The sequence below is a fragment of the Diadema antillarum genome, unplaced genomic scaffold, assembly GCF_040938485.1.
Source record: "Diadema antillarum isolate AM-2024a unplaced genomic scaffold, OU_Dant_1.0 scf00000028, whole genome shotgun sequence".
NCBI classification, from domain to species: Eukaryota; Metazoa; Echinodermata; class Echinoidea; order Diadematoida; family Diadematidae; genus Diadema; species Diadema antillarum.
The window spans coordinates 7,198,533-7,259,480 of record NW_027270917.1 but is presented as its reverse complement, the minus strand read 5'-3'; the positions used below and the strand labels follow the sequence as shown (position 1 = coordinate 7,259,480).

Genomic DNA, 60,948 nt, shown 5'->3' with positions numbered 1-60,948 from the left:
GTCGAATAAAAAAAGATAAGCTGAGGTCCTTCTTTTTTTTTTTTTTTAGCTTGTCAGCTGAAGAAACCCGGAAATGGAATGAGAAAGATGAGCTGAGGACCTTCTTTTTTTTTTCCTTGTCAGTTGAAGAAACCCGGAAGTGGCACCAGAAGTTGCGCAGAAGGCCCTTTTTTTTTTTTTTTTTTTTTTGCTTGTTAGCTCATGAAACCCGGAAGTGCCCCCCCCCCCCCCCCCCCCCCCCCCCACTTCTGAAAATGCTCCGCCGGCCCTGGATTAGGGTTATGTTTGTGGGTAAAATTAATGTTTAATTGGCTAAGCGTGCAGCTTTTTCATGGAGGTATATAGTCGCAGGAGCAAATGCCATGGAACCGTTGGAACCGTTGACAGAAACTTATTAATGACAACATAAACATCGGACATTGACAACGAAAACCAAAACCCTATCAAAGTCATTATAGCAGGGTACAAGCAGGGAGGCGGCCCACATCCCTGGTTGTCACCTTCTTCAACAGCAATGAATGGGGGAGGGGGAGGAGGAGGAAGGGGTTATGAGTTGGGTTTAAAACGGATTATTATGGGCTGTAAAGGGAATTGTTGATGGAAACAAAACCTCGCACGGAATGCAAATCATACGAGAGGGGGAAGAAATGTGCGCATGATGCGGAGTCACTATGAACAAATTGGGTATAGGCCTAGAGCAACAAAAAGATAAAAAGGTTTCAATGACTTTAAAGGGGATGGCTAGTAACTGATCAGTGGGAATCAGTGGGAATACTAGGGGATGATTGTTCCAATCCTTGTGGGATTCATTGAAGAGTACATTATATATCTATTGTTGTGTGAAAATTATTTGCTTCAGAATGGTCTCATATTCAAGTAATGTGCAGTTCAATGTTTCCAGGTTAGCATGCTTGCCACAGTGTCGGGGCGATCGTTAACGGCCCGTTAACGATCGCCCCGACACTGTGGCAGGCATGCTAACCAAAGCTATTGAGAAATGTTTCATTGTTAAGTTATTCATTCCCATCCCGTCATACATAATTATAGGCCTTGAATCTCACGTCACTTCAGACATAAACTCACTCCCACATGGACCCCTCTTCCTCTCTCACCCTCTCTCTGGATGTACTAGGCCATATATATATATATATATATATATATATATATATATATATATGAAGAGTTTGTTTGCAGATTCTTACAAAATATGTGCGTTCATATACTTTGTATAATAACTATTTAGATAACTGTATATAGATGTATATATATTATATATATATATATATATATATATATATATATATATATATATATATAGCAATAATAAAGTCACAACAGAGGAATGCAGGGAATGCATTGATAGCCAATCTTGATTTAATGAATAATCCGAATTTTCGAGGAACCTTCCTCTTCTTCAGGGATGACATTCGCACTGTCATCCCTGAAGAAGAGGAAGGTTCCTCGAAAATTCGGATTATTCATTAAATCAAGATTGGCTATCAATGCATTCCCTGCATTCCTCTGTTGTGACTTTATTATTGCTATTTCTAGTACTGCCAATACGCGGAACAACTACAATATATATATATATATATATGTATATATATATATATATATATATATATATATATATATATTTGTGTATGTGTGTATGTGTATGTGGTGTACGTGCATATACAGTTATAGACATATCATATATATACATATATATATATCTATAATGTATATACAGTTACCTAAATATTTATATACAAAATATATGAACGCACTTATTTTGTAAAAATCTAATCCATTATGTACATATAACATTCATATAGTGTAGTGTGTGTGTGTATTATATACATAATATATGTAAAGATAGAAATACAGAGGGAGAGAGGGGAGAGAAAAAAAAGTAGATAGAAAGAAAGAGGTTTGTTAATATGCCCACGCACCTTAAACCGAAAGTATTCAATTTATTACCTGTGGTTTTGCGTCCTGATGAGGAAATGGCAGCTTCATTTGCTCTCATGCAACGTTAAAGACGAAATCCATTCCAGAATTTTCTCAATTTCATAAGAAAGAGAAAAAAAAAAACCCTGCAGAACAGTGAAAAAAAGTGAACCAAAATTGGACGAGGAATAAGTAAGTTATAACAGTCTATAACTTCAAAAATTCTTGGGAAATACTTCTCGACCAGTCATCATGAATTATGATATTCAAATCAGCAAGTTTGATGATGTCATGCTTTCACAAAATCAATTCTCATCAACTTCATATACAGAAATGAAAAAAATCTCATATTTTAATGTATAAATATAAAACTTGCCATAAAACCGCTCAAAATAAACAGGAGCTAATGTTAACTCGCTCATTTGAATATTCATAAGGATTGGTCAAAAAAAAAATGTTTCCGAAAAAAAAAGTGAAATTTCAAAATATCATATGACCTTCCTTGATCATTGTTCATCCGATTTTGTCATTTTTGGAACGTTCTGTAAAGGGATTTTTGTTTTCTCTCTTTCCTTTAGGGTTTATTCATTTTCAGGGTGGATTCCCTCTTTAATAACACCATCATCACACATCATACACATTGCCCATAATGGTGATTATGTACATCCTGAATTGGATCAACTACTCTTGTTTCATGGTTCTAATCACATAGGTTACCCCCCCCCCCCCCCCCCCATCGTTTTCTATGCTTTTACCGGTTGGATATAGAAAGCAAAATGCAAAATCATTTTCTATAGAGTTCCTCTGGGATTCTACTTCCACTTTGATGCCATATCTATGTGCACAAAATTAGCATTGATTCATACGGCCGCTCATTTAGAGTTCAATACAATCCACTATTCAGGGCAGTGCGAAGTGAAATCCTCCTTTTCCGCCGAACTCGACGATTTCCTTTATCGTCTGTTGAAAAAGAAACAGAAGGTGAAGACAAGGAAGCTGAAGAGTAAAGAAAAAAAAAGTTGAGGAATGAAGAGGAGGAGGAGGAGAAATAAAAAGGGGAGAAAAAAAATAGAAGACGAAGAGAAAACAAAAAAACAAAAAAACAGGAAAATAAAAACACATGAAAAAGGGAGAAGAGTTAGAAGAGATGGAAAAGCAAGAAGGAGAAAATGAACGAGAAGCAGAAGACGAAGACAAAGAAGATTTAGATGATGAAGAAGAATTATACAGAAAGTATATAAAAAAGAAGTATAAAAATGAAAAAAGGAGGACAGAGAGAAAAAAAAGAGAAGGAAATGAAAGAGGAAATGGTGGAGAAGCAGATGAAGACGAAGAATATATATAATGAAGAAGAATAAAGAAAGAAGAACAATAACAAGAACAAAAGTAAGAAAAAGAACAAGAAGAAAAAGGAGAAGAAAAGGAAACTAAAGAAAGGGGGGGGGGGAATGCGTCATACGTCTGGTAAGCGTATTTTGATCAAGGGCGGCGTAGTGCATATAGTAGTAGAGGGGTACACAAAGCGTGTAATTATGGACAATGGCATATTATATTCATTATAGGGGACATGTAACAACTTCTGTGACAATAGGATTACATAATATAAACATACTTTCACTGTGACATTTTGTGTGCTTTCACGCCAGTTTTGTTATACTGTCAAAATTTTGCGAATTGCAATTTTAGCGCCGGACCGTACCGAGGGCCGATTGCAGACTTGGTTATAATGTCCAAACCGGGAGAGGGCGCATGTCTCTTTCTTGCTATTCTACTGCGCTCATGTGAGCCCAGCCTGCTTTCTTTCCGCCCCCCCCCTCCTCTCTCCTTCCCCTTTCCCAGAGCACGCCATGTGTAGACCCAATTCAGAAAAATTGTGTTAGATCTCTTTGGTTTGAGGCAAATCAGTATGACATACATATGAAAGTTCTGAAGTTTCGGAGTTTTGGGTTATTCCATTTGCTATTCTCTCTGGACTGAGATTCTACAATAGTTCGCGATGGCCCTGGTAGTAGAGAGATGGAAAAAAAAAAAAAAAAAGGAATTCTAACGAAGTACTGTACTGTATTTCTTTTTTTTTTTCTGTAGGACACTGAAATAGCTCTTGACATATAAGCTCAATCTGAAGGATCGTCAACATCTCGTCTACCATTGCCAGCACCAACAGAAGTAATGATGTCACAGTCTTTTGTTAAAGCTTATGTTATTATGTAATTTCATGTACTGTGTTTATATTTATGGGAAAAATTGTGCCATGGCGCAAGTGTCATCATCCAAAACATTACCATCATCATCTCCAATACAGAGACTCCAACTCTCGCGCTTTCGACGGGATATCTCCCGCCGAAAGCTCATTTTTGCAGAATATCCCGTTGTCCCGCTTGAGATTTAATTTCTCCTGCTTGAAATGATTTCTTACTTAATTTCATTGTACGTTGAAAAATAAGCCTTATATAGCACAAAAGAGCATCTAGAACCCTAGACCACGAGGAACTTCGTTCTCAAGTTGGAGTCTCCCGTTTGCTATGGGTTTCAGGCGGGAGAATCTCCCGATCAGAAGGTGCTTAGGGTTGGAGTCTCTGCCAATAGTACCACCATCATTTGTCGTTTTGCTTAGAGATGGTACATAAAACCATTTTGCTTGCTTTTACTTTCAGCACCATCATAAACCAGACTTTCATCATAAACATCATCATCATGATCGCAATCTTCTTCATCATCATCCCTACCATCATTATACAATATTTCTGTCCACAATCGTGCAAAATATTGCCCTACAGTGTAACAGGTACTGTTCAAAACATCACCACGGTCCTCACACACAGCTGTAGCAATTTCTATGAGTGATGTTCATTGTATGATTCACAATGCTCAATTATGTTTGACTCACTATGACAAAAAATCAAAAACAAAAATACACACACACACATACAATCAAAGTGGTAAAAAATTCACAAGTGATTTTCACAGTAAAAAACCAAGTGGTTTTATTTCAGCATATATACAAAATATACAAGTTCTATCAATTTGTAAAGAGATGTAGGAAAAAAGATGCAGAAAACTATATCTACATGCATTCGTAATAATGAAAATTACTGTAAAATGATACAACAAAATGGATACATGTATTTGAAATTCATATACATGTACACGTACATGTATCTACGGACAGGAAAATAAATTCTGCTAGGGCTGTACTGTACTCAATTGATAATACACGTTCATACGATTGATCTACATACCATCTTGCTATACATCCATGTACCTCTTTATAACAAGGTTCCACTGTTCTCCATTGCTTTATGTAACTGACTCAACCCAGCTTACTGTGGCTTTCATTATAAAGTACTCTACCACTCTATGTTGCTTCAACTATGGTCAGCCATACATGGACACAATATAGGCATGTCTTACACACTATCATCTATGTCATACAAATTCTTCTTCTGTGTGTATATGTGTGTGAGTTGTGTGCATATCATTGACTGTAAGACAAAAAATCTACATTTTTGCTATACCCATCTGACTAAGGCACAAAAATCCTGAGAAAAGCCAAAATACATATTCATGGCTGACTTACAGATATTACTTTAAATAAGTAAAGTACAGACGTTGTATATCATTAGATCTGTATTATTAGGACTAAAGGACTGTTTTTATGGGGTTTTTTTTTTGGGGGGGGGGGTTGGGTGGGGAGAAGGTGTATGGCAGAAAAAAAAATCCAAATGTTGCAAAGTGAGTTTTAAATTTTGAAGTGAGCTGTGCTTACACATAGAATATCGTGCTTCGGTAAGAAAAAGAAGTTAAAGATAATATAAAGTTTTGGTACCTCAAAAGTTTCCCTGAGTTTCCTTGTCTTAGTTTGTGTTTCAGTACCTTTCATATAACTAACACTGTGAGACTTACTCGCCCCAAAGTGCATTCATGTCTTAGTAATCATGCAATAATGGTTTCGTACCAGAGCAGAGCGGGCTCTGAAAAATTCGAACGAGCCGTTAGTTTGACTCGACGCGGTACCGCGACAATCAATATACACGTATTGTACGAAACCATTATTGCATGATTACTAAGACATGAGAGCACTTTGGGGCGAGTAAGTCTCACAGTGTTAGTTATATGAAAGGTACTTTAACCTGAAACATAAACTAAGACAAGGAAACTCAGGGAAACTTTTGAGGTACCAAAACTTTATATTATCTTTAAGTAATAACCAAAACTTCCTTTGTGTAGATTTCTCCTTGCCATGGGATCCATACGATTGTCAGTCTGTTCTACAGAATGATGTGTTACATTTGTGATGAACTTAACAACTGATCACTTGGAACTTGTTATATTACAGGGGCTCAGTATACAAGAAGATGAGCTGGTGGCTGAAATACAGGGAAAACTCAGTATAATGAGAAGGTCGGGACTAAGTAATTTTGCTTGGTTATAGCTGACATCTCATTATATCAGTTGGCATAAAAAAAGCTTAACATTAAAACACTGAATTGTACATGTGGGACTACAGATCACGTTTCAATTAATACTGATAACCTGGCAATGTCTGTGAGAGAATTACTCACCTTTATGTGTAAAAAGAAGAATTTTTTTGCTATTGAATGTTTGAATTCCTCAGTGTATATTATAGTTTGCAGTCCTAATGGAGACGATCGTGACGCAATCGACTTTGAATTGGTATGTAATGTGATGGCTCTGCAAGTGCGTGTTATGCAGTGTGTAGAAGATTTGAACATGTTGCGCATATAATAGCCATATATAGCTGAGTGTGATGTAGAAAATAATACAAGACAGTTTGCGTCCCATCAAGCTGAAGAATCTTCAAACATGATCACACAGGTTGAGCAAATAAAGTTTCACCTCGCTACAACAGGTTCAATTATCTATGTGCTTGTCTGTTTGGAAGTCACAAGATTTATCTCGTTATAGCAGTTATTTTGTAACAGCCGATCTCGCTGTATGAGTAGGATGTACATAGACTTGTGTGGAAGGAAAGTTTGGACGGCGAAAGTTTCCTTGTAACAACCGATATCTTGTTACAGCAGTGTTCGTTATATCAAGTTTTGTTATTTGAATTTATTTGGTGTTTATCCCATCCCAGCAGTAGTCTTGGTTTCAGTCACTGATAGAGACTTATTGTTTGGAGCACTGGAGACAACAATACAGGGGATTATTGCCAGGATATGTAGCTGCCTTGGTGTAGGAAGAGAGTTCATAGCTGCTGCATGCCTGTACTGCAGAGGTTATTCTGTCCAGACAAGAGACGAGAGAGAGAAAAAGATGTAGTAAAATGCCTTGAGACTCCCACATTTCAAATGCCCTTTGATCTAGCATTGTCATTGATGCAGATTTCTGTGACTGAAGCAAAGATTGTAATATTACCATACATTCTGGTTTATACATTTGTGAGCATATATTGAAATTTTCTTTGAGAAAAAATAAACAAGTCATCTGCTTTAGTCAGTTTAGGCCCATTTGTGACCGTGCATCACAAAACGAACAAAAAGTCGCACACACTGATTTTGTGTGAGGACTGAAAATAAGTGAAATGGGTCAACCTAGCCGATCTTGACTTTTTCATATTTTCTGAAAGAGCAAGTCTCCTTTTACATTATGCTAAAATTTGGGATCATAAAATGGGTGGGAAAGTGTGTTTTTTAGCAGTTTTATCTCGAACATTTTTGGTAGAATAGTGTGATTAGGTGTGTCTTTAGAATCTGAATCTTTCCTGAGTTTGTGCTTTCTTTCAAATATTTAGATAGGTTAGGAGAGTCCACTTGATTTGAGTTATACATCATTTTAAAGCTTAAAGTCTGCTCTTTCAGAATATGGTCTTAACTAAAAATTCATGTCTGGCGACTTTTTGTTTGTTTTGTGGTGCAGGGTCACATTTAAAATCTTAAACTGAATGCTGTTCCAAGCATGGTACAAATGACATCGATAAATCAGAGATTTCAACTGTCCAGAATTCATCTTCTCATTCAAAACAGACAAACAGACAAAGAAACAGAGAATTATGATGAGAATCTGTTATCACTTATCAGTGCTTTGAATTTAGAAATGATCCCCAGCACAGAAAATTTTCCTTCATGTTCTAGAAGTAGAGAAACTTTAACAGAAGAAATTTAGTATCGCTTTCAGTCACGTGATTGGTGGATAAAGTGCACTCACCCCTAGAATGTTGTCTACAGCTCTTTGCGGAAGTCCTTTTACCCTGTACAAATCCTCCACCTGACAAAAAGGGGAAGAAAGAGTAGTTTTTTCCTCATTACGACAAACTCCTGTCAATCACAGCCAACTACAGAGTATATAAACAGTCAACCTTGTTGAATCTATTTGGACTGAAGAAATGGCTTCGACCTAGAGAAAATTTGACTTACGAGGGATTAAAATCAACAGAATATAAAGAGACGAGGACCTGAAAAGACCTTCAACTTGGGCGATTATTCGACTTATACGAGGTTGACTTAAGCACAGTTGACAGTATATCATCAAGACGAAATGTGGGTGTGTTTTTATGCCCGTTTTTCATGGCATTTGTAATTATCTGTAAAATCACATTCATTCAATTTCTAAGAACTTCAAGTCGTAATTCTTGCCAATGTCTGAAAAAAAGTGTAGATACAGGTATAATGAGCTGCTTGGAGCAACCACAATTCCCTTACTATATCGGTTATCTTCTTAAATGAGGAGAAAAAATAAAAGAGGATTGGAATATGCAAAATCACCTTGTTATATCTGGCCTTATTATACAAGGTTCCCCTATATACAACTGTATGTCTACCCATCAGTAACACTTTCTTTCCATGGTATGTTTCTTAAACAAATATCAGCTATAAGGATGTACAACACATTTTTCCTGATGGAAGCTATTTCAACTTTATCATGTGAAATGGTGCCTTGGTTTGACACATCCACATACACACACACACACACACACAGGGAATTATCATGTGAAATGGTGCCCAGGATTGACATGCACACACACAAACACAAGAGGAGAAAGTCCAGTGGCAGATGGGGGTTAAGGGGGTTACCCCCCTCCCCCCCCCCCCCCCCCCCCCCCCCTCCCCCAAACACACGCACACCACTCCTTTTTTTTTCTGTTTTTTTTAGCTTGTCAGCAGATTGGGGAGAGAAGTGGCAGCATAAAATGTGAAGACCTTCTTTCTTATTTTTGGTCATGACCCATCGTCATTGGGTCAAACCCACCCACTCCGCCCCACCCCCCCTTCGCCAAAAAACCTGGAGCCACCCCTGAAGTCCCACTCACCTTGGTGAAGGAGCCAAAGGCCTGCCTCCAGCTGTGGATGAGCTGAGCCCGCTTCTCACCCACGCTCTGCAGGGACTTCAGCTGCTTGACGGACCCACCGTTCAGTACGGCCAAGATTTCACTCCCTGCTCGAGAATCGGGGTGGGGGAAGAAAACGTCAAGTGGTTACATCCAAAACACAAGGCTTGTTGGTACTGAACCAGTGAGATGGAAGTAAAAAGGGAATAAAGCTTTACACCAAGTTGGATAATGTTAAATCAGTCTTGACATAAAAACACTATCAAGTCATCTAACATGGAAGCCCACACTAACTAAACTATGGTAGATTTTTGGCATTGATTGTACTGGTGTACATTCCAAATGTCTGCATTGGTGCTCATTAAATACATAATGGTACAGTTGGCACATGGAATGCCTAAGATACTTTTATTTTGACTTGGCTGCCCAAGATAATCAAGAATGTGTAGAAAATTGTGTTTCAGACATTTGATGGAAACAGTTCTCATTGCTTCTCCTCAAAACAAATTGTCTTCAATACCAAAGCATACTACACTCACATTTTCTTTTTTTAATCAAGCTACTACTTTGCATGCTACAAACGGCCACTGGTTCTGGACAGCATTCATGGAATTTAAATTCCATTACAAAACTTTAATCAAACAGCAAACTAAATGGCCCATTTTTCTTTTTCAAAGAAAGATATGCAGCAGGGTATGAGAGAAAGAGATCAAACTAACGGTGCTTCTCTTGAAATTCTGGGTCCAGCGTCAGTTGCCATCTGTTTTCTTTGGTCTCTGTCTCAACACTTTCTGATCTCTGCTGTACAAAACAAATGAGCATAATAACAAACAAGTTCAATTTCGGAGTGATTGTCTGAGATGTAGTCATCTGTTTCATCCAAATGCATGTTGGGATATTGCTCCACATTGGCAATTATGTGGGCGCTGTATTGGTATTCCAGTGATCCAGTAGTTCAACAGTGCTACTGTATGCAGCAAACAAGATAAGTCAAACGAGTACTAGAGGATGAAAGAACTGAAGGCATAAATAAAACATGATAACTTCAAACTTCCATGGTTTCCTTATGTTTAGTTTCATAGAACAGGCAACTCACATTATAACAAAGTCCTCGGGACGGGCAATTTTCTTTATTATACCAAAATTTTATAGTTATAGCCGAATGGTATAGTATATAAAGACATATAAATGATAAGTTTTGGACCTGAATTTTTACTTCTGTGTATTGAGAATTTTGTATAACCATATTCATTATAACGGGAGTGCACTATGGTCGAATTGAACAATTTTGTGTGTGTGGGTGACTTTCATCTTCTTATCAATGTCAATTTGAACATGGTGCGCATTCCCCTTAAGTAAGGCAAAAGAAGAAGAAGAAAAGACACTTACAGAGTTGGAAGTATCCACCACTTTGACAAACTTTACTGGGCGTGGTCGGTTTCGCTGTTTCCTGTGTTTTCTTTGTCTGTCAGTACTGCGGTCATCATCCGTGTTCATAGAGGATTCCTGGTTCTCAGAGTTTTCTCCAACTGTGGAGATGAGATGATAGTATCACACAAACTTGCATGCAGTTGGAAGAGCAACGAACTTTGAAAACAAAGACTAAAGTGTAAAATTACTGAAAAGTGCTTCTCTTTCTCCTTCTCTGTGTCTAAAAACGATCCAAAATAATATGCAAAAATTGGTTTTCAATAGCAGAAAACGGATTGGGGCACAAAGTTTGAACTGTGATGTGGAAGGCTATTTCCATATTACAGTAAAAATCTTGTGTATGAGCAGTACTTTTTTTTTTACTGTCGGGAAATACCAGAAGTTGTGAGCGTGCCTTTTCAATCAACACAGCGGGATTGCAACCTATCCTATTTGAGTGACTGGGGTGCTTGCCAGCTCAAACTCAATGAATATGACTGGTAAAATTGGTTGTGTGCACAGTAATGAAGAGGTGCCTAATCCTGAGCAGCACTTGATTTTTTATTTTTATTTTTCATGGTTGTCTATGTGTTTTATTCCGGGTTTTTACATTACACAGGGAGGGGCTTCTTCATGCAATGTACTGATAGTGGATAAACAAAAAAGGGAGAAAATGCACCATAACTACTGTATAACGAGGAATGTTCGCCTGCATTTTAATTTTGTGAATTTCGCGAGAGCCAAGATTCGCAAAATCAAAATGCAAGCGAAAGTTCTTGTCTACACTATATGCATTGAATGTTGGAGCCAGAGGCAACTCGCGAAAATTTCATGTCGCGAAAAATGTCATGCCGCGAAAATATCGTGTTCTACAGAATATCTCTACTCATTTTTATGAGCTGATGCTACACCGTAGGAACTCTTACCCGGCATGGGTTTGACCAATGCAAGGGGTGGACATGGCCGGTTGGGGTCAGTCAGGGTGAAGGTGCTTCTCCGATCGTGCTTGACCTCGACTTCTATCCCCTTCTCCCTGTGGGTCATGTTTGAGAGCTCTCTCCTCATGTCTTTCACTTCATTCAGGAGCTTCTTTGAGGTCTTATGGTGGTGGCAAAGAGCGAAATAGAAAAATGGAATTGTTAGTAGTCAAGGTGTCTATCATCAACTTACAAGTTCTTTTCAGTCATTTTTTTTCTGTGTCTTCACTGTTTCAAAGTTGTGTGTTTTTTCAGTTTTCTGTCTGTGTGACGGCAGATTAGAAAACCACAAGCATCAGTATTTGGACTTGAGCGCTATATAACTGACCACTGTTATTACAATTATCCTTAACATTATCATGACCATTAGTATGATTATCATTATTGTTACTATAATTTCTATTATCTACCTATATCATTTTTACTATCATCATCATTGTTTTCATTACCATCAAAATGTATATTGCCATCATTATCATTATTATCATTGATTTTAAGAGTTGCACTTTTTCACAGGAGGAGGTTCCCTCATAAGACAATCTTGATGTGATTCTCACAGGTGTTTTGGGTTCCTTCTTGGAGGCTTGATCCAGCCGTCTCAATAGAGTCTCCTCCAGGGATTGTAACCTCTGGTGGACGCTGGCCTCAAACGTCTCCTGCCGCTCCATGAGAGGTCTACGGGACAGAGGAGTAGAATTAGGCAAAGAGGATTGATGATAACTCCTTGACACGCGAGGGGGAAAAGATTTCTTCAGATGCCATACAAAAATTGTCGTATTGAGCCTTTGTTGTCCTGCAAACTTTTGACCACAGAACATTGCTTGCATTGTAGCAGCAAACTACTTAAGATTAGGACTTTTCCCGTGAAAAATAGACATTGAGGCAGGATAATCACAGATATTGTAGCATTACATTTTCCTTGTTGCATGCTTTTTGTAATTGACCCATGTAAGAGAACATGAATTCCATGGAGAGTAGTCTTTGATACTATTTCAAGAAAAGGCCCCTTCCAAATACAGTAACAACCAAATATATGCTTGAATAGAACTGCAGTAAAAGCTAAATGGAAACAAAACTCCTACAAATAAATAACAATGACACAAGAAGAGGAAAATTCTGAGTATGATAACTTCCTTTACTTGTAAGAATGCTTAAATAGAAAGGCATACATGTAGTATCGTTCAGGCCTTGCTGCATAAAGAACCCTTTGCAAATGCAACATGATACAGAAGCGTGTATCACTGCAACACCTTTGATTAGCTTTCAAGATTTCCACTTGCCATCAGAGAAGTTGCTTATACATTGTATTGTCAGAAATTTTCATTGCAGGTCTATGCAATGGGCCCTGGGCCCTGCTGCTGCATAAGTCAGGTCTCAGCCAATATTCTGACTTATGTTTGATCTCAACTTTTATGCAACAGAGTCAAGGGTTTGCTTCCATCATAACAATTCATTCTGCTAGCTGAAGGAGGCTACGCATGCTACTGGAGTAACCAGGCTGCTCTTGCTTACTGGAGAATGTCGCCATTGGCAACCACTCTGCCACCATCCTCGATAGCACGAGTCTTGGCTGGTGGGAGGTCATCCGTCTCGATGCCGCCGTCCCCGTCACTCAGCGTCCGCTTCCGGGATGCGACCCGAACGTTCTCCGTCGTCTCCCTGGCAACGGGCCGGTTCACGATCTGCTTGGACTTAGCGGCAAAGTGGAGGGTGGTGTAGGTGTCCATGTAGTTCTCCTCCTCTGGAGCGATGTTGGTGATCATACAGGCATGAGCGCTTCCTCCGAGGGAATCCTTGGTAGAAGCACCGAGAGATAGATCAAACAATTAGATAGACATATTGATAGATAGATCACCAGATAAATACATGGATAGACAGACAGATAGATAGATAGATAGATAGATAGATAGATAGATAGATAGATAGCTGACAAGATAGAAAAATACATAAAGAGATAGAAACATAGATACATAGACACATAGATAAATAGATAAATTGATAGATATATAGACAGAGATATACACATAGAGATTAATAGATCTATAGACACATAGATCAACAGATAGATGATAGAAAAACAGATCTATAGATTGATAGGTAGAAAAATTGCCATACAGGCAAATGAATAGATAGACAGATACAGATTGTAGATAATTAATAGAGAAGGTAGTTCAAATTTTAATGGTGAGAAGGAAGATAAAACATTTCATTTTCCTAGCTTCTTCCTATCTAAGTATCTGAGGTCCCTTCGTTGGGTTTGGAGCATTATATATCAAATACATCTCCACCTTTTTCGGGAGGATAACTTTCATAGCATATATTAAGCTGTTATGAGATACACTGAGGTTTAAAATGTTATCTTGCCATAATTATCTTTCCATATATATTATACATATACACTTCATGATGCATACAAGTCCTGTGAATGGAAATTTGTTGGTGCTTCATGCTCACTAGAAGGAAGAAAATTAATTTATTAGAATGATAACTTCAGAGAAGAGGATCCAATTTCAATTTTTTTTCTGTCTGTCATATTACCAATCTGTCTTTGGCACAAAGTCTTGCAAACCTGTTCAAAGTTTCAGTTTACAAGAGTTTTGATAACATTTCACAGAATTCCTCATCATACTATCTACTCACCTGCAACAATCTTGTGAGCTTGCTGTCTCTATACGGGACCCGAGGCTTTTGATGGGAAGTAAGGAAAGAAGCAAACACTGAAATCAATGGATGACAGATGATTCACATATTGTTAATGTACACATTAGGAACTATCATGGCTAGTTGCATACTATCCTTGCATACTAGGAAGGAAGGAAGAACGGAAACTCAAAACATCTTCACCAAACAGAAAATGCACATACATTGCAAAAAAACATCAATTTCATGCAGGCTAAATATACCGTATAGAAAGGTGTATCCTGAACATCATAGTCAAGTGGAATGTCGCCATGGAGATCAAATTACTGCAATCAAACTGGCAAACCTGATGTGGCTTATTTGTCATCCACTCAGTGTTCAGTTCTTAGGAATTGTGTCTAATAATCCTTGTAATTTCGAAAGTAAAATACACTGCAACTGAACCTTGTGCAGATACCCAGAACATGTGAATATAGTTTGTCTCTTGAGGTAATTATTTTGCACATACAAATACATGCAGACAGACAGACTGACACATACACACACATTGACATGAATATTTACCAGTCTCTGATTGAGGGCATCCACTACCTGCCCTAGAACAAAGAGAGATGTGTTGATTGCACCACTCTCTTTCAGTCTGAAAGGAAGAATAGGAAACGGATAGACATGAAAAGTTGTACAGTAGACTCCTGTTATAATGAAGTCCTTGGCACTTGCAGTTTTCTTTCATTATATCAACATTTCATTATAACTGAACAAATAAACAATTAAAAACATGCAGCGGATAATGTTGCAGCCTGAATTTTTATTTTGTTGCAACCAAAATTTTGTTATAACCGTGTTCCTTATAATGGGAGTGAACTGTATGGGTTGTCACCATGTAACTGGTGTATCATGCTTTCATTACTTCATGTCTGTTTAACCCATCTAGAGTGAGTGAGTGAACGAATGAATGAATGAATGAATGAACAGCTGAATTATTATGAATGAATAGATAAATGAATGAATGAGTGAATGAAGGAAGAAATGAGACCTTCCCTCCAAGCAAAAAGAAAGTCAGGAAAAAGAAAAAAAGGGCACCTGAATTGAAAGATGAACACAACGGTAAAACAGTTTAGATGTGATGTTATGTGTTGGGTTTTTTTAGGGGGGGGGGGGGGTGGACTGTCTCATTAAGCTTAGCAAATTTTGGTAGTTACTCAGTCAACAATGCAAAACAAATTTTTAAACAACGTAAATAGCCTACTTTTTAAAGGAGGAATGATGGACAAAGGTTCATGGAATACCAGCCCAAGAAATAAACATTGTGGCCATAGCCAGATCTTATAATTGATCTACAGTATTGTAAAATGAGATGGAACTTTTTGATTATTTGAATCTACAAATTCTGCCCTCAAAAGCATTGCCAAGTGTCTATTCATAGGCTGTTTTTTTTTTCTGACAGTGTATTGCACAGACTGCACTCATATCTACCTGATTCCCCGGTTGCCAGTCTTCTTGTTGTTCTCACTCCCAGCCAGGTCAATCAGGTATAGTTTACCAGTCTGTGTGTGCTTCTTGGAACCCTCTGTTCTCTCTTTTACAACCTATGAGTATGGAAAGCCAGAAGAGGATTAGTTCACATTTGATACTCTAGTCTCATACCAAAGAATAAATACAAAGTAAAGAAAAAAAATCAAAACAATACAACCAATAAATTAAAAAAAATTCAATGATCCAACTATCTTCACCTGCTAGTCATTATTTCATGTAACGTTTACATTCAACTTTTATACAAGACGGCCACTTGAAATCTTTATGTGCCATGTTCGCACGCCTGACTCAGTCGACGGCGTGCCAATTTGTTCGCATATTCTGCTCAAACGCACAAACCTGCCCAAACCGACTGATAAATCACCAAATGCCACAGTACAATGAAAGTGTTTCTTGCGATTCCATTCCTGTCACACGTAACTTACAGTTTATGTGGTGATTGACTATCAAGAGGTGTTCAGTACTGGATTTGCGAGTAAATTCTCAATTTCTGTCACTGTTTTGTGTGCAAAAGTCATGCCTCTACAATAATCTAGCTACTGGTCATTTAACAGAAAGCAATGATAGATTTGTCATGCAATTTACATCAAAGCAAAGCTTGACATTTTCTCTGCAACGTCGCTCACTACATGTTCAGCGTAACAAAAATCTATAAAAGTTACACAGATTTGAAGAACAAAATGTTTTCCCAAAGCACGACTGCGTTGCTGTCTCAGAATAATGTGGCACACAGGGGGTTTTAACCATGGCACATAAAGAGTAACATATGTCTATTATTCACTAAAAGCTCTATGTAGCATATCATCAGTCGCCACTGTTGACAGGAAAACAAATGACTAGAAGTAACCTCACCCTCAGAAGTAGAATTGAATGGCTGCGACTGGAGCGACTATTCAGTTTGGTAGCAGCAGTTGTCCTGTAAAAGGGAGATTTACCAGAAAACTGAGTGATATGCAATTCATATACACAATTGTAGCACCATCCCCTTTTTGGATAGAAAAAAAAAATCAATTCTTTTGCAGCCATAATAAGTTTGTCACATAACATTCATTTTCACAGGATTTTTAGTCAAAAGCAGTTGCACATGCGTAGACATGAAATGTTTCTATACATTTTGCTCAAGAAGACATGGACAATAATAACAGATTGGATCAACTTGTTAAAGACTATATCTGCTAGAAAGCATGAATCTCTGATAAGTTTACCAATATCTTTTTGCAACAAGACTATGAAAGAAAATAGCTGTGTAAACACAGTTTTCCTGCTGATTTCCCAAGACATTAATTTGGTTCTGAGACAAGTATAACAAATGTTTTGAGACTACTTGCCACAAGGTCATGTTACATACTGTAGATTTCAAAAAAAAAAAAAAAACAAAGTGAAAATAGAAGTATCTAAGTCTATTTGACTATTTTGAATAGCGCGCTATGTGCACAATCACATATATACTTAACAGAATTATTCTTCAGTACAGTTGAACCTCTCGTATCCGGACAAGTCGGGACCGGGGCTCATCCGGATAAGGGATTTGGCCGGATACGGGAGACTCAATGCTTTATACATGTACATACTAATGTAGCCCATTGTAGTAGCACATGTAGTAATGTGTATACTGCAACCTTTTCATTGTTACATTTGGGGATGTTAAAATGTCTGAAGGTAAGCAATTTGGAAGGAAATTTGATGTAATGTATGTTAATCATGTTGGAAGTAATATGTAATTCATGTGTGTCTGTGTTGGAGTTCTCAAGGAGTTGGGAATCCCCCTTTCCTCCCGTAATGATTAAAAAAAAATCACGGCGAGATTGCGTCCGTATAATAGAGAGATCCGGATAAAGGGAGGCCGGATAAGAGAGGTTTAACTGTACTTTTAGTTATGGCTGCCTGTAATACAACATGTATTTCAATCTAGAAAGCAAAAGCCCAATATACAACATTTAGAAATGATGAACCCTCCCGAAAATAGGACACAATATGAATGAACCAGCATCCCTGTGAAGAGAGAATCTGCATAGAACCAGAGATGAGTTGCTCACACCTATTTTTGCTGGCCGGTATGAAGTACTTTGCAAATTCGTTGAAATCTGAGATTGGCCTCTCAGCCAGACTTGGGATGAAGATATTCCGCATCCTGTCTTCCCGAATTGGCAAGTCTCGATTCTTTGGCTCCAGCAAGTCAAAAATCTGTGAGTGATTAAAATTGGCAGTACACTTGTATGACTTGCAGTTTCACTGACTGAGTTTTGAGTACAATTAACCCTTTAGCAACTGAAGATTCTGTACATAATGACTTACGGTTCTCTGGAAGGTACAGCAATATTGATCTCATTTCGACAATTTTTTTAATGATGTAAAAAAGCTCACTGCCTGTTTATTTTATGTCTATTAGAAGTTATGTGTCTTTGAAAGCCTATTAAGACTACCAAGAGAAGAAGAGTGTGTCATGGAAATAATTCTGGCATACTTTTGTTGACCTTTGACCTTTTTCAAATTACAATGTACATAATTATTATGTTCTATATATGAAAAACAAAAGAAATGATAAAGTATAAAACTACTGCAAAAATGGACAGGCGGTTTCGGGTGGCTTAGGGAGTAATAAGATCGGCGGTTTTGGGTAGATCAGCTACTAATGGGTTAATAACATGTCAATCTACACTGGTAAACCTCAGTCTTAACATGAGCATTTGTATTTACTGCACATTCAGAGAGAAGAAAATGTGCTTCACTAAACTAGCCAGGAGTTATTGAAGAAACAAACGAATTGGACTTGAAGAAATAAGGAAACTTTGTTCAAGGGATCTTGGAGTGTGTTACTGTAAAAGTGGATATTTTTGCCCAAGTAATTTTTCGCGCTCGTCCGGGTAAGATGGATTTCGTGTGCTTTTAATTCCGCGGAATCAGGACATTAACTACTGGAACATATGGCATGCAAAAATGTTCATGTGCTTTTATTTTCACGCTAGCATCTGGTTGTGCGAAATGTGCAAAAATGTCCACACTGCGAAAATTTCCACTTTTACAGTATATTATCTCTAAGAAAGTAGGAGAAAAACAGATTGGGTCCTATGAAATAACATCACACGTGGATTCCCCCAGTGGATAAATCTCAATGTTCACGTTTGTGGTATTAACCATCCTCTGGTGTCATCAATTAACATTGTACCTCAGTTATTCCAAGGAATCTGACTGCTATTAATCATTACAGCTGATATCTTTTTCATTATGTCCACCTAATTCTCATATATGGGTGAACTCTGTGGGATATTGGAGCTGTAAATTTTGTGTCAACATAAATTGCTTGTATGAAGTGTTCGAAAGCCAGTGACTTAAAAAATAACAAGAACGAAGAGTTTTAAGAAGAAAGGATTTTGAGTGATCACTACCTTCTCTTGGTAGATTTCCAGGTAGGAGAAAGAGACAGCATAGGACCAGCTGTTGCCATGGCAATGGGCATCCTGCTTTTGTCTCTCACTGCCAATGACCTGAAAGATGTGGTTCAACGACCTCGGAATGACCCCTGGCTGTTCGTCTGTGCCAAGCATGGTGAAGGTCTTACCTGTTTGGATGAGACAATCATGATAAAAGTGCCAAGTATTACGGAAAAATGATATGTATACAAAACAGAGAAAGCATTGCCTCAACAAAAACTGTAATGAAAGAGACAATCAGAGAAAGTGGCATGTTGCAACATATTATTAATTCTATCATAAGAAGGGCTAGTGTACTACACTGATATTCAGGGGAGCTTTAATGTAAATCTCACTTCAAATGTTATCACTTTTAAAGTTCAAGTGCAAGACCAAAATATGACGGTTTTTCACTTGTACCTCATCAAAAGATACACGTATGTTGTTAGATAACTGAGACGTATAATTTTTGTAAATTATTGTCCAACATTTAGCAAAACGTGAAACACGTTACCACTTTCTCAAACAAAACAAACTTATCTCCCAATGACTAGAGATGTACTCAACACGCTACTATGTAACTTGTAAGGAAGCTTTCATCCAGTGCTTTCTGCAGGTTAAAGCTTGGGGTCAGCATCTCACCTGTGCCAGTCGGACCATAGGCAAACACGCTGGCATTCTGACCGTTAAGGACGTGGGACAGGAGCGGCCTCACGCATCTCTCGTGGATGCTCCTCTGGGAGGCCCGCTGGTCGAAGCAGGCGTCAAAGTCAAAGTGGATGCTCTGCTCCGTGTCGCGCCAGTTCCAGATTTCCAACTCGGAATCTGAGATGCTGGTGATGACGGGATCCTTCTGTTCATTTTCCTCTGGCTACAAAATCCACAAATGAAACACCAGAGCAAGGCATTTAATACAAATATCAAATCTGTCTCTCACATGCACAGATGGGTATTCTGGCAAGGGTCCCATACTTTTAACAGGCAACTGCCCATTCATTCTTTCCTGCCCTACAGTGATCCTTGGGGCAAGTAGGCAAGTCGGTTTGTCGGTACAGATGCATTTTTATTACCGTTAGTATTAAGCAACAGGACATCATTCATTATGAACAAAATCAACACCATTTTGACAAGAATTTTTGTTTGTTAAATCGATGAACAGCCAACCAAATAAACATATACTCAAATTCTACTCTATTGTATTCTTTGTCTGCCTACTGGTGATGTAAAATCTCTAGGACTACGACCATATGAAACATTCTTGAACAGCTCACTTAACCACTGGAATTGATCTGCTCTGAACAAAAAATTCAAGCATTTGAGAGTAAATCGTGTCCTTGAATGCCTGGAGTGAGAGATGCTGTAGCCGAGTTTTCGATGCAATTCATGCTTAAAAATTCTTACTTTTATTGATGCATTATAAACATCAATGCTTCTTTTTTGGTAATTTGTTGAAAAGAAGAAGAAGCTTTCTCAGTGATGATTTCATCAAAATCAAACAAAACAAAAAATAAGCACACTGTAACATTTTGTAGCCAATTTATGAGCAGGTCAGTTTACTGCACATTAGGTACAGGATTTTATACTATGTCATATGAACTTAGAAATTTGAGCTGACAAACTATTTAAAAGTTTACTTAATATTAGACCTACAAAGGCTACCAGAAATACAAATGTGTCATTGCACATGTTTGAAATATGGTTTACAGGGATAGGGTTTAGTTTTGAGATTAAATCATGTAACATGCATTGGCTATTAAAGGTGAAATTGTTTAGGGTGCATATTATTTTTGAACTCCTTTCAGCACAAAGTTGTTCTTGTTTGTTTGTATTTCAATAACAATAACATTATCAATACCTTCAAGGCTGGTCGCAGACGCACAGCAACCTTGACGCGGCAGGCAGGTTTGGATGACATCAAGTCTTCTTTCCTGCATGGTGTCAACAAACATGTGAATCCCCATCAACATTTACAGCACTGTGTTTGTGTTTTCTTTACTTGTACACAACAAATGGACAATCATTACGTTATATAATAAATTCAGGGTGCGGCAAACTCACCTCCTAGCTGTGCATGCTCGCTTGCCTGCTGGTGGGGCGGGACACCTAATATTCTGAACGCATGGGCAAGGGAAATACATGGACAATTTGCTCGATTATTCGGCAAGACTTCCTAACATTTGTGTCCTCACCTCTACAGCTATGAAATATCTAGTGACTGACCAGTACTAGTACAGTAGTACTATAGTAGCGATTGTGTGTGGTTCAGTGCATAAACAAACAAGGGTAGGGGAGTGTAGCATCGTATGGAAAAACTGGGGGGGGGGGGGGGGGACTTAACTGAAGGAAGTCTTTCTGATTTTAAATTCTTGCCAGGTCACTGTCTGTGAGTGTGAGTGAGGCGAGTATGGTAGGGGCTCTTGCCCGGAATACGTAAGGCCTGTTTAGTGTGAGGGTGTGTGAAGGAGCGCCCCTAAACCCTGGAGCTGGAGTGCTCCTTCACACAGTGGTGAGTTAGACTTATACCCCTTTCCCGCTGAAGAAAATCTTCCCCGGGGGCACCTGGGGGCACCCGGGGAACCCCGCAGTGTGAAAGGTCACTCGGTTGAAACCTAGGGGAAGCCTAGGTGAAACACCGATGAAATTTTGGGCAATTTTTACCCGAGAAGCGTCCTGGGTAAACACCGATAGTTCAACGGGAAATCACCCGGTGGTTCACCGAGAGCGCCCAGCGTGAAAGGTTGTCTCGGTGAAACACTGGGAAAATATGCAGATTATGTCAAAGGTCATGTTTTGTTTCTGGTTCTAGCGCGCACTCGACCTCCCAAATCCACACGTACAGGGTACTAGTAATTAAATAATTACATGTACTAGTAATGTAAACATACACACGACACTACATAGTATGTCGTTTCGTGTGCAATGTGGCGTTCACAGTGCGACGGCATTGTTTTGCATCGTGCTGTGCATTGTATTGTTTAATTAGCACGCCGTGTATACAAAGCTGATATAGGTTTACAGTGTACTTGATCGATTTGATGCTTCCTCCTTCTTCGTCTTCCTCTAGTGTCTAGCTCTTAACTCTTCCAGTAAAGTCTGATACAAGCCGCCTCTTGCTTGATTTTTTCGAGGGAATTTTGCAAATGGCTGGAGTGTGGACCAAAGACGAAGAGAGACTGTTACTTCAATTACGTAGCGAGGCAGCAGTGAACGAAGAACTGAGCGGGACGTCGGCTGACGCTGACGCGTACGAGTCCCTCCTCCGAAAACTTGCTGAACATGGGATCGAAAAAACCAAATCGCAGATGCACAACAAACGCAAGTACATAAGATCACCCACGTTGCGAGTTCACCGAGAGCAGTGTGAAACGACGGCACTGAAACTTTCACCGAGAGGTTCCCCGGTGAATTCACCGGGGAACCTCTCGGTGGTTCACCGAGACGGGCAGCGGGAAAGGGGTATTAGAGTGCTCCGGGGTTACTGTGAGGGCTGTGTTGCTGTAGCACATGATTTCATTGCCTTGTTGAGAAATGCATCGTGTAATTTCTATATTGCCGAGTTACTATTTGGATCGATTGTTCTGTTAGTGCAGGGCTCGACACTAACTTTTTTTTTTTTGGTGGCCCGATGGGGCCACCAAAATCATCAATTTCAAATTTTTGGTGGCCCGAAAAAAACTCAATAAAAAACATTGAAAGTCCTTTTTTTAATGAGTCAAATATCTAAGTTTTATCATAGTAAGAACAGTGGAAGCTGGACATATCTATTCATAAATAAACCTCAACAAACTCGCAACACTCACTCTTAGGCACTCATTCAGTCCTTTTAATCCATCCTTTAATCAAATTTAACTGCTGAATGGTGAAGACTAAGTTATTCATTGACAGGCACATGCGTTGCAACATCTAAACATAAATAAATTACATCAGATTACATGTCAATAATTAAGAAGCTAAAAGAACATATTTCTATTTCTCAAAACACAAAAGACAAAATTAATACTTTTGCACACACTCACTGCATGCATTTATGCATTTCCGGCGCAAAAAGTTACAAACTTACAGTTATTGACATACTTTTCAAAAAATTGAAGGCGGGCCACCAAATTTGCCCTTTTTTGAAATTTGGTGGCCCGACTTTCATTTTTGGTGGCCCTGGGCCACCGGGCCACCGGGCCACCGTTAGTGTCGAGTGTAATCACACAGCTGTAGTGAAGGCAGTGTACAACCACACGCGTGTAGCCACACGAGTGTGGTTGTAGCCATGTCCAGAGTCGCTGGATACAGCCACACTCGTGTGTAAATGTACATGTACAGCTGTACATAGGGATACACACACGGTACGGAGATGATCGCTGTGCGTGCCTGTCAAACACATAAACGCCACACAATCGGCTTGCTCACAAAGTGATGAAAGTAACCTCATTTTCATACCTTTTAATATTGTTATTTTACAAATATATTTTCACTCATTCTCTTCGTGTTTGCTTGATTAGTTGATATGATGGGTTTAGAATTAATAGCAAAGTTACAACTGCCGCTAAATTGGGGGACTTTGGATTGACATCGCTAAACTACTTGTGGTGTGCTAGCGATCGCTCGGCGCAGCTGCAGTAGCCAAAAAAAAAGAAAGAGTCAAGTTGTTCAATCGATGGCCACAAAATGGAAAAAAGTTAAAAATGAAAAAAAGTATATTTGTCTAGATGGTGTGATAATATTAAATGGGATCAATCTAGGAGGCAGGTTCATGTTCATCGCTTCGCTTCGCGGTGGTGCATGATCGTTGTACATTATACACGAGTGTGGCTGTATCCAGCAACTAGGGACATGGCTACAACCACACTCATGTGGCTGGATGGTAAAGACACACGCGTGTGGTTGTATACAGATGGCAGTTGATGAAGATGCAATACTTGCATTACTTAGAGCACCAGCTGAGCCCCCATCAGCTGGAGCCCAGGGCACACAGCACAGCAGCATGCAGGACAGCACTGTCACCAGTATACTTGGGTGACCCGCACCTCGTCATAGTTAATGTTTGCCCATATTTGAATCACATTTCGCCACTGAAATTCTTTGTAATCCAATTCACATACAGGAAAAATGCTGAAAATTCCAATGGAATCACAAGTTCACTGATCGATATTGAAAATTTGCAGCTATCGTCGTCGAACGCGAACGATGCGAAAAAGTTGCGCGCTGAGGAAGGGGCCCGCAACTCGTCACCCGCTCTCCCATAGACTATAGCACGTAAAAGACGTGTGCGGGTGACAGTGATGTTCCCATAGACATACACGTAAAAGATGCGTGCGGGTGACTTATAACACGTATTCCTATAGCCCTATGAAAATTTCAGATTTTCGCGAAAAACTGTTCGGTTTTCACCACAATTTGCTTGGTTGTGGTAGCCCTGCCAAGTTTCAAGCGTGCAGAACACCGTCACGGGCATACATTTTGTTTAGTGCGCTCAAAACAATTTTAAGTGGGGTGACGGTATTCGGGCCCCTGACGAGGTGCGGGCACCTCACTATACTATTAACCCCCCCCCACCCCCCCCCCCCCCACGGGGCGCAGCTCCTTGTACACAGTTACTGTCTGTATTACACGTTGGGGCTGGTCACACAGTTATGTCAAGTCACCAGTAGACAGAAAGATCCGTCTGTCCGAAGGAGTCTTATATTTTTTGACGTTCGCTCTCAAGGGGATCCGTGAAGCCAGATGCAGTCTCTGCGGAACATATCCCCGACGACCACTGACGACCCGGAGGGGTGTTTGTTCATCAATTTAGTCAGCGCTGACAAGTTGTCAGTCTCTGACAATTTCAGTAAAATCCTTGGTTCTGATTGGTTGAGACGCTCTTGTCACTGATTGTTACCAATGGTAATTGTCAGTGACTGACAAGTTGTCAGCGCTGACAACTTTCATGAAACGGTACCCAGATACAGACCGATCTTCTGGTCAATGTCACCAGCAGCACCATTTTAACTTCCAGCGGACTATGAATGATCGTGCTCCCGTAACTCCAGGCGTCGGTATGTAAATCAAACGCCGAGAAACGGAGCTGCAGTGAAACTGCAACAATGCAATGCTTGCGTTCAAAAAATGGCATTTCAAGATCAATCGCCCCGACGTCAAACGCCCATCTATATCATGCCAGAATAACACCTTCTTAATGAACTAATACCTGTATGAATTAAGTCAAAGAAGACCCACTTTTAGTACTTACTGAATAATTATGGTCCCTGAGCAAACTTCAAGTTCTCCGGTATGGTAAATTTACCGTACTTAGTATTTTTAAATTTCGAGGCAGGCTGCGCCCCCAACGTCAGTATCTAAACATGCAAAATATTTGCATGCTCAAAGCGCCAACAATGAAATAAATGTCTCCTTCAGTTTTGTCAACTCTTGCATGGAGAAAATTGGAGAACATTTCATTACCTGAGATATATATATTTGTGAGTATGTGCGGCTTATATCCAGAGGAATTGTTTTTCTGTATTCATTATTTTGCATCTAAAAAATCGTGAGTTAGGGAAACTAAATAAAAGCATACTGAATGTTCAGTCCCATATATTCATTCTTGTGATAGTAATAGAGGGATGTGTGTGGCCTGTAAAGTGTAACTGTCACGTTACTTGTTACTTGTTGAAATAATCCCAAAACTGCAGCTCCGTTGAAGCTATACCGGGATGAACAATCCCTGCCGTGTGTCAACAAGGGTGCAGAGGTGCCATAGTCATAACCCACATATTTACAATAAAAGTGGTTGAACCCGTGCAAGTAAAAATAAGGTTGGCTCCTTACAGGACACTGGAACCAGAAGAAGGCTGCATTATGATGATATGTTGGAGTGCAGCCTCTCTGAATTCTGTTGGGTTGGTGAGTTGAACAGCTGCGCCTGGCAAACTGTTCCACAGTCTTGTTGCTCTTGGAAATAGTGAAAACTTGTAGGGGTCGATGGTTGCTGTGGGTTAAGTCGTGTTTTAAAGTTTATATAGAAACAAATGAACAACATCGCATACTCATAGATTAGTATAGTATTAGACAGCCCTAGTAAGTCTACTACTCATCGACCACTTACATTCATTACATGTATTTTTAGATCGACCACCCTCGCACAATGGCTTTCTCGTGTATGTGACTATGTCTGACTATGATTAGTATGAAATCAAAAGTATGTATGCATGGCATGGGACGGGGCGCAATGTGCCAATATGGCAATAATGCAATTACGCTGGAACATTTCGAACATGAATAGATAGCAAATCAAGATGAGAAATTAGGGGGATACAGGTAGATAAATAACCAATAACCTGAGCAAGGAAACAGGAGGAAGAAAGAAAATCCTCATTAGTAAATACATGTACAATTGTACGTAGATATAATACTTAATAGGTTCACGTATTTGCCCGGTCACTCGATTTAGATCTACGTGCTTTTCAATGGGAAAACGGGTGGTCGATTAAAATGATGAGCTTGCGCCGGTGAACAGTAAAAAATGTCACGTGTGTTTGTCACTGAGAATTCCGTGCATACGGTATACCACGGTACGAGTCAACATCTGAGCCTGGGATATGAATCTATGGACATGGTATTATCTCCTGCTTCAAGTGGAATGAAATTAAGGTGAAACTGAGGGATATTTTCTAAGATATAAGGTACCCAGGTATTTAATCAAAAAGTGGTCGATGAGTATTATGTCCAACTATAGGGATAGGCTACACTTCAATCATAGCTTCGTTTACACTGTCTGTGATTTTATATATCTTCAGAGTATAAGCCAGTTCACAGTTAGCTCATGGGCACATTGGTACAAATGATGTTTCTTTTTTCTCAATCGATTAGGCACTTCACTTGTTTTTAAAGCAGCATGTTGCATACATGTAAGCATGCCCACAATTTACAGAATTCATGTTCAAACAAAGAATGAACTTACGCAGAGGAGGAGACATTAATGGTCTGTCAATTGACACTTCAGCAGGCAGTCATTTTATTGTTTTGTGTTGAATGCATAAATAAACTTTCTACCAACATTGCTAAATACCAGGCTTGCTGTCAGGTGGATGTGCTAGTAAACTCCATTTATAAAGGTTGCATGAATACTCATTACATCAGGGTATGCTTATCTCGGTGAATGAAACGACCAACATGCCTGATTTGACAAATGACCTTTTTCTGCTCATGCACAAAGTGGAACTGTAAACTGGCTCATTGTTACAGACTAGCAGTAGCACACTACTCTCTGACACTGTATAGATTCTAGACTGTCTGGGCATAAATTTACAGCATTTTATAGGGTCTAACCCCATTTGGCATTTGTGGTGTACATACCGTAGCAAGGCCTTGGGCGATGAATTACCACAAAATCTCCCTCCCCCCCCCCAAAAAAAAAAAGAAAAAAAGAAAAAAAGGAAAAAAAAAAGAAGAAAAATCCACTCTACATAATATCAGAGAATGCAATAAAATGTATCTTCATCATTCATAGCTGTTTTGCTTCTGTGAGTGTAATGATGACTGTTGCCTTTTTTTTTTTTTTTCAAGCCACACATGGAAGTGCGTGATCCCTGAACCAACCCAGGATTAGACATGGAACCTGCCCCTGATGCCAGTGTCTCCTCCACGAGTGGGAAGGCGATCGAGGAGAGCAAAGATGCCTCCTCCCCAGGACATGCAGGAGGGGAGAAGAAAGTGCCGGAGATGCACGATGTTGTCGGCACTAGTCCTGAGCAAAAAGAGGTGGACAGGAAGGAAGGGGATGGCCAAGCAATAATACCAAAAGGGGAACCTTCCATCACAAATGCAGAAAGTGGACCAACTGCAGAGGAGTTAAAGGGAAAAACCCCAGAGGAACCAAATGGAAAAACTTCAGAGGAGTCGAAGGGAAAAGCTGCAGATGTTTCAGCAGATGGTGATGTGAAATCAACATCAGCACCTGTCTTGAAAGTGAAACAAGAACCCGTGGATCCCCCTGCACCCTTGGAATGTGATCAGCTGATTAGGACAGACGTGACTGCAGAAAAGACGGCAGAAAAATCCGGTAATAGTGAAGGAGATGTTATTGGTGAGTCTGCAGACAAACCCAGGGACGACAAGGCATGTGAAATTGACAGTACAGTTGAGGAAACCAAGTTGGTGTCGGTCCAGTCAGAGCCCGAACAGCCAACGAAGGAAAGAATCAGTGTTGATAGTGTAGAAGTAAAACCTGAGGTGCAGAAGGACTCTTCTGCGGGAAGCCACATCAAAGAGGAGCCGACTGTTCGAACAGAGAATGAAATTCAGAGGAGAGTGGAGACTCCCGGGGATGATGTGGCTCCCGTGGCTCCAAAAAAAGAAGGAGATTTGTCCCCTTCCAAGTTAACTGCCGCCAAAAGTGATGAAAAAGATGAGCCAACGGTCACAGCAAGTGACCCCAACAGGGTTGAGGGACACCTTGATAACAGCAAAGACGTTGATGCAAAGTCAGATGTGGTGCTACAGTCAGTCAAAAGTGAAACACCAGCAAGTGAGACGCACACTGTTGTGAAGAGCGAACCAAAGGTGGATGATGACGTGGCTATGGACTATCAGGCAGAAAATATTGTCAAAGTTGCCACAGAACCGTCTGCAACTCTGGAAAGTGCAAACAAAATGGAGACGGACGAGGCAAATCCTCCGGCAGAAACAGCGCCTAAGGCTGCAGCAGCCGAAGTTGCCACCGAACAGAGCAAAGCGGTGCACGAGATCATCGCCGAGCAGAGCAGGGGAGATGTGGACAGCACGGTCCCCACATCGGTGATTTCGGAGAAGGTGGATGCTCCCCCTCCTGTGGAGGTTTCTAAGCCAAGTGATTCTGACCATAAAGAAGAGCAGAAGGAGCTAACAGATGACTGGGACATACCGGCAAGTGATGAAGAAGAAGAGAATGGTGAAACTCTTGAAGGTAAAGCTTGTCAAGTGACAGCATTTACTTGAAAGCCATGTTGTCATGTGACAAAGTTAGATAGTGTGATATTAATTTTTGCATAAAAACAGAACAGCAGCTTATGCACTAATTGTGAGTTGTTGCTCGTATCTAACACACCCTTTCTATACAGTGAAAAATTACCATGCAAGACAGCTCAAGTCAATGCTGTACGCTGATGCAAAGTGTCTTGAGCGGAAGTTTTCATTATTATTTGCCATGTTGAATTAGAAATACAGTTTTTAGAAAACATAAGAGCAATACATAGTGCTAAGAATCAGTATTCTTCTTTCCTGTCTAAAGCCCGCTGCACACTATACGATCCGACCGGTCATACGACCTTAAGACTGGAAGTGTGACGTCACAGTCTTGCCAGTTTCCAGTCATACGACTGGGACTTAGCGCCAGTCATAGAGATTTGACATGTTGAATTTCTACGACCGGTCATGGGCTTTCAGCCATTCACAATACAGTAAAATGCAAGTGCATGCACGCACTGCGCGCACTTTAATACTCATTGGTAAAAAAATGTACTGATAGAACAGTCGTATGCCTGCTCGTGTGCGTTGGCAGGTCGTACGACTGGGTCTTGTGGTCTTATGGTTGTATAGTCGTGAGTCGTATAGTGTGCGGCGGGCTTTAGAGTTCTCATTCCATAGGTCTCTGTGACCCCATTTTAACATGTCATGGTGAGTCAACTATGTTAAAAAATCAGTGAAAGATAATTTTCATTTTCTGGAGAAACAATCCTCAAAGGTGATGTTCCCCAAACATAAGTACATGTATTGTGGATTTAGTGAATGCAGAAAATTTGATGAATCACTCATTGCTTGTTTAGGGAAAATCATACCATCTGTTCAAAAGTTAGCAGTTTCAAACATTTTAGTTAATTTTGTGCACAGGCGTACCCAGGATTTTTTAGAGGGGGGTGTTCAGTGGCGTACCGTGGGTCAAGACATTGGGGGGGGGGGGCGCACCTCATGGCCGGAAGCAACATCAGAATTGTATAATTGTACAATTAAATGCGAGCGAGCGGAGCGAGCGAGCTTGAAAATTTTGATATTTTACAGTCCCCAAACTGCCGTTTGTAGCTATGTATAATAATATATGTATGTATATATATATATATATATATATATATATATGATTTGGAAATTAAGGGGGTTGCACCGGGTGCAACTGCTGGCAGTTGCTGGCAGTAACATCAGGAGAATGGCATAACGATTAAATGCGAGCGAGCGAAGCGAGCGAGCTTGAAAATTTTGACATTTTAAGTCCCCAAACTGCCGTTGGCAGCTATATTTTTTCGCTTTAGAAATTAAGGGGAGGGGGCGCACCGGGCGCAACTGCTGGTAATTACTGACAGCAACATCAGGAGAATTGCATATGCGAGCGAGCTTGAAAATTTTGACATTTTACAGTCCCCAAACTGCCGTTTGTAGCTATATTTTTTCGCCTTAGAAATTAAGGGGAGGGGGCGCACCGGGCGCAACTGCTGGCAATTACTGACAGCAACATCAGGAGAATTGCATAACGATTAAATGCGAGCGAGCGAAGCGAGCGAGCTTAAAAATTTTGACATTTTACAGTCCCAAAACTGCCGTTTGTAGCTATATTTTTTCGCTTTGGAAATTAAGGGGAGGGGGCGCACCGGGCGCAACTGCTGGCAATTGCTGACAGCAACATCAGGAGAATTGCATAACGATTAAATGCGAGCGAACGAAGCGAGCGAGCTTGAAAATTTTGACATTTTACAGTCCTCTAACTGCTGTTTGTAGCTATATTTTTTCGCTTTAGAAATTAATGGGAGGGGCGCACCGGGCGCAACTGCTGGCAATTACTGACAGCAACATCAGGAGAATTGCATAACGATTAAAAATGCGACCGAGCAAAGCAAGCGAGCTTGAAAATTTTGATATTTTACAGTCCCAAAACTGCCGTTTGTAGCTATAATAATATATGTATATATATATATATATATATATATATATAGATATATATTTGCTTTGGAAATTAAGGGGGTTGCACCGGGTGCAACTGCTGGCAGTTGCTGGCAGTAACATCAGGAGAATGGCATAACGATTAAATGCGAGCGAGCGAAGCGAGCGAGCTTGAAAATTTTGACATTTTAAGTCCCCAAACTGCCGTTGGCAGCTATATTTTTTCGTTTTAGAAATTAAGGGGAGGGGGCGCACCGGGCGCAACTGCTGGTAATTACTGACAGCAACATCAGGAGAATTGCATAACGATTAAATGCGAGCGAGCGAAGCGAGCGAGCTTGAAAATTTTGACATTTTACAGTCCCCAAACTGCCGTTTGTAGCTATATTTTTTCGCCTTAGAAATCAAGGGGAGGGGGCGCACCGGGCGCAACTGCTGGCAATTTGACAGCAACATCAGGAGAATTGCATAACGATTAAATGCGAGCGAGCGAAGCGAGCGAGCTTGAAAATTTTGACATTTTACAGTCCCCAAACTGCCGTTTGTAGCTATATTTTTTCGCTTTGGAAATTCGGGGGGGGGGGGGGGGGGGGGCGGGGGCGCACCGGGCGCAACTGCTGGCAATTACTGGCAGTAACATCAGGAGAATGGAATATAACGGTTAAATGTGAGCGAGGGAAGCGAGCGAGCTTTAAAATTTTGACATTTTACCGTCCAAAAACTGTCGTTTGTAGCTACATGTATATATATTTTTTTCGCATTGGAGGGAGGGGGCGCCCGGTGCGCCCCCTGGATCCGCCACTGGTCGTCAAGGGGTGTCGGTTTATGTTCATGATTGGGGGAGGTATGACCAGCGAGCTTGAAAATTTTGACATTTTACAGTCCCCAAACTGCCGTTTGTAGCTATGTATAATAATATATGTATATATATATATATATATATATATATATATATATATATATATATATTTTATGCTTTGGAAATTAAGGGGGTTGCACCGGGTGCAACTGCTGGCAGTTGCTGGCAGTAACATCAGGAGAATGGCATTACGATTAAATGCGAGCGAGCGAAGCGAGCGAGCTTGAAAATTTTGACATTTTAAGTCCCCAAACTGCCGTTGGCAGCTATATTTTTTCGCTTTAGAAATGAAGGGGAGGGGGCGCACTGGGTGCAACTGCTGGCAGTTGCTGGCAGTAACATCAGGAGAATGGCATAACGATTAAATGCGAGCGAAAGTCCACTTGATATGCTTTTTCGAGCACTTAAAAGGGTTTTTTTTTTTGAGGGTGATATAAAATCTGATAAATTTAAGAGGGGTCTTTTGAGGGTGATTTAAATGTATAAATAGGCAACCCTAAATTTTGATATATTTTGGCGAGCGAGCGCAGCAAGCGAGCCGAAAATTTTTATATTTCAGCTTTATACATAACATGGAATTCTTGTCATTTTTGGTTATTAAATCTTCAAATTACAATTCTAATCATAGTGACGGCCTTATAGATAACGATTTGTTCCAACAGTGTCCAACCCCATCCCAGTAGGGACTTAAAAAAGTCCACATGATGTGCTTTTTCAAGTACTTATAGAAGGGGTCTTTTGAGGGTGTTTTAAATGTAATAGATATTGAAGAATTTTGGCGAGCGAGCCGAAAATTTTTGTATTTCAGCTTACAAAACATGGAATTCTTGTCATTTTTGGTTATTAAATCTTCGAATGACAATTCTAATCAAGATATAGTGACGGTCTTATAGATAACGATTTATACCAACAGTGTTCAACCCCAATCCCATCCTGGTAGGGACTTTAAAAAAGTCCACTTGATGTGCTTTTTCGAGCACTTAAAAGGTTTTTTTTTTTTGAGGGTGATATAAAATCTGATAAATTTTGATTAATTTTGGCGAGCGAGCGCAGCGAGCGTGCCGACAATTTTTGTATTTCACCTTACAAAACATGGAATTCTTGTCATTTTTTGGTTATTAAATCTTACAATTCTAATCAAGATGGGATAGTGACGGCTTCATAGATAACGATTTATGCCAACAAACTAAGGACTTGGAAAAATACTCTGAATTACTACGAGTGAGTGACCCGAAATTTTTATATTTCCACGTCATCATTACGTTTTGTTCTTCTTTTTTTTTTGGATAAATTTTGGCGAGCGGGCGCAGCGAGCGAGCCGAAAATTTGTATATTTCAGCGTTACAAAACATGGAATTCATGGAATTCATGTTTTGTTTTTATCTTGTTTGATTTGGTTTTCTGTTTGCGCGTCAGCTTCACGCGCGGTGCAGTAACGTAGTATTAACACGTACTGTACACGAGTTCTTTAGTGCGTATGATATTATGTAACTCCATAATGTATCATCATCCACACAAACATTAAAACAAGGAAGAGAGAGAGAAAAAAATGAACGCAAAAGAAAGGAAATGCGGAATTCAAAACGGAAATAAAAGCGGTAAAGACAGCTTTTGTTTCATTTGTCAACATCTAAGCATTGCTGAAGAGGGGTGTTGAATAGCTCAAACACCTCCCTCTTGCCCAAGGGGGGTGTTTGAACACCTTAAACACCCCCCTTTTGGCAAAGGGGGGTGTTTGAACACCCAAAACACCCCCCCCCCCCCCCCCCCCTCGGTACGCCCTTGATTTTGTGTAATCCTCTCTATAATTGGAACTTTACAAAAATGTTTGATGTGGTCATGTGAGAATAGTACAGTGATGTCAAGTAAATTTAAACAGAAGTTTACAAAAAATTATTTTCTGTGACATCCAAACAGCACTAGACTGTATAACTTGTTCATAGAGTGGGGAAAACATTTTTTGCCTCAACATTTCTCTATGAAAATGTAAAATAAAGTGTACTTCTCTAAAAAAAAAGAAAAAGAAAAAGACAACTTGTGATGCACTGTAGAATGGAGAACCATGCACCTGAGATTCTTCAAACTGGATACAGTAAGACAGTGCCTTTAATGAGCTGATACACCTTTAGTAAATGATAAAGCTTAGATCATTGACTTTTCACTTTATCTATGACTTTGACCACACCCATTTCTTTGCACCCGTCCCACCCCCACCCCCATCCAGGTGAGCCAGGGGAGAAGAAGAAGAGGGTCGGTGTGAAGCGCGGCTACTGGGAGCCCCCCGTCGAGGTTATCGTGGAGCTGTACAGGAAGCTGGACCAGGAGGGCATTCTGGAACTGACATGGAAGTGTCCCGGCAGGAGACCGCCGAGCGAGGAGGGTGATAAGGAAGAGGAGAAGGAGGCGATGGAGGACGTTGAGGATGAGGAGAAGATGGAGATTTCAAAGTAAATCTTAAATTGCTTCATAAAACTCAGTTTAGTGCAGGTGGGGATGTTATATCAATGTACTCTGGACTATAAGAATCAGAATTTAGTGTGTCCATCATGTGCGACTTGAGTAATGACTCTTCTAATTGTGGACAAATACGGTTGTCAGTTTATAATTTCTGATAATCTCTGATGAGAGGACATCTGCGGAGAGATGCGGTCCAATAAAAAAAGATGTTTGCTAATGACTGGTAATATGATAAGTGCATAAAAGAAGTAATAATTTTGTTTAGTTGATAAGTTTATTCGTCAGCCCATGTACATTTTTTTATTTCTTTAATTGAGCTACCTTCAAGATCATTACCCAAACCCCAAATAGGTTTTTTTCAAGTGTGCATTTAGCTGATATCATGTTATTCTGATGTGCTGTTCTCTTTTAGGGAGGAGATCCCCACAGAATTTGACTTTGACATGGATGTGGATTCGACAGCAAAGACAGTGACACCAAGACGAGTCCTTGGTATGTACTACTGATTGTAGCAATGGCTGAGAACCAATTTGCTAGATTTATGTGAAAAATTTGTCTGAGTACCCATTTACATTCTGTAGTTGAATTTTGCCATAATCGCATTAACTGTGCCAACGGCCAGTTAGATCAAACTAAAGAAATGTAAAAATGGTCTCCATTTTTCTTGAGGATGGGTAGCAAAGAAAGAAAAGTGAAATGTTAAGAATTTCAAGTCATCTTATATACAGACATTCTTAGAAGTCTTTTAGAAGGGGTATGCTTGCTCGCTTTCTTTCCCGCCTTCTCTTACTACTCGTAAGCTCCCTTTGGACCTATTCTTATTATGATAATTCTTTTCTGCACCTTTTCATTCTTTTATTCCCATCCCTTGGACTTCATGAAAGTCCTCTGTGTGGAGGGTTTTTGAATTCTATGGCTATCGCTCCACAGATCAATCTTCTTAGATGCGTCAACATGCATACTGAACTCTGTAAATTTTCAATCCTCACAGGAAGTGGTCAGGCCCAGGGAAGCGGCAAGAAGCGAGTGGCCAGGATGGACAAGGTCCTCAACGACATCTTCCGGCACCGCAAGATCGAGAGCACCATCGCCGATCAGGGCGAGACCAAGAGGGAGGATGAGGTCGCCATGGAAACTGATCAGGCAGGGGACGGCTCGTCATCGTCGCCGGTCAATGCGACGACCCTGAGCAGGCCACAGGGCAAAGTGCACATACGCAGCGACCTGGATATGTAATCTATGGACACAGTTTTATCAGCCTCACATGTTCATTCCATTGGCAAAATCCCATTCATATTGATTACTGTAGAACAAGCAATTTTTGCACCATGAACTTTTTGCAAATTGCCATTGGCAATCAATACATATAGTGTAGATAAGAACTTTTGTGTGCATTTTAAATTTGCAAAATGGAAATGCACGTGAGAATTTCTGGTTTTACAGTGCATGGCAAAGGCTGTTTTATCGTTTTACCATTTCACTAGTACAATCAGTTTACTTCCCCACGTCAGTGAACAGGAACATTGGAAGTAATTGCATGACTATGAGTGGTAAAGTGTATGCACTTACAACGAGGATGAAATGCTGAGGTACAAAGCAAATGCTTACAGCCTCTTTCCCATACTCCTACTGCACCATTGAATGTTTCTACTACAGATATGGGGCTATACAAATGTTGTGGATCATCATCATCATCATCAGTGGTTGCTGACAGCCATTTTGGATGCCTTCTTTTTGCCCCTGAGGAGTTTTGTAGTTTGGTCCGTCCACCCTTCCTAAGATGATAGTAAGTCATATAAGATCATATGTCCCCTCAGAGTTTATGGAGATATTTAAAATACTTATTTTTATTTTATTGGGTGGAGTATGAACTTTGCAATAATCCTATGTCAAAATCAGCATGTTTCTAAATCCCGACTGCTTGAGTAATACTGTGAATGTTCACACTCTGGTTGCTGAAATTAATGCATGGTTACCCTCTCCCCCTCCATGGCACAAAGTTGGTCTTTCTTTGAATAATAAACCCTGAATAGTAAGTTTTATAGTCAAGTGCATGCTGTGCATAAAACAGCCACTATTTGAATTTCTGTATTTATAGATATTCTTTGTTTCTTTTCTTTCATTAAACCAAAAGAAAAAAAATGCAAAGCTGTTTTTTTCTGTTTATATTATTTTTTGGTATATATTGCTGCTTGTTCATTTTGAACGGTTGGCCTTTGTGTACAACTGGCTATGATTGAGACTAGCTCTATATGCTCGGAGTGGAATTTTGTGACTTTGGTGCCAAAATTCATTAAGGTTTAGCATGTGTTTTTGTCATGAATTCTTTCAGCATTGTTGGAATGTGACATACTCAGTTTTATAAATGACAAAAGAATTAACTTTTCAATCCTTTGTTTGACAGTAGTTGTCAGTCATGGATGTCATTTTTGTGGTAATAATTGTGACACTCCTTGTACAGTGGACCCTCATTTTAGCGAGGTTCCATTATAGAAGGAAAGTCTTTTCCATGTTGAAATTGATTTTGACACCATACAGAGCAAAACCAAACAAATATGCCTCTAGGAGATTGCTTAAAATCTGGCACAAAGTCAGGAAGTTGTGGAGTTTCAAAGGTTCACTTGATTTCAGGAACAAATGGTTTGAGTGGCAATAACATATGCAAGTTAACCCTAACTAGGCCGGGGGGGGCCTCCGAGGCCCCCCCCCTCGACGTTCCGCGCGATGTATCGCAATCGCAAAAAGCTATCGCCGCGACGTTTCATGACTTTTTTCTTTCGAGTCTCCCGCATCTTTTGACACCAAATTTGCGATGCCCGGGCGCGCGGTTCCGAAGTTACGCATCAATATGTACATGCATGTCAGACCAAAAATTGCTCAAAAACGTTAATTCGTGTACAATTTCAATGCAAACTGTGCTTACTGGCAAATTTCATAAAAGCATGATTATTTTGGTGTTTTATTGATTAAAATCAATGAATAACATATTTTCTTGTTCGGAGCGATGTCGCGGACAAATTTCATCGAAAAAACAATGAAAAACATAAAATCGAAAAAACAGAGAAATACATAAGAAATTCAAAAAAACAATAAAATACTTAAGAATTTTTTCTGATATCACAATTTTTTTTATTACACTTGCTAAGGACACTAAAAAGAATATTTACAAAAAATTGTGCCTGTTTTGAGCTTTTTTTGTGATTTATACCAAATAGTTTGATTTTATGCATCATCATGCATAAATTAGCATAATTTAGCATAAATGATGATTTTTTGAAAAATTAACTTCATGGTATTTTAGATTACATCATAGGCAATGTGTGTGCCAATTTTCGTCGCAATCGCGCGGTCGACGGCCGAGATCTGGAGGGGGGGGGGGGGCCTGGGAGGCCCCCCCCCCCCCCCCCCCAGCTCTATCAACTACCTAAATAGCCCGGCCTAGTTAGGGTTAAATGAAATGATAATGTTATCACCTCACAATTCTTGCATTCATTTGCACATAAAAAAGAAAAAGAAAAGAAAAGAAACACTTCTTTGGTTGGTAATTTAGCTGCACTACTACAAGCACCTCCCCCATACAAGTCTTAATTGCTAAGTCGCTGCAACTTGGCAATGATCTGCTGCAAAAGATACAATTTCATTTCCAAACGAGTAAACTTATTGAAACTCGATTTGCAGGTCATTTGAGACATGCAAGGCACAGAGTTGTTTGTGATTTCAATGATATAAAGAAAATGTTAAAAGATTTCAATATATTTTTATATTTCTAGCAAAATAAAAAGAGTGCTTTACTTATCCGTTTCACAAAGTAGTGGGAACAGTATTATTACCCTTAACATGTGTCTGTAACAAGTCAAGGGCACTCACTCTGCACTCACTCCATCCACTTGGGTGAACTTATCCTGTAAGACTTGGTGTGATGTGCCTGTATAATTTCTTTATGCAACCTGGTGTAACAAAAAAGCAAACTCAGAAACAAATACAAAACAAAACAAAACAACAACGAGAAAGTTGCGGTAGGTTTTGACCACTGTTGAGGGGCAGCATAAAGATTACTTTTAAAGCGCTTCTCACTTCATCTTTCATTTTATTTTGTATAGTGTACATAAAGTGATTAGGGAGTAATTATTGTACAGCAGTCATGGAAGAGACCAACTTGCATCTCAGTGTGTATGATGAATTGTCATACAAGTTTTGTCTTGTGGTAATATAGATATTACAAAGGAAATGTTTTGTAAGCCTTGTTTGCTCAGTTTTGTCAGTGTGAGGATTGATGCATATTGTTACTTGCAATTATGTGTACAGTGTGTGTGTGTGTGTGTGTGTATTATTTTGTGAGTCTGTGTGGATGTTTACAGTTGTCCTCTAGCCCATATTTTCAATTTGAAATTCTCATATCTTGACAGTGATTCTTATCATATATATACTGTATATTTATATATGTACAGTTATTGAGTAGGTTGTCCACGTGTTGGCAAGATAATAAGATAGAAAACAAAACTGGGACAAAGTTCATGCTATATTCACCAACGGTTTATTTCTGCACATAAATTTTTGAGCTACTCGCTCTTTGTCAAGTGTTGATACTGAGAGAACAATAACAAAAATTAAGCCATAACAATATTGCAACTGTGTTACCAAGGATGCGCGCTTTAATGCATCAATGCTAGGCATCCTAGCACCCAGCACGCATCCTGGCAACAGTGCAATATTACGTCATAATACAATGACAATGAGTATAAAGCATACAGTTTGATTTAAAAAAATTAAATGTTCATATTATTCATAATCATGATAATCACAGATTATGTAAAGATTATCTATACACTAGAATTATCATCTATACACTAGAATTATCTATACACTAGAATTATCTATACACTAGAATTAATTTATGTGTATGTTGAATTTTGAAAGGAAGAATGTACTGCTTTTACATCACCACCGCAGCTGCGTCCTCAGAGGAATTACTTCTATATCAATTGTGCCAAGTTTTTTTTTTTTATGTATGCTTTATACTCATTGTCATTGTATTATGACGTAATATTGCACTGTTGCCAGGATGCGTGCTGGGTGCTAAAATGCCTAGCATTGATGCGTTAAAGCACGCATCCTTGGTAACACGGTTGCAATATTGTTATGGCTTACTAGTAATTTTTGTTATTGTTCTCTCAGTATCAACACTTGAGAAAGAGCGAGTCGCTCAAAAATTTGTGTGCAGAAATAAACTGTTGGTGATTACAGCATGAACTTTGTTCCAGTTTTGTTTTTTATCTTATATATATACATACATTGTACATATATATCTATCTATCTATCTATATATATATATATATATATATATATATATACATGTACATTATATATATATTATATCTTAAAGCACAAAGTGCTCTCATGAGTAGACAGGAAGTGTGTTTGCACATTAAACATTGCATTACAGGAAAGGATTATATGGCTCAACAACAATCTTGAAAATATGTAATGTATATCCAAAGTCAGTTTATTCTAAAAAATATATCGTCTGTTTTTTTTTTTTTCTCTCTCTCTCAAAAGCAGAAAATCGGTATGCGTTTCTATGATGTGATGGTCATGGTTACTACATGAATTTAATCTAGGGTGTGTGTTGAAAAGGAAAAGAAGGAATTGGGAGAAGGGAAAACAGTGAGGAAGGAGAAGGAGGAAGAGAAGAATGAAGAGGAGGAATGAGAGCTAGAAGAAGAGAAGAGGAGGAAGAATAGGAAGATTTGAAAAAGGAAGAGGAGACAGAGCAATACCAGTATAGATTAGTAAGGGAAGGAAGAGAAGGAGCTAGAGGAATGAAAGAATGGAAGGGGAGGGGGAAAATGGGACTTGAAGAATGGGTGGATGAGAAGAAGAGGAAAAATGAGAAATTTGAAAAAGAAGACAAGGAGAAAATGTGGAGTAGGGTAAAGAAGAAGTTGATAAAGGGGAAGGAAAGTACTTAGAAAGGAAGAAGAGGAGTAGGAGAATTGAGAGAAGAAAGCAATGGAGAAGTATGAAAGATGGAAAGGAGAAAATATGAAGAAAAGAAGGAAGGACAAGCATTGGAGTATAAAGAAAGAGAGATGGATGAGGTGAAGAAAAAAAGAAGACAGGATAAAAAGAGAAATGAAAAGAAAGGCAGGAGAATCTTCTTAGTCCACTTCATTCTCATCTATGGACATTTTTTTTTTGTGCCATGTATATACACAATTCCAAATGAAAACAGGGAATAGACAAGGGAGGCTATGTGTAATGGGGTGAAGGGAGATTATTTACATAAAAAAAAAGGGGAGGAATGAAGGGAGGGGGTGGAAAGGAAAGATAAAAAAGGGTTATGTGAGACGATAAAATACATACACAAACACACACACCCAACAAAAACAAAACAAAACAAAAACAAAACAAAACAAAACAAACAAAACATAACAAAACATAACAAAACAAAACAAAACATGACATGAAGATAACTGGGTTTCAATAATATTATACATTGATACTTTCTTTCTTTTTTTTTAAAGGGAAGTCTGACATAAAAGTATATGCATCTGTAATGTAACATACAGGACTTACTTTCAGTTATTGACATTAACATTGTTAACATTGTTTTAACAACATCACGAATCAACACAATAAGTATTTAAAAGATGAGATTTAAGCCTACGCTTGAAGGCTGATTTACTTGAAGTATGTTTAATGCTTGCATCAAGCGAATTCCAAAACCTGGGTCCAGTATGTACTAGCGTTTTAAGAGTAAATTGTGTCCTTGCACGCAAGTTAAGTGCAAACCTGAAGCCTGCCTTGTGTTATATCTATGAACATCACTATTTTTCTTAAAAGGCTGTGCTAGTGCCAGTGGGAGTTCAACTGCATTAAGATCATACACTAGAGACCCTAACTGCATTAAATAGATATCTCCCACTATCTGTTAGCCATTGTTAGCATTTGATGTTTGTGTCTTCATTGCCTTCCATATTATTTTGTCCTTCTTTTTCAAGGGATTGCTTGGTAGTTTTGTGCATTGTAATGATTTTATGTTTTCTATAACTGTAGTTAGAATTCATACCTATAGTTTTCATACATTTTGACAGAAACATGGTACATGTTTACACAGCATCTCGGCAGCAAAATGATACATGCAAACCTATACATTGTATCATATAAAAAAGCTGAATGATCAATTTACTTCATTTCCTCTTTTTGAAAAGCTTGACACGTTGTCTGTTCACGGAGTGATATAATCTTATGCAATTCAACGTGGATCGAAATGGAACCAAATTCGACAGACTGTTCATGTGTCACTATAATCAGGAGTTAGCAATGATGTGAGCGTCTACTTTGGGTAGGGTTTCCTTTTATGTGCCGAACTTTGAGAGAAATTCCACCATCCGTCTTCACAAGTTATTTTTAGAATATGGGGACATCTATTGACCGTGGTACCACGCCCGAGGACTTCAGACAACTCATTGAAAATACAATGTATTAGTGTCAGACCTCTCTTTCTTTCGCAATTCACTGTATCTACATAAAACTACCAAAACAACAACATCGAGACCTGCCCAAAATTCGCGCGAACGTTCTCCGTTTGTTGCCGACAAATAGTGCATCCATTGCTACAATTTTTACACAAAAAGGATACCAATCAAGGGTGTGTGGTTAATAGCATGACGTCACTCCGTGAGCGTACTCCCTAACTTTGCGAGTGTTTTTGTGTTGTTGAACTGTACGTGGGAACTGTGCGTACGCGTACGTTCTCCTGTTGAGATCGGATATCGTAGCTAATGTTGAACCGGAAAATGTGAGTGACGAGTATCGCTTTATGTTGGATATATTTGTGTTGTTTGCCCAATTAGCTATGTCAGTGTGACTGAAAAGGGCTTTGTCTCATATAAATGATTGTGATACATTTGAATTGCCATTTCGTTGCCGAAAAGGGCACTTTTCAACGTTTGTAATTACACGTAATGTCAGCCGAGGCGGGGCCCTCGGGTTCTATGAACAATGTCGCGACTACGAGCGGGATGGTGGGGAACACCGCCCGGGCTGTTTCGGCTGCCGCGAGCCCCACGAACGCGGTAGCCCTCGTGTCTCCACCGGCGATCCCTACGACCTCTACAACACACACGGCGTCGGTGAAAATTCGTGGAGCACCCAGCAAATATGTGAAGTTGAATGTCGGAGGGGCTCTGTTCTACACCACGATTGACACCTTGACCAAGCAGGATAACATGCTGCGAGCAATGTTCAGTGGCAGGATGGAAGTTTTAACGGACTCAGAAGGTTTGTTTTGGTGTTACTGTTAAACATGGAACAATGATTAATGTCCCTTTTCATTATAATATGACCATAAAACGATAAAATGCTAGTACAGGATCTACCATACTAAGTACAGTTGTATCACTAGCAACACTTGCAGTTGCAGTAACACTAACCCTAGGGCGCTCCGTCACACAGTTGTACTGTGGGAGCTTCACGTTCGGGCCGGCTGGTCGCAGTTACAACAGTGACACAGTAAGTAAACACCAGACATGATGATGTAGCCATGTAAATTTACACAAGTAAAAATGCTACTATGTACTAGACTCTAGATGATTAACCCCGGGGCGCTCCTTGTACACAGTTTACTGTGGGAGCTTGGCATTCGGCGTTCGGGCTGTGTTTCGCAGTTACTAGATGATAGACTTCTACTACAACTAGATTAAAAATTAATCTAAGTTACAACCAAGGTCTATCTATAGTCTAGTGTGCGTAAGAAAGAGGAAGATTTTTAACTTGTGGCATGTGCAGACTTTGCCAGATGCCTTTTGTAAATTCTATGTGAAGACCAAAATACATTGTAGATCTAGATGTTTCAAATTCAAATACATTTCATTGATTTATAAGGCTACCATACTCTATGCCGGTCATGACTCGTAACACTAAAACTTGACAAATTTCATGCCTAATAATATTTTGTCATGAGACTAAGAGTAGCTCTAGCAAGGAAGTAGGCATGCCATTTCCATTGTAACACGTTAAGTATCCAGCAATGTTTAAACTTTAATATGACAATGATTCCATACTATAGCACATGGCCAAGCAGGGATGTATCGATTGACATGCCATTGCAGGGAAGCTGAAACATAATGACAAGACCATTATGATTTATGAACTGAAATATTAAATTCAATTGACATTTGGAGGTTAAGACTGTGATCCCTAATAAGTGTCATGGTCATGGATATTTAAACATTGTGTGATACAGTGATATAGAACCCTAATCTGATATTTGCATAGTTTGATAAGGAGATTTTAAAGATGTGAATATGATATGACTTTATAGTACTTGTACCATTTTGTTTCATGCAATGTAAATAGAAGGATGATGGGATATCTAGGCTCCCATAACCAGCATGGAGTTTCAAACTGACAAAGTAACAAGGCAAATAAAGATGGACCTAAAATGAAAATAAGCAAAGATCAGATGTGCGTTTTGATGCCAGTTGGCTTGATAATACTATGGATTCATTCTAAACATACACTATGTACACTTCTTGGCATTATGAAATAATTGAATGTAATCAAGTTTCCCTTCCTCACTCATGCTAATACCAAACCTGTGTACATGTAAGCCCTGCCCCTTATACAATTGTACTTGTTCACCTTATTTTAAATCCATCAAACCTTTTTGTCTGTTATAATACTTTGTCCTCTTTGCCAACTTCACCTTGAATAAAGTCCGACTTCCATACCAACGCGCCAACTGTGCCAACACCCGAATGTGTATTTAACCAACACTCAATGATACCCCCCTTACCATCTTTCCATCCCGTTCCCCCTTTCTCACCCCCCCCCCCCCCCCCCCCCCCCCCCAGGCTGGATCCTCATCGACCGCAGTGGCAAGCACTTCGGGCTGATCCTGAACTACCTGCGGGACGGCCACATCCCGCTGCCAGAGTCCGTCCAGGAAGTCGAGGAGCTGATGGCGGAGGCCAAGTACTACCTGGTGCAAGGCATCGTGGAGCAATGCAACAAGGTGCTGCTCAACAAGAAGGACGAGTTCTACCCGGTCTGCCGCATCCCGGTCATTTCCTCCCAGCGCGAGGCTCACATGCTCATCTCTAACTCCAACAAGGTACTGTAACATGTCTGTGTATGTGGCTCACATGCTCATCTCAAACTCTAATAAGGTACTGTCTGTATGTGTGTGTGTGTGTGTGTGTGTGTGTGTGTGTGGCTCACATGCTCATCTGTAACTCCAACAAGGTATTTGTTTTTACACTACTGTATACTTTGCAATATGTACATGTGTGTGTAGGCTCACATGCTCATATCTAAATCAAATGAGGTATTGTATGTACATCTTATACAGTACATGCTTGTGTGTGTGTGAGGTTATGTGTGAGCTCTTAGGGGTGGGGGGGTCAGGCATTATCTTCATCCAACCTGCATTGAATATGATGTACGTATAGCTAATAGGTTTCAGAGTCTGTTTGACTGATGTTGCCCAGTTGTTTCTGTGTACATGTACATACAGATAGTACCTACATATGTTCATATTCAAATACATATGAGCCTTGCCTTGTGAATGCAGAAAAAAAGTACTAATGCAACACCCTCCCTCTTAAAGGTAGGGAATCCCATTTGCACGCCTTAAATGAAGAGTTGTATAAATACAGTGGTGTGTTGAAGAGAGTATCATGTTAGAAACTCCCATAAAGTATTGAAAGTGGAAGGTAACATTTAGTACATTTTTCTGACCGTTAGATTTTGAATTGAATTGTTTTCGGGGCTCACCGTAAATTTCAGAACATTACTAGGCTACCTTTGCAGACCCATGTACTGCATGTGTGTCCATCATGTATATTTTGTGAAGAAAGTTCCCTTACTAACCTATATACATTCTTGCCACGCACTCTATATGTTATTACATCAGCTCTTGTACTTAAGCAAAACTACAGGGTAAGATATGCAAGTAATGTGCAAAATCAGATTAGATAAGTTTTAATAGTCATTCAATTTCAATGAGAAACGCATTTTGCACATGGTCTGAAACCAAGAAAAGAAAAAAGTCAGAATTCAATGTTGAAAAATATTTAAGTAGAACAAGTTTATTCTTTTATCTATTTCTTATTGATAAAAGAATAAATTGATTTGTGTATTCAGTGATTTATTTGTTTATTTATCACTGTATCTACATGTACAGATCTATCTTTCTGTCTACAATATTAATACTTGATGTGTACAAATTGTAATTCTACTGTACATGAGTGCTTTTATATAGTTCATTCAGAAACTATTCACGTTTGTGCACAGAAATCAAAAACCCTTTTATTCAGGACTTCATGGAAACCGATGTAGAATTCAATATTGGATAGGGCCTACTAAAAAAAAAAAAGCATTCAATCTTTTTTTTTTTTCTATCGCAATCTCCCCCCCCCCCCATGTTCTTGACTTATTTGTTGTGTGTACTGTCTTTTTGCCGCTATGCCATGTTTGTAGTTTCAAAACTGAAACTGTGTGGTTCAGCTCAAGTTCACATCATTATACTATGAATGAAATGGCATGCAGTATGCACTCATACCGTATGAAGTCTAAGCTACACAAGATAGCTCTGTAGAGTTCATACAGATGGCTTTTGGCTGGCCAGACCCTTGAACGGGGGCGTGTAATGTGATAATGTACATATAGGCATATAAACAGATTTTGTAAAGTGGAGTTTGAGTCTTTTTTTAAAGGGTAGTTTAAGTTAACTAGATGAACAGTTCATTACGGTATGCCTTCTGTTGTTGTGTATAAGTCTCGACATCACAAACTGCTGGGTCTAAATTTGCATCATCTATTAGAAAAAACAAACATTTTTGTTTTGTTTTTTTGTTGTTTTGTTTTGTTTTTTTCAGTGCCATTGCTTGTCTTCTAGAATTATACCAGATCTGCTCTTGCCTCCAGTGAAGTCACAGTCCTGAGTCAAAATTAGTATAGTAATACACAACATAATGCGCCTTGCCATAACTACATACAAGTAGTTAGGTGCGCATTGCTAACAATAGCTTCTTAAAGGCTTTCCTATCGTTCGCAATTGCACAGTTGCATAATGTTGTGTATCATTCTGCTCATTTTTGCCCCCTGCTGAGGAGACAAACTACATACATGTATGCAACTACCAGTATGCAATTTTCTAATGATAATCTTGGGTAGAACTGTAAAAAAGTGAATTATCATTGACATGCCTGTCTGGTACCGCTATTTGTTAAAGGTATAAAGTCATAATCCACTTTTTCCCCCATCCTTCTCATTTCAGCCCGTAGTGAAGTTGGTGTACAACAGGCAGAACAACAAATATTCATACACGAGGTAAGAACCTTTGTATGGCAAGTAAAATGTACATTTTGGATAGTACCTTGCAGAATAAACAAAATATGTGTACAGGTTGTAGTTGTCATTTAACTTTTGCTCATAGAAAATTATGTTAGCTCATTCATGATTTGACCTGTATAGTATTGTTGATTTTAATGAGATAATGATGACTACTGGTAGAATTATTTTTGCCTTCATGTTTTTACATGGGCAAGTTGTCAATATTGAGAGCAAATCAACAGGAACCACCTGTTTTGAATTCATGTCATGTTGTAATAGCCATTGACTATTTGTTGAGTTGAAAGCCCATGAGATTACTGCAACTTGCACTGGCAGTTGTTGCTCTTGTAATGTACTGATAAATCCACACATCAAGTCTTGCTTGCATTTTGCGGCATTCGTTGTTATCATATTGTAATCATTAAAATTGGCAACTCCGTATGTAAAAGATCTTATGTTGAGCAGACATTACGTGGGACTGATTGAATACATCAAATTTTCACAAAATCAGACAGAAATATTACAAAACTGGCATAAAAGAAAGAAAAAAAGTAATGATAGTCTTAAAAAATGTTGCCAATTTGAGAATCTGTTATTCATTTAATAACAATTACAGTAAAAGGTCTTAGCTAAAAATTCAACAACCAAAACAAACAATTGCAATAGATAAGAAGAAAATGCACACATTAAGGACATTTTTTAAATGCTACTTCATGAAACACAAGTAGGAAAACTGATATAGAATGACAAAAATCATGTATTTTCTGGGACTTGACAGATTTTAGTCTTCAGATGTCAGGCTGCAAAAGCCCAAGCTTGTGTATCTGTGTGATACAATTTGTATGGCTGCATTATTGCTCATATGCCCAATATTCTTACTAGGCAGTTAATAGGGGAGACTCCCTTCCAACCCCTTGTTCTGATGGAAACCATAAATACTGTGTATGGTATCAGGAAGAGGAAGGCAATTATGCCAGTGCAAGTTTCAATATGAAGCAAATCAAGAATGTACAGATTGTACATTATGTACATGTGAGCTGTGTATACGCTGTAATTATGCGCCATCTTGTTTGCTACATTTTGTGACTTAACACACATCCTTTCTTGGATACATGTAATTTTCCAAGTTTTATCTGTCTGAAAGTTGTGATGTTGGTCACAAATGCAAATCAGATCTTATAAAAGGTGATGATGTCATGACCTCACAACTCTCCCATTCCCTCGCACACAAGTCTTTACTCAATTTTCCATGTTTGACGTGAGCCAGAGAAGAACCATTATCTCCACCAAGGAGTTGATAATGTGGTTTGTTTGTCTATTTGTGGTTTGTGGTGGTTTGTTTGTCTGTTTGCAAAATAACTCAAAACCTTGCAAACGGATTTAGATGAAACTTACAAGAAAAGTTGATAATGACACCAGATGCACCAGACATCAAATTTTGGTAGTGGTATTCTGGATTCAGGATTTTTTATTTTTTGAAGGATTATCATTGAGGAATAGGACCAACAAACGAGGGAGTTCAAGCTGCGCATATTTAAGGTGTGCCTATGCTTGAGATGAAACTCAAAGCTCGAAGCTTTGAGGTAGAAAGGCTTCTTTGGGAAATAGGGTGATTTTCAGCGTGCTGTGTATGGGTGGTCAAATGAACTGCTTGGAGGAGGTCTGCGTTCTCAGAGTGCTTTTCTGGTTTACTAATACAAAGCTTTTATACCATTCAAACTAACTTCTGTAGAGTTTCCTCCAATTTAGCAACAGTGAAAAAAGTGAAAAGGAGTCATAGCTGGTTTATTTTTGACATTTGTGGATCTTGCTATTGACATTAAAATGGGCTTGGACATGGAGTCATATTTATTTTGCGTTAAAGATGAAGAAAGAGAACATCTTTTTGTCTACATGTGGACTTTTCCCTTGATAATGAACCAATCGATTTCCCTCGCAGCAATTCAGATGACAACATTCTCAAGAACATTGAGATGTTTGACAAGCTCTCCGTCCGCTTCAACGGCCGCGTCATCTTCGTGAAGGACGTCTTCGTCAACGAGGAAATCTGCTGCTGGTCGTTCTTCGGGCACACGCGCAAGGTGGCAGAGATCAGCTGCACCTCCATTGTCTACACCAGTGAGAAGAAGCAGACAAAGGTAGGCTGCACAATTATTTGTGTGGGAAAAATTTATGTTGCCGTGACCAACATATGTACCATGATGGACACATATACCCCCTTCACACATAACTAAAAGTGTATAGCTTTATCACTGATTTCTACATAAAGTACACACACAGCAGAAGAATCTCTACTGGAGTCAAATGTTACCGGTGAGTGTACACTTTGATGCACGTACAGTACTGCAAAAGTGGATATTATCTCGCATGTAATTTTTCACGCTCGGCCAGGTAAATGAATTTTGCGTGTTTTAATTAAAACCTTAAATGATGTCACATATCACCAGCAACACTCAATCACAGAATATGTACATGAAATTATTTCCACACCGTGAAAATTTCCACTTTTACAGTAGTTGCTGACAGGCCATTCTTGTCGAATGTACCCCAATGGGCAACATACAGAGACTCCAACTCTCCCGTTTTCGACGGGAGATCTCCCGCCGAAAGCCCATTTTTGCAAAATCTCCCGTTCTCCCACTTGAGATTTAATTTCTCCTGCCATGGCTGTGTCTCCCGCTTGAAATGATTTCTTACTTAATATCATTGTATGTTGAAAAATAAGCCTTAGAAGCTAGATAACACGAGAGAGCATCTAGAACCCTAGAGCTTCCAGGGCCCTTAAGCGGGCCCTGGACCCTGGCCGCAAAGAACTTCACGCACATCAAATTGGAGTCTCCCGTTTGCTAGGGGTCTCAGGCGGGAGAATCTCCCGATCAGAAGGTGCTTGGGGTTGGAATCTCTGAACGTATGAAGATCAATTCAATTGGGCCACCCTTAGTAATCCTCTCCCTACACTACTGGGTCGTTTATATGATGTGTGTTTGCCAAAAGAAAGAAAAAAAAAGAGTGTAAAACTTTGATGGCTGCATGGCATGACCGTTAACCTCTTCCCCACCACATCCAGGTTGAGTTTCCGGAGGCACGCATCCTCGAGGAGACACTCAATGTCCTGCTCTACGAGCGGCACGCCGACCACGGCGGCGACCCCTCCTGGCTGGGCCGGCTGGGCTCGTCAGTCGGGGCGGGCTCCTCCAACTGCAGCGATGAGGACGAGGAGCACCCCCGGCTGCGGAAGACATAGCAATCAGCCGCGTGGGGCTGGAGGCTGGAGAGCTACCGCGACAGGCGCAAGTCACTGTGAGAGGGTGACGGCTTTCGCCCCGCCTGGGACCACCGCGGCAGAATGGACCACCCTCGCAGCGAGACAGTGAAGGCCTTTACTTTACAACGGCGTAGATACAGACACACACGAGATAGAGAGAGAGAGGAGAGATAGATAGAGAAATGAGAGAGAGAGAAGGAAGAAAGAACTCAAAGAGAGGAGGAGGAAGAAGAGGAAGGTATTGCAGCATTTTTCACACACAAGTAGTCCCAAAATTACTCTTGGTGTAGTGCTCCCGGAAAACAGATTGCAGGGACCACTTTTTTAGCTCTAATAAAGGAAATCCCTTAACGATGTTCTATCCATCTTTGTATGATGATTCGCACCAAGACTGCCATAGCAACCCAGTCTCTGTCCTCACAATCAATTCCATGGATACGTTAAGGGAAACAGTGAAGTAAACCTACGTGAAAGGGGCCACAATATATTTTCCCAAGTGCAGTTGCTGTGAAAATGCCAAATTAAACTTGAGAAACATAAATTACAGCCCGTTTCACATTTCCTGCATCATATCATTTTAAACCTGTCAAATTCGACTTGATCTAAAGGGGAATTAGCCACGAACAGGTGCCGCAGCACTGCATCATCTGAGATTTGATACATCTCTTGTTCTGGTCCTTGACTGAAAGTTTCATGATTGTAATCTTTAAAATGCTTAAAAATATGATACAGATCCGGGACTAAACATGCAGGGAATCTACTTCATTATCAGCCCCCAACAAAATCTTTATTCCTCATAAACAGCGATCCAACAAGTTCTGAAACAAATAATGTCGATACCATCTTGTCCTCAAAGGTAACTGACATGCAAGTAAGACAAAATGAGGTCATAAATTTTGTCCTTTCAACCTGGACATGGCTGATTTGATACAAATGACTTTGCAACTACTAATGACCAAGCAATGCCAGCATGATCTTTTGGGCCACTGTGTGAAAAATGTGTGCAATCCCGTATACAGAGATTGGCAAACATCTTGTGCCCATGATGCAGTCTTACTGGCCAAGGGGCTCCCCTCTGAGATAATTCTATTCAAAATATCAAAATATTATAGTCAACAAGTCATAAGGTGAGACTTTCATCACTTGGATATTTTTTGTTTTGTTTTGTTTTTTTCCCATGATTAATACCGCCAACGAAGATTTTCTTTCTTCAGACCTTATTCATTCTTTATTTCAAGCATGGTTATTACATTTTTTCACGTTGAGTTTGTAGCAAGCGAAACCCTGAAACGTACTCACTTTCGATGGAGTCATGCTTATGGCTGGTTAAAGGTATGAACTCTTGTTGTCTCAAGAATGAGTGGTGTGTCCCTTCAATTTTAGACCAATGACTTTGTAAGGAGCAGATCAACAGTGACAAGTAATTCATATGGACGTTTCAGATGGAACTAGGCTGTAAGAATATTTTCCTTGAAACCCATATTGTGGAAGCCGTGTTAAATAGTCAAATAACCTCAGGAAAACAGCAGAAGCAGAATTTTTTTTTCTACTATATGCTATTATTGAAAATTGATGATGCAGGCATGCATGACATATATCAATCTGTGAATAGAACCAAATGAAACATAGGAGAAATTGGGTAAATTTCATACAATTATTCCTCCACATTTGTGCATTTCCAAAATTGACAGACCTACTTGTACCTTATGTGCTATGGTTGTAGGCCAAATGGTCCACTTTTGAGTGGAAATTTCTTACTTGTAATAAAAACAAACACTCTAATACTTGACATTAACATTTACAAACATGGAGAAAAAAAATAATTGTTCTGAGTTGAATGTATGTTGATATGTACTGTAGCTTATTTAATCATATATTACATCATAAAGCTTGGTATTTACTTTTAATGCTTAAACATACTAAAAATTAGCAGCCACTACTTGGAAAGAGAGTTAATTCATTCCTCCCTCCCCTTGATAGTAAGACACAGAACACCTGAAATTTAAGCATCTGTACATAGTTCACCAGGAAAGGTGCTACAATCACAATCTGGTGCAGTGTTGTTCGATCACACTAGACAGTCATGTGACCTGTACAGCTAGTCATGTGACTTTCTTTTTCTTTGTGTGTACAGGTATACATGAATTGCCACTATGTGGTCACTATACCATAATGCAATGTTACTAACATGGCATTTTGTCTGGCTTGGTTGTGATTTACTAACACTTTGTGTAACAAAGCACAAGTTAAATTGTCCCTGTATATACCCACATTATTGATACAAGATGCCAAGATATTCATTCTATAAATAGTCATTTCCCATTATGCAAAGTGATTATATAAATATTCATTTCATATTACATGTATTTATAATACCAGTATATAGCAGTGTGTTACCTTTATGTGTGAAGCTGTAGACTACTAATCCATCATAAGTATGACTCTATCTCAAAGTGATTCTTTTTTTCTTTTCAATTCTTTGTTTTTGTGTTACTAACATCCCCCAATGCATATCCTATCTTCATTCTAACCTCACTGTTTCATACCCTTGTCATGCATGACATATCCCGTCACAATAACAAGTAAAGGGGGAAAAATCACTCTCATATTATGGCTTCATGGGCAACAGATGGCTTGCTAACTTCTTGAATGCAGTGGAATGTCCAGGCTTTGTTCACACTGGCACAAAATTATTCTATCATCTGTCACTATTGTGCTGATAAAGATTTTGAAAACTTTACAGCAGCCAAAGCTCAGAGTGAAGTTGGTGAAGATGAATCATAGCGGACGCGAATGCACACACTGGCATGATTTGACATTGTGCATTCTTTTTATAGCGCTCCCACCTCGCTCTCAAAGTAAACTGCCTTAGTTGCTGAGTAGCTTAGGAGAGGTAGGCAGTATGAAGTGCAGGTATTTTTCCAGTGTGAGCAGAGCCTGAGGTGTGTAGAGAAATCACGTGTGGATGAGCCGAGAGAAGAGGCACAAGATGGGTCAGAGGGTGATAGTGATAACGTAGAGCTAGTCACGTTCAGACGAGGAACTTTATCTCCAGCTCCATGCACATAACAGACAAAACAACCAATCAGTGGGAAATGTTGGGAATTTGAGGCAGACTAATGTTTAAATCGTAACTTGTTGAGATGTTATATGTTCACGTTGTAATGTGATACACATATCTAGATTTTTACTAATTTTGTAAGTGTTCATAGTGTGTTGCATATTTTGTGAGAGGGACTTTTTCAAATTTTGGTACATGTGGACAAGTTCAGATTTACCACTTTTGTCACATATTGGACTATCTATTTTGACGCAGGAGAAAAAGAAAGTAAAACTTTTCAACAGTCTATGAAGGGTGTATAGTCTGTGCTTGAAAAGTTTTCTTGGTAAGACTAAAATAGATGTACGTGTCTTCAAATCGAGTCGGTCAAAACTATCACGATGTTGAGAAATGCATATTTTCATCCACTTCTGAATGAAACTGGGGAGCACAGGTAAAGCTGCTTGTATGTAACAAAGTCTTAAATATCTTGCAGTTGAGGGCCAAAAGGGCATTAACAGCTTTATATCCCATTTCTCAACTCTTAGTGTAAGTGTTACTTGTGAGCTGTAGTGGTTTGGGTTCCCTTGTATATATACACTCATGTCACAAAGTCTTCAATTCTGTCAAATGTTAAGATTCATGTTTACAGCATGTTGTCGTGGCAACTAGGGCTTGTACAGTAGCTGTAGTTTCACTAGTCGTAAACTTTGCTGTGATGTGTGACGCCTAAGTGGGCGGCGGTTACCATCAAGCCTCAAACTCCCGGCAATTCCCTCTGATTGGTTGGTGCATCTTGTAAGATGCACACAATACAATGTATATAGGTGTATTATATCAAAAACAGATTTTTTTTTGTTTTTTTTTTTGATAAATGCTCAGATTGGAATGAATATTTGCATGCTCATCAGATGTATAGAATAGACGGTGGCTTAGGTCAAAGGTGACACATGTGTCTAAATCCATGAAAAAAAGGATAGGCAAGAATACATATTCGTATACCTGTCACAATTAACCACCTGTGTCAGCCAGATGTACAGTCCGCATCTACCAGAAACGGTAATGGTGTCAGAGTCTTTTTCATTGTGTTTGCATAGATAACCATGTCTATATGGGTTTGTACCGACAAAAAAAAATTTTGGGAAGAGTTTGGTTGGTCTTGGAAAGAGAAAGAATTCACACACACGTACATATGAAAGAGAGGTTTGTTAGGATCTTGTCCATGTACATACATTGTAATACTGTTGATAAAGTTAGCATGTGTTTTTTTTTTTTTTTGAAAAGAAGTATTGATTTTGCTCATAATCAGCAAGATTTTTCCATTGTTGCACAGCCTTACATCGTGTGGAATACTATGATCTCCTTGATGCACCAATTGCATGAATTTCTAACAATGTGTCAATGTGTACGTTCAGCAGACTAGGGTTATATTAGTAATGGTTCATGTTGTGGTCTGAATGTTTGTATTAGGTGTACTTCTGATAGTGTTTGGTGTAATTAAAAAAAAAAAGATTATGTAAATTGTTTATGTCCTCTCACGCTCCCACTTCATTATCTTCCCTAACAAAAACACATAATGCCTACTAAGCTTCAAGTGTGAACTAACATATCCTACAGAGTCCCACAGTGATGATGTCATAGGCTTCTGTTATAGCTTGGTTTACCATTTGAACCAGGAGCGCGCTTAATAAACACTTTGGCCAGGTGAGGTTGTGGAAAACTATTTTCCATAGTGATAAATGCCTATGACATCACACTCTATACTCCAGATTGATAGCCTATGCACTTTTGTTCTTCAGTATATACACTGTATGTGGTTTACCATGGTACTCTCAATGCTTATGGTTGGGTATATCTACACCACGCCCTAATTGCGACGCAGTTTATCTTGAACAGATGAAATGATGGTTCAATGTACTTTCCAAAGGTCTTATAACTACACTCTACTTTTTAGATAAGTAAAGGGGCAAAGCTGGGGACAAGGCAATCTCCATTTACTTCCCTGGCATACCTTAAATTGTGTCAATGAGCAGAAATATGATTTTTTTTTCTTTTTGGAGACAAAGAGATATCTTTTAATCCTAAACAAACTTACCATATGAAAATCTTTGATGTTAAAGAAACTATAAAATTTATAAATCACTTGGGATGTGTGACTGTTCTGTGTTTTCTTGTAATGTCAATGATGGGTGCCTGTAATTTCTGTAACAAAAAAACATGATGGAGAGGGATTTTTAAAAATATTTTTTACGATGATGTAAGTTACAAAAATTCACCAAGGAGGCACCAATAGCTGCACTTTTCAGCGTCTTTGTTATTTACGTGTAGATGGATATTATTGTCCAACTTGTTTCAGAAAGCGAGTTGTCGAGAAGCTAATGGAATGTTCCAGATCCTTCTAAATCATATTGGAATAATGTTTGCAAGTCTTATTTGAGTAGCCAAGTACTCATTTTAAATTCCATTTCTCTTTTTTTTTTTTTTTTTTTTCTTCAGAGATCCCCTTTCTTTGTTGTAATGTTGGAAATGTGTGTTCAGAAGGCTGTTGTCACTTGGTAATCGGTGGGTTAAGATTTCACAGAGCACCTCTTCGTGTGACTTCTCATGGGCTTCTGAAATTTAACACTTCTCCATCATCCTTAATCTTCCTTCTCTGTACAGTGTCCGCAGTCTGTGACGATATCCTATGATGTCAAATGTGGCAATGAATTGTTACCTGGATGCACTCGGTGAAAGATCTATATAAACTGTAGGCAGAATCTGTATGGACAATATTCCTTCCTGTATTTGTCTATGTGAATGCACACTCTTAGGTCTCCTCCCAGTTTTATATTTATGTGGTGATGACTACATCATTTCAGCTCTATAAGAAAACAGAAGAGTGAAGAATCTTCACACATATACACACATTGCCTTCGTGTTGAAGCAGTTGACTTGAAGTATTGAAAGCGACCTTGTATCGAGAGCTTGAGAGAGTAACAACATCATAAATACAGTCTTCTATTTCTCTCGTATGCCCGGGCAACTGCCAAAAGAATTGTCTGCAGAAATTCCCAACAGCTAAAGTTAAAATTTTCTAGATTAGACACAGGTGTAGACACCTGTTTCAGACGATAAGTCAGCCGCTCTGCTGTTCTGTTTTGATAGTGTATCGACTTTCTGTCAAATTCTCTTAGTCTTCCTCAAGCCTGCAACAATTAATTGTAACACTCAGGACCCATACGTTACATGTGTGTGTGTGTGTGTGTCAGCTAGCCCCCAAACATTATCCGGACACTCCGGTTTGCTTGACCGCAAAGGTCTTACCCTGTAGCACATGTCTAGAGGTGGAAATAAAAATTAAGATATAATCAGCAGATGTAGGGCAAAATGACAACAGCAAGAAACTTTTTGTGACAACCCTGTCGAAGTTTTAATGAAAATGAGTTGTTGGTCTGTAGGTTGTACGCTAGCAATGTTGCACTATTTTTAAAGACCGCGTTTAATAGGACAGTGCCCTTTCAAGGTGATTGAACCTATTTATGGGAGTTTGTTGCCATTAGAGGCCATGACACATTTGAAATGCTTCGGCTGTCTCTGTTAGACATAAAGAGACTCGCACCTCGTCGAGTAGAATGCGCAAAGATAATGCAAATGTCATTTTGCCATCGCTGCTGTACGAAATGGACAGGGAATGTCGTAAATACATATGTACAAATGTAACTGCAAGGTTAAACAAAGCAAAATCTATAGTGTGAAGATGGTAGAATTATCTGAAGAATGTTAAATCGTCAAGTGGACAACTCTCCATAGAAATGTAGTGTCTGTAAAGTTGGGGTAGAAGAAAGAATCAAATCTGAATTCAGTTTGTATGTGACAACTTTTGCTTTGATGTGAATGTCAAATATTTTCCAGTGTGGAATTTTTTTTTAGCATATCCCAGAAATATAGTACATGTAAATGTATGAGCATTGACATTGGATATACAATATTTTAATGTACTATATTTCATCCATATGAATTCATTCTGGTACTAACAAAGTGTTATTTTGTTCAACAATGTGCAAACTCATCGTATTTTATAGCCAACTGTGAAAAATTGAACACAAAAATTGTTTTTGCTCTTATAGAGTCACCTGTTCTCTTCTTTGTGTACCAAGCATATACTCGAGCTTCTACAGTTGGAAGTGAAATAGGTTTACTTCAAGAGGATCAAAGAAGATACTATTTTTTGACTGTACACCCTCCTTTCTCCTCCCCCCCCCCCCCTCCGGTTGTATAACTGATCTGAAAAACTGCAGTTTTTCATTCAAATTATTCTGTGCTCTGGTTGGCTAACCACAAGACCATTTTCTACTTCGTGGTAGAATGGAGTGGTTGGTTTTGCCTCACACCTGATAAATGTCTGGTTGCTTCTCACTTGTTGCTTATGACAATCATATGGTCTGCAGGTATCTATCATTATACTGTTGAATAATGACTACTTTTTTGTTGTTGTAAGTGTCAAACTTGTGATTGATGATAAGACAAGCTAGAGCTATTGTCAAAGGCAGGCATTTTAACCTACCATCTGCATGTATGTCCAAATTTGTTTTATGTACTTCTGTTGTTGTTTTTTAATTTAGGGGCATTTTCTCACAAGAAAGAAGTGTGAGGCTCAGGTAGAATGTGCTGTTTTACCTTCCAGGGTTGATGTTCATTTCTGTACAAGTTCTGTGCATCCTTCTCAAGATCCGCTCGTCCCATTCCCCATGGGGACACAAACCGACATTTTTCATTTGTATCGTTCCGCTGCTCTCTGAGCGGATACACGAAGGTGTGGCGGGACAGGTGGCCGCCACAAATTTTGATCAATGGAGAGTTTACCTCAAGGGTAAAGTTGTCTGGGATGAAATCTGTGAAACTGAAGCGACAGGCTAGAGAGAGAGAGAGAACAATAGACCTGTTCATAATTCCACTTTGCGCATGAGCAGAAAAAGGTAATTTGTACCAACAGGCATTTTGGTTTGTAAATTCACCGAGATAAGCATCTGTGATGCGATGATTTTTCATGTGATCCTTATCTAAATGGTGCTTGCCAGCACATCCACGTGACAGCGAGCCTTGTATTTGGCAATGTTAACAGAAAAAGTTTAATATATTCAAAACAGCACGATGAAATGGATGCTTCCTAATGTGTTAATTAAAAACCATTCTGGTCACTTGAGCTACGCAGGTTCATTCTTTGTTTGAATACAATTTCCATAAATTGCTATGTTGGACAAATTGATGCATTATGTCACTTTGAATCAAGTGAAGTGTCTAACCAACTGATAAAATTGAAAGGTTATTTGTACCCATATGGATACGAGCTATATGAGCCGTACTGGCTGATTGGAGTGGCAGTGAAATCTCAGAAAGATTACGATCTTTTAAATGTTGGTAAGATATCAAGACAGTGTTCAGTGATGACTCCGTAAATCTCTGTATTGCCAATCTCAAGTATGGGATGTCTACTTGTTGACATCCTCTTAACGTGTCACAAAGGTGTTACTTCTCTCGAATTTAGATGCGAGGAATCAACTCCCCTTGTAATTTCAGCAGTGTGAGAACAGGTCGTTATAGTTCTTTTCCACACTGGCGCTGTGTCGGAAATACATCTTTAGGAGAAAATGTGGACTTATTGACAAGTCGAAGACTGAAAACAGGAGTGCATACACGTGTGACTGGACTGCACAGACTGGATATTGCAAAGTGAACGTTGACTGCTGCTATGTCAAAGGTCGTTCAAATTGTCATTTCCTTCTTGATATTTTCCCCGACTCTGGTCTAACTCTCAGTGATTTGCTGCTTCTCTCTCTCTCTCTCTCTTTTACTTCACAATTATGATAAATCTTCCTCTGGGGTTCATTCTCATTGAAATCTCTGTCCAATGTACCTTTCTGCCTTCTTCGATGCGTTTTGCATGAGACTCGTTTCTTCTTTTTTTCCCTTTTGATTTGTGAGTGGTTTAGTAATCTTACTACGCTGTCAAAGTGAATTTTGTAAGAGAGTGTGAGAGATTAAGGAGAGAGCGATATGACTTAGTGAAGCGTAGGACCCGAGATTTGTAAAGAGGTTAAAAACAGAAGATTCTTTTTTTTTTATATAATAAAAGATGAATCCATGAAATTATGTTGTGATTCTGTTGTTTTGTAACATTGCATTTTGCAAGGGTGACAAGTGGAGTCAAGAATTTTTACTGACTGCCAATGTGAAAACTGACTATCGGTATGCAGTTCCCATGTATGTGTGTATGCATGTATGTATGAATGTATGTATTTATTCATTTGTTTTACTCCATTCACATAATCTACCATGATGCATTCATTTTTGCATCTGGGAATTCAAAGCTATGTGCTGCTAAAACTCAAGACTTGACTTAATTGAATATTTTTTGTTCACATTGTGAAATGTGCTTTTGCATTTGAGGCATCTACATGGATATACACCAGGGCCTCATCGATTACAATACAGGGCCCAGGTATGTATGTACACTTGTATGTGTGTATATATATATATATATATATATATATATATATATATATATATATATATATAGATATATTATATAGATATGATATATATTTATATATATATATGTATATATATATATATATATATATATATATATATGTATTGTGTGTGTGTTGATCTTTCTGATGATTCTCATTAGCATATATACAGCTTTAAAGGAAACGGATTGGGGATTAGATTTATCACCACCTGTACTGCTGAAAAGATTAGTCAAACAGGGCCTTGTTTTATGAAGAGTTATACAATTGACTATTTGATTTCTATGGTAAGTCTATAGCTGCGTTTATCAACTATCCCCTGTTTTATAAACGGCTTTCGAAAGCCCTTTCGATAGCCCTTTCGAAAGCCCTTTCCATAGCCCTTTCGAAAGCCCTTTCCATAGCCCTTTCAAAAGCCCTTTACAAAGCCCTGTACTATTAATGTGCCGCTTGTTTTCTAAGAAGGGACAGCGAAAAGCAATTACCATCATAAAGACATATCTTCCTTTGAGAGTGACGAGTCATGATGCAATGCCACATGAATCAATTGTCTTCCTATCTGCGAGGCAGCTCAAGTTTAGCACATACTTCAAATATTTCTGAGCGGCGGCATGAGACTGGCTGCGTTTATCAACTTTCCCCTGTTTAAACGGCTTTCAAAAGCCCTTTCGATAGCCCTTTCCAAAGCCCTTTCCAAAGCCCTTTAGAAACGGCTTCCAAAATAGTTGCATTTATCAACTCTCTTTGCGAACACGATAACTGGCCTGTCACTGCACAGCTGCATTGCGCAATTCGACCGGAGGAGAAGAGGTCATATAGGGCGTGCATTGTTCGTAACTGCAGTACAATACTACAAAGCCGTTTCAAAACAGCTTTGCGTTTATCAACTTCAAAAGGCCACAAATTTGCGGCTTTCAAAAAAGGCTTTCCGAAAGGGCTTTCAAAAAAGGCTTTGCGTTTATCAACTCGTAAAAATTCCTTGAAAGCTGTTTGGAAAACCTGTTTCTGCCGAGAAAAGGAGAGTTGATAATCGCAACCTTTCGAAAAGGCTTTCCGAAAGGGCTTTCAAAACAGCTTTGCGTTTATCAACTCGTAAAAATTCCTTGAAAGTTGTTTGGAAAACCCGTTTCTGCCAAGAAAAGGAGTTGATAAACACACCCTATGTTAACATGTGTGGTGAGGAAATTTATGATCGATTATATCTTTTGATAAATGGGGTCCAGGACTTTGAATATTCTTATTGTAGGTGACACGAGTGGGCCTTGAGCACTGGAAGATCATGGCAAAAAATTTGGCCGAGTCTTCTCACCTTTTTGAAATCAGAAGACGTTTGTTGTCGGTAATTTTAAATTAGCAAGTCTCAATGTCATTGCCTAGTTCCAGGGCAAATGGTCATGGTAGCTTGC

At 39.2% G+C, this 60,948-nt stretch overlaps 3 protein-coding genes across 3 annotated transcripts; 2 read left to right on the top strand and 1 right to left on the bottom strand.

Moving 5' to 3' along the window:
• Positions 1-8,070: 8,070 nt before the first annotated feature.
• Positions 8,071-21,108, bottom strand: LOC139736423 (kinesin-like protein KIF22). Its single transcript, XM_071647178.1, has 15 exons — positions 21,049-21,108; positions 19,836-20,064; positions 19,170-19,342; positions 17,822-17,967; positions 16,636-16,699; positions 15,724-15,836; positions 14,812-14,887; positions 14,248-14,292; positions 13,120-13,400; positions 12,165-12,282; positions 11,557-11,728; positions 10,610-10,749; positions 9,940-10,021; positions 9,203-9,327; positions 8,071-8,160 (listed from the first exon to the last, which is right to left on the bottom strand). The coding sequence occupies exons 1-15, from the start codon at positions 21,106-21,108 to the stop codon at positions 8,071-8,073; spliced, it is 1,914 nt and encodes a 637-aa protein (XP_071503279.1).
• A 4,447-nt stretch (positions 21,109-25,555) lies between these two features.
• Positions 25,556-35,755, top strand: LOC139737043 (uncharacterized). The gene is made up of 5 exons (XM_071647724.1): positions 25,556-25,645; positions 27,732-29,109; positions 34,154-34,376; positions 34,799-34,878; positions 35,378-35,755. Exons 2-5 carry the CDS (start codon positions 27,777-27,779, stop codon positions 35,620-35,622), a joined length of 1,881 nt encoding a protein of 626 aa, XP_071503825.1. The 5' UTR covers positions 25,556-25,645; positions 27,732-27,776; the 3' UTR covers positions 35,623-35,755.
• Positions 35,756-42,173: 6,418 nt separating this feature from the next.
• Positions 42,174-50,138, top strand: LOC139737033 (BTB/POZ domain-containing adapter for CUL3-mediated RhoA degradation protein 3-like). The gene is made up of 5 exons (XM_071647714.1): positions 42,174-42,669; positions 44,244-44,503; positions 46,670-46,722; positions 48,665-48,863; positions 49,793-50,138. Exons 1-5 carry the CDS (start codon positions 42,354-42,356, stop codon positions 49,967-49,969), a joined length of 1,005 nt encoding a protein of 334 aa, XP_071503815.1. The 5' UTR covers positions 42,174-42,353; the 3' UTR covers positions 49,970-50,138.
• Positions 50,139-60,948: the final 10,810 nt, after the last annotated feature.

Excerpts from the sequence above, each read along its gene's own strand:
- LOC139736423 (XM_071647178.1), bottom strand. The coding sequence starts at position 21,108 with ATGTCATCCAAACCTGCCTGCCGCGTCAAGGTTGCTGTGCGTCTGCGA. Across the intron at positions 19,343-19,835 it reads CTATGGTCCGACTGGCACAG|GTAAGACCTTCACCATGCTT; the intron begins GTGAGATGCTGA and ends TCATCCAAACAG. Across the intron at positions 14,293-14,811 it reads ATGCCCTCAATCAGAGACTG|CCTCGGGTCCCGTATAGAGA; the intron begins GTAAATATTCAT and ends TCCCATCAAAAG.
- LOC139737043 (XM_071647724.1), top strand. The coding sequence starts at position 27,777 with ATGGAACCTGCCCCTGATGCCAGTGTCTCCTCCACGAGTGGGAAGGCG. Across the intron at positions 29,110-34,153 it reads GAATGGTGAAACTCTTGAAG|GTGAGCCAGGGGAGAAGAAG; the intron begins GTAAAGCTTGTC and ends ACCCCCATCCAG. Across the intron at positions 34,879-35,377 it reads GACACCAAGACGAGTCCTTG|GAAGTGGTCAGGCCCAGGGA; the intron begins GTATGTACTACT and ends CAATCCTCACAG.
- LOC139737033 (XM_071647714.1), top strand. The coding sequence starts at position 42,354 with ATGTCAGCCGAGGCGGGGCCCTCGGGTTCTATGAACAATGTCGCGACT. Across the intron at positions 44,504-46,669 it reads TCATCTCTAACTCCAACAAG|CCCGTAGTGAAGTTGGTGTA; the intron begins GTACTGTAACAT and ends TTCTCATTTCAG. Across the intron at positions 48,864-49,792 it reads GTGAGAAGAAGCAGACAAAG|GTTGAGTTTCCGGAGGCACG; the intron begins GTAGGCTGCACA and ends CACCACATCCAG.